The sequence below is a fragment of the Saccostrea cucullata genome, unplaced genomic scaffold (assembly GCF_032062105.1).
Source record: "Saccostrea cucullata isolate Sc308-1 unplaced genomic scaffold, CSIRO_AGI_Scuc_v1 ctg3902, whole genome shotgun sequence".
Lineage (NCBI taxonomy): Eukaryota > Metazoa > Mollusca > Bivalvia > Ostreida > Ostreidae > Saccostrea > Saccostrea cuccullata.
In genome coordinates, this window is record NW_026920247.1 from 36340 (window position 1) to 108428 (window position 72089).

At 31.3% G+C, this 72089-nt stretch overlaps 4 protein-coding genes and 1 pseudogene across 6 annotated transcripts in view; 2 read left to right on the forward strand and 3 right to left on the reverse strand.

Moving 5' to 3' along the window:
• Positions 1-3468: 3468 nt before the first annotated feature.
• On the forward strand, positions 3469-8411 carry LOC134245681 (uncharacterized). The gene is made up of 5 exons (XM_062727955.1): positions 3469-3812; positions 4123-4207; positions 4652-4825; positions 7240-7390; positions 8165-8411. Exons 1-5 carry the CDS (start codon positions 3510-3512, stop codon positions 8409-8411), a joined length of 960 nt encoding a protein of 319 aa, XP_062583939.1. The 5' UTR covers positions 3469-3509.
• Positions 8412-14187: 5776 nt separating this feature from the next.
• LOC134245623 (uncharacterized) lies at positions 14188-16066 on the forward strand. The gene is made up of 3 exons (XM_062727890.1): positions 14188-14345; positions 14456-14634; positions 15720-16066. The coding sequence occupies exons 1-3, from the start codon at positions 14299-14301 to the stop codon at positions 15827-15829; spliced, it is 336 nt and encodes a 111-aa protein (XP_062583874.1). The 5' UTR covers positions 14188-14298; the 3' UTR covers positions 15830-16066.
• A 26213-nt stretch (positions 16067-42279) lies between these two features.
• LOC134245631 (uncharacterized) lies at positions 42280-53252 on the reverse strand. 2 transcript variants are annotated; one of them, XM_062727898.1, is made up of 7 exons: positions 52672-53250; positions 51385-51510; positions 49835-49975; positions 49125-49178; positions 44418-44529; positions 42823-42895; positions 42280-42731 (listed from the first exon to the last, which is right to left on the reverse strand). In XM_062727898.1, exons 1-7 carry the CDS (start codon positions 52688-52690, stop codon positions 42447-42449), a joined length of 810 nt encoding a protein of 269 aa, XP_062583882.1. In that variant the 5' UTR covers positions 52691-53250; the 3' UTR covers positions 42280-42446. The 2 variants fall into 2 exon arrangements, with proteins under 2 accessions (XP_062583882.1, XP_062583891.1); XM_062727907.1 differs by lacking the exon at positions 49125-49178 and having other exon boundaries at positions 52672-53252.
• A 2465-nt stretch (positions 53253-55717) lies between these two features.
• The window catches only part of LOC134245720 (uncharacterized), a 38683-nt gene continuing 22311 nt past the window's right edge, over positions 55718-72089 (reverse strand). The window contains exons 1-6 of one of the 2 annotated variants that reach the window (XM_062727983.1): positions 61841-61933; positions 57930-57993; positions 57071-57165; positions 56623-56805; positions 56208-56339; positions 55718-55809 (exon numbers count right to left, since the gene is read on the reverse strand). In XM_062727983.1, the coding sequence (XP_062583967.1) occupies positions 55724-55809; positions 56208-56339; positions 56623-56805; positions 57071-57165; positions 57930-57993; positions 61841-61850 (570 nt within the window). In that variant the 5' untranslated portion in view covers positions 61851-61933 and the 3' untranslated portion in view covers positions 55718-55723. Of the gene's footprint in view, positions 55810-56207; positions 56340-56622; positions 56806-57070; positions 57166-57929; positions 57994-61840; positions 61934-72089 lie in introns of those variants that run through there. The other variant, XM_062727987.1, reaches the window with a different exon arrangement.
• The window catches only part of LOC134245712 (ficolin-1-like), a 9376-nt pseudogene continuing 925 nt past the window's right edge, over positions 63639-72089 (reverse strand).

The following is a 72089-nucleotide window of genomic DNA, read 5'->3' on the forward strand; positions in this document are numbered from 1 at the left end:
AATCATTCGAACCAAATTTTACATAAAAGTATCACAAACAATATGTACATAACAAAAGATCCTTATATAATGCCTTTCAAATAGTGCATATATTTCAAATTGTCTTCACAATTTCGTCGAATCACTTATGCCTGGATAATTTGTTTGAACTTCATCGCTGTAAAGGCTATATGGAATGTCTTTTGTTGGGAATTTTCTCCTCATTATATATTTAATCAGTTTATCTGTAAGTGTTAATATCACGGTAAACATCTGCCGAGTTGTTAGGAAGAGTCGTATTAAATATGTCTGGTTTAATGTTGATCTCAGGTTTACAATTAGAGTTCTACTGAGTCAAATATATTTGCCCATCTTAAATAGGAATGCGTGAGTTTGATGTTGGCACTGGTAATTCCTGATAGCTTGCATTTCTTCTCTCATGAGAAATATCTTCATAGATACGGTGTTCTTCATTGGTAGAATTCGGTAGCGATTTATTTCTAGCATTTTTCGGATGTAAAGCTCCATAAATTACTTTCAATTTCATATCATGTTAATAAGCATTGGTATGTAAAAAAGCCTTTTTCGGGATAAAAATTTTTACTTTTAATTAGACCTTTTTGAGAAGTTCAAAGAACCTTGAAGCAAATTGAGAGGCATGTAATGAAATTTGTTGCATGAAAAGATTTAATTCTCAAGCTTCATTTAAAGACTTTTTGAATTAAATTATAAATTAAAGAGTTGTCCTTCCTGGCTGGGGTCGGAGTCCCTTAAATCTGAAAGATGAAGAAACAAATATTTAGAATTTTTTATTGATTATTAAATGAATGTAAATCATATCTGTCAATCTAACTGCTTACTCGTCTAAAAACGTGTTACATTTTTACCGCTTTCTCGGAAACACATAATCAATTTTCATATTTAAACGACAGTATCTTAGTATCTTTCTCATCAAACGTTATTACAATAAATGTTCATTTCTTCTTAGAAGGCAATTACCAAGAAAAATAATAGCATATCGTAATTTTAAAAAAATCATCGCAAGAAAAACAAGCATGTAAGAGAGAAAACATTTATGAAAGCTTACTGAATACTCACGTAGTTACATTATTGATTTGTTACAAGGGCCTTATAAAGCGGTGCATTCCATCGCAGAAAAGCATATTTCAAAAAGCCCGTTACGTACAACGTACTCACCTCTAATAGTAAAATTTTATTGTGTTCTAATGCTGTTTCACAAAAAACTAAAAATACTTTATTTTCGTTCAATCTATACACTAGAACAGTATAACTTTTTAAAAAAAAATTTCAAAATCAATAAAAACGAACCTTTAATTATCATTTAACTATCATTCAATCACAAATATAAATTTTAAATGTTAAAAAACAATTCAATGAAAAAAAAGATAAACAGATGGAAGAAGGATATGGAGATAACGAACAGCATTCAATATCGAAGCCCATAAAAATACAAAATAGGAGCAGAGCAATCATGGACCTCCGAAACATCAGAGGTGGGATCAGGTACCATGGAGGAGTGAGCATCCCCTGCTGACCGGTCACACCAGCCGTGTGCTCATTGTTATGATCGTGAAATGACGGAAAATTCGTCTTCAATTCAGTATAAATAATGGACCAACAATTAGTATGAAAACGACAGTCAGCATTTGACTCAAATTGTATTTGCTGACAAGGTCATTGTATCGACCATAGAACTTTCGAAATGATGACTTTAAACGAGACTGCTGATATTCTTGTTTAATCAACTTGCTTGTCAATAATATACCTCGTTTTAGAAATTGTTCATATGTAGAGCATGCTCTTGCGTATCGAATCAACTGAGATATATAGACTCCGTATGCAGGTGATGAAGTGAGGGAATTAGAAGATAGAAAAGTAAAAGTCATCACGTTTATCATGTAGCTTGGTTATTAGATTACAATTAACGTCTTTTTCAAGTAAAATATCCAAGTATGAAACAGCTGTGTCAGACTCTGTGGTATCTTTTATCTCAAGCTCACCAGGATATATCGTATGGACGTAGTAATGGCATTTAGCAGGAAACTTTCTTATTGATTTCATCTTGTCTAGCGTAATATTTAAAATATATATTAAAAAAAAACCATATTAATGACCTATTTAAATAGTTTGTACCCCATTGGAAAATACATGTACTACTCTAAAGCATTGGACAATGTTTAAAGTGTACATATTAAATGATTAAAAAGTTTAAATCTTTCACTCAAAATGAGCTAATGAAATTTTAATACATATTTTTAAGTATGAAAAAATGGTTTAAATTAGAGTATGACCTGTTTTGTGAAAATTTAACCTTGGTCATATTGTTGTTTTGTTACTTTCGATGAACAGGAAAAATATTAGGAAATAAAATTCGTGCAAAGTAATTTTATAAGGAGAGGGAATCAATTGTTTATATTTTTTTATGTATCAATATAAGTGGATTGTCGTATAATCTGAAAGTAAATACTGAAATTGTTCATAATATATTCATAATGATAAGTGTCACAACAGGTGACATACATAAAATGGATTGTTTTTTCTCGAATACATCATTAAATATAAATTGAAACCAAAGAAACATGTTACACGCTGCGAAAGAAATTCGAAATAAAAATCAATAATTAAAATAAATTCATATAATGGATAAAATATGTTATAGAAAGATGGTGAAAAAAAGTTGTCAGCTTCCATATCGATAATGAGCAGTAATATATTAACGGAGAAGTTTCCAATAATCGAATAAATTGGTCCCGTTTTGAAAGAAAAATGATGACGCAAAATATATTCTTATAAATTATGATAAACGTTTCAATACAGATAAAAGTATATAATTATATAACTCATATAATGTATAATGATGAAGAATCTGAAAAACAATTCAACTGGTATTTTATGGCAAAGACTTTATATGCGACAAGAAAAGAGGTGATAAAAGGTCTTTAAAAAGTTAACACAATCTTTATTGTCACAGGCCACGTTTATACTCATTTGAACATATACCGACGTATAACAAAGCCCGTTCCTCTTTTTCATATGACTTTAATAGATGCTTCAGATTTTGAGTTGAAATTTCGTTTGTTATCTTAATTCTTTGCGTGGCTACTTAAATTATGAATATAGAGCTTTCAGATAAGGTTAGCTATGTTAAAATCACGAGGAAAATCAAACAACTCATTTTACAAAATAGTCGGAGACTTGTTTATTAAGATTTCGTGACGTAGTGTTTAGATCTTAACTGAGTAAAATTTGTTTTACAATACAACAAAACTAATTAATTATAAAAAAGAATTACGGTATAAAGAACTGATCACTTAATTGAAAGAAATTTGAAGAAATTATTGTGAGGCTTATAATTTGATAAATGCCATACGTTAGAAATCCCTTTTATTGAACAACATTAAAGAAATCAATATAAGCATGAATAAATAGTCCTGCAAATTATCCATCTCGGTGAAATTGAGAGGAGAGTTCGAGATGGTTAGGTTAAGTCTTGCAGAAATGTATTAACAATGAAAGGTATAAACATTATAGAAGTATACATAATATATGTATACATTAACTGTATTTCTATGGAAAATACACTCCTTACAACTCCAAACAAGCGCCTCAAAGGACATATCATGGACAAACTTTCACCACTTGGTCTTAAGATGTGTTTGAGGGAGTGTTCGGCCAGAACACTTTGTAAATCCCTGAATTTTTGTCGGAATACATTAACATGTGAATTGTCCTCATCTGATGCAGAATCACATCCGGAGGACTTTCTTCACGACTCACAATATACATATGCTGAAAAAATGAAGAAACCACAGGTAAAAAAAACAACGTCCAGTTTATCGAATATTCTTTTTATTATTTTGTTTGTATTTTTTTTAAAAAAATAAATTTATTTTTTTCATTTATAATTTTTTTCACTTTACAACATTTTGTTAATTTTAATTTCATTGTCACAAAAACGATGCAGTTGTTCAAAGAAGAAAAAAATAAAGTATTCTGACAGTGATTTCCAAATAAAGAAAATAGCTCAAATTAAAAAAAAAATAAACAATTGATAAATAAATATATGCTGTAACGGAATACCTGGGCGTCCAATATTATTCAATTTACACATTTATTTTACAGAGATACTTCAAAGAATGTAACGAATCTTGTTCATCGGGTAGCAAATGTGTGATTACAGCTTCAGGTCCAGCTTGTATGATAACTGGTAAGATTATTTGAAAGTGATATACATAATATTATATATTCACTTCGGTACCCCATTACAACTCAAGGTTTTAATATGATAATCATGTACAGAGAAGAATAACTTTAATCAGTAAAAATCTGTAAAACAATTGTTCACTGATTTTACCAGATTTTACGCTTTAATGAACAAAACATTACCAGATAGAAGTTACATTTGTGTAATTTCTAAATGTTGGAAATATCTGAGTTCAAACGAAAAGCAACATTATCAACTTTGAACTGACACGTCATATATGAAAGCAAAATAAATGTTTATTCCGATATCAACATTGATAAAAAAGAACACCAATGCTAATAAGATGTATTTTTTTTGTTTAGTTGTTATGCAATATTAATTGGGAATGTGCTTAAAAGAATAATTGTAAATAACATTGGTTAATCAAATCAAATTCTGTTCACTCAGATTGCTCTAGTCAACATCCAGACAGCCAAGACACCACTGTGTTGGTGAATTCAACAAGAGTCGGTACAGTTCTGAACTATAAGTGCATTATGCTCCCTCATTCTTCTCTTGTCTCTTCATGCTTACCTAATGGGACGTGGACTTCTCAGTCACATCAGTGTACTACAGCACCAGGTAATTTTTGCATTTGTTTATTGACGTGTAGTGAGATCATACACTCACATCAGGTTAACTCATGTTTTGCTTCTGGAAAACGTTACAGTAAAACTGGTTCTATAAAATTAGCTAGAAAACTTTAGAGAACATTTTAAACAATGTAATATTTTGAAAGGGACTTTTAAGGTTTACATAGTATTAGGAAGATTTCAAAATAACATCCAGATTTGACAGTCTAAACGGCAACTGTCTAAGCTTAACTTTGATCGACAGTTGAACGTACGAGGGTTGTCCAATAAGTTCGTGGACAATGACGTTTTTATCAAAAATGAGTTGTTTGAGATTTACTTAATGTATTCAAAATATTAATTATGGAAATCCAAGACTAAATAGATTCGTTTTTATTATTTGAAAAAAATGGAGGTTATTAAAGGTCGCCTATAGTGCGTACGGTCCTAGGTTAAAATGCCACAAACTTAACTTTAAATAAAGTTTTGAAATTTTAATAATTAACTATAGAATGATTATTTTCTTTATAAAACATATCAGAGCTCATTACAAATCAAAATAAAGTGGCTATCGTCAATTTCTATATCTTTTACGATGCATTTTTACTAATTTAAGGATGTGTGTTTTCTACAAATTATACTCATTTAAAATCGAATATGTGGAATTTTTTCACAATTTTTTTAAATTGCAAAAAAGACTATAGCTTTATTTCTAAGTTCAAAATTTATGTTTTTTCTTGCACGCTAATTCCAAATTTATTTAACAATTAGTATTTTTAGAATATTGAATCATTATTTTTCGAAAGAAACTTAACCAATCTTTTATCCGCTAAAGTCTACTAAGTGCAGGTCGATCTGTAGCTCGCTGGTCTAAAAATATTTGGATGGACGACCAGAGAGCTACAGTGTCACCATAGATAAAAGTGTATATTTACTAGAATTGCGCAGAAAAATGTGCGCTGTTTCTCGTTTTAATTATCCGTAAATTTAAGCTGTTATCTCAAAATATCACAAAACATGTGCTCACAACAGATTTTTTTTTACTACTTTCACAATAAAACATTCCCCCAAAGCATTGCTGATAGCCCTCCTGGACCTGAAATTGAGATCATCGAAAATTTCGCCTACATATACTACCACCTTGGGTGGCAAGACAATTCGGCCGAATACTCTTTGTTCATGATATTTACTTACATTTTTGTTATGAAAGTTTGTAAGCTAATGAAGAAACTTTGTTTGATTTTCAAAGCTTATTAAATAAATCCAAATTGTCAATTTCAACGTGATCGTATAGGTTCATAATCAGCATAGACCAATACACTTTGTATACAAATGTTTGTATAATCCGTCCCAAATATATAAGAAGAGGTTAAAACTAAAAGTCCGAAAACTAAGAGTCCAAAATATTTCAAAAGAGTGTTTCAAAAGAAAGTCAAAGAATTTAGTCTCGAATTTAGAATAGAATGCTGTTTTCCGGCCAAACAGGGTATTTTGTACTCAGAGGGTTTTCATGGTCCCGGATATATAAAAGTACTTTTCATTGGCTGTCTTACCATTGCCCTGCCATCTACGCTTTGTCCGTACATGTAGGTCTGTCCGTTGACCTATGAACCCCAACATGGCACCACCCTCAAATACAGGTAAACATACGTAAGTAATATTTATAGACTCATTCCCCATCTCCGAACCACAGGAGTTCTTGCCCTAAGCTCTTTTACTTATCTACTTCAAAGTTTCCAGATTTATTACTCTTGATCAAGAATCTTAATAGTAACTTTGCATTTCCGTTCAAATTTTATTACTAAGTATCGATGGACTGGATGGGTCTATTCTGATCAATTTCCTTACAAAATGATTTACAAAATTATAGTTCATTGTACCAACAACAACATCCAGTTTGTTCTAACAAGGTAATAATAGTTCATGGAATTAAAGTATCTTTTAAAATTATAAAGTCACTGTATGTGGTACAATAATAATGTACATCCTTGATTAATAAAGTTTCATTTTATTTGACTATCACTAATAAGTTTACTATTAATAACTAAAATGATGATGATATGAAGTGATTATAGTCCAAGTTTAAAATGTTCAGATAAAATGTCCGTTCTAAACCCTATATTTCTACAAGTTGCAAAAGTAGTAAAAACCTACATACCGGTATTTGAGTCTCCGTATCACGATTCGTATCAAGCAATGAAAAAATCACGATATACAGGTATACCGATAAAATCGCACGTCATTAGAACACAGATAGAAATGTTTCAATATAGACGGAGAAATAAATCGAGAAATAGCACACTTTTTTGTACGCAATGAATATACACTTTCTAATGGAAACTTTTTTAAAATAAGATATTAGACAACTTAAACAAGCATGAAATGTTCATACGGAACGAAGTAACAGAAAAATTATTTTTTTAGCATGTTTCAACAGTAATACTTCCTGCTGGTACAATTTCAATTTCACCTACATCAGTGGCTGTAATTCCTGTACCGGAACCCGGTATGTCAAGAAGACGAATTATACATCGGCTCCCTATGTTGGAATCATCCTTTGTTCTTCTCAAACACCGTAAGAAGCCCTTAATTTCAATATTCTACCTATATGAATCTATATTTTATAATGTCTCTCTTCAGTTTAAGCTGAGAGTAGCTTGGTGAGAGCCTCGTGTATCAAACTCATCTATTAACATTTTTTTTTATCTTTTATTGCATATTTGAATTAAAAATGCAAATTATACAAGATTCATTTAGAAAATAACAAAATTTACAGGGAATTAAATTCACAAATGACTATTTTTTGTGGTGGAAGAGTATATATATCAGAAAGCTTTTTAATTCTAAAAATATGTTTCATTCAGTATGTTTGAAACTTTAGCGCTACATAATTATATGGAGGTTTCAAGTGATGTTTTAAGAACACATTTCGCACATTTTCTAACATAATTAGCCAAAAATTGTAGATTTATGGGAGAATTTAAAATGAAATTAACCATAAAGGTACATTTTACATGCTTGAAAATTTCATAACTACTTGACAGAGCGTTTATATTTCAGCAGCTTAAATGCTCAGAAAACGTAGCTAAAATTGTTTGCTGGTAAATAGTCAGAAGACAAATAACCTTCTGTTTTTAGAAAGTAATTCAAACTAAAACGAAATTTTGGTGAAGAAATTTGCTTGGGCTGTTACATAGTTACATATTATGTAGTTGGAAACGTTAATTGTGATTACTTGTCAGTAGTCAAGTAAAACATACAGTTAAATATATGGCTAGATTTTCCTATGTACTGTAAATGTGACAAGCTATAGACCATGAGGTATTTATTTTTACCGGGTATATTACAGTCTTTACAGATATAAGATAATGTTGGGATCCAATCTTTCTGACACTTTCTATGACGTAGCAGAAGATTTGTCGAATGTTGGTGGTTCTCAACACGACCATTGTGAATTAGTAGGAGGAAGAGAAGATACATCATACTGTTATGATCATCATGTAAACCTAGGCGATAAAAGTATATTCATATTACTTTATGATCAAAGTTTGAAGAAAGGTGTTTCTGTAATTAAATTTTATTTACATTTCAAATAAACTTGTCACAATTTAAACGAAAAATTTTACCTCAGAAAATTTTCAATGTTTTTCGAGAGAAGTTTTATCACCGATATCATATGTTAGTTCAAAATATATCTGATAGACGTTTGATATTTACATTTTTTCGTTATGCTTGATAGTTTATTTTCGGAAATTTTCCGGTCAGCAATTCACATTCGATGAAGTAAGAGATGGTTATCATTATCACAGTTGCTGTTATTATGAATGTCGAGTGGTACTTCCATTTTTACCCGAACCAGGTATTATTTTTCAATATGTAAAATACCTAAAGCAGAGAAAAACAAATCAGCGAACATTTATTTGCATGAAGAAGATACGGTATAATAAACATTAATGTAAGAAAATAAATGTGTAGCTGTTTAATTCATAATGAATTTTGCAATTTCCAAATTGAAGAAAAAGGAAAAAAAAACACACATATATAAAATTAATAAACATTCTCATTCGGAAGAAAATATACGACAATTTACGAACAATAATCGTAAAACTATTATAATTAGTGAAAAAAATTGGCATTATCAATCGAGGAATGGCATATTTATATTTTCTTGAAAAAGACTGAAGAGCTGGCTAGCGTAGGAATTCGCATTTCTGGGGAAAAGTGATTTTCTTAAAATCTTTGAACGCTTATTTTTCGTCTCTTTAATGTTTTACATATACATCATTATTCTATATATTTGTGATGTATCTACTGATCATAAATAAAACTATATTTTTCAGAGCAATTGTTTGAAGAGTTCTTGACTTTGGTAATACATCTTGAATAGATAGTATGCACTGATCGAATATATTAAAAACATGCAATATCTCCTACACTGAAAAATCCTTGTTTACCTAATATAGTTATTATTATCAATGCGCACGGTGGATCGTATCACGAATTATTCGTTGAATAAATAACAACGTTTACGCCAACTATGTATGTTTACTTTTTACATTGAACACCTGGTTCAGGTCATTCTACGATCGATATTGAATTGTTCTTATGAGAAAAAACAAAAAAAAAAAAATTAGAAACTATGAAAGATGTCACGGAGGTTTGCAATTTGTTGTGCACTAGAAAATATTTATTATACCCCCCGCTTGAAAAGCGGGAGGGTATATAGTAATCGTTAATTCCGTCCGTCTGTACGTCTGTCCGTCCGTCCGTCTGTCTGTCCGTCCGTCTGTCCGTCCGTCTGTTACGCTTTATCTCTTATCCGCAACTCCTCTTATACTACTGAGTGAAATTTAATGAAACTTTCACAGAATCTTTATTATATATTGCCATTGTGCACCTCCTATTTTACTTTTTTATTCCACACGTATTTTAGGTTTCCCATAGCAAAAACATGGACATTGCCATTATATCTTTACCTATGACGTCATATGTATAGAAGCTTCTGGATAACATTTAATAGGACGAGTTATTCCTCTTTACACATTACCGTAAAACAATATATAGCAACACATGGACATTATGGGAGGCGGGGGGTATCATTTAGTGAGCTCATTGCTCACAGTACCTCTAGTTAAAAAATGTAGTCTGTGCCAAGTTCAGAACATCAGCACTTCTAATGTAAGGAAATGAGCAGCATTTCTTTGGCTTTAAATGGACAACAAGTTTTTTTTGTATCAGAACAATACCAAAGATCACAAGTGTTTTTGACCAGGGATCCACCTGACAATTGCATTCATCGATAGTACAATGAATTAATAGCAACGCAAATCACCTTGCATTAGAGCTTTGAGTAACCTAGAATTCCACGTTTATTCAACAAATGAATTGTTTATAAATGCAATTGTCAGCATGGAAAAATGGAATGAAATATACTGATTGCTTTTCAATTAAAAAATGCAGAAACTTCTTTGTGTCCCTTCGATTGCCATTGAATTTGGGTTTTTTTTTACAGCGTAAAATTCCTGTAGAATCTCTAGTAAGGCACAATGTAATTCTCACTTACATTAAGATGTTTTGTCAGTTAAAGCCATGTTGGTACCTCATTTGCTACATGTAATCTGACGCCAATAAATATAGTTCCACTTCCCATGCAAGTATGTTTGTCCAAATAGAAATTTTAATACATGACTTCAGAAAATAATACCATAAAGGATGCTTATTAAAGTTTGAATTATTCAGGAGAGATTAAAGTACATTTCTACAGATAATACATGTATCGGATGGTGAAAAAAAACGCATAATGATATTTCTATTTACTGTGTCTCCGCGTGCTTGTACATGTAACTTCATAGCCATTTACCCTAAGTCGCTTTAGTCTTGCTGAATCTCGCCAGAGATACTGCGATTTAGTCTGAACTCTTTGGGTTTTATAATTTACAAATCACCGAAACAAGGTTCCTAACACATTAATAAGCATTGTATAGGTAGATATATGCACGTTGCTATATATGAAATTCCCAAAACAAGACGGTAAATTCTATTGATTACTTTTTATTGAAATAGAACTATTTTCATTTGATAATGAAAAGACATTTTCATAAGAACCTACACGCGATCATTGTAAATCTTCATGCAATGAATTAAACAACAATTCTTTTCAAGAATACTGTTTTATTCTATTTCGGTATATTCAAACTATAACTGCATCGCAGAAATGTTAACATAGCATATTACCCAAATTTAGAATAAAAAGTTTTCTAATTTTATGAATTATTTACACAAGAATTGAACATTCTTATACCATTAATAAGATATCGAAATTATTTATCTACTGTTTTGTTTGACATTTCATAAATAAGAATGTATGTACGAGTACATTATTTTGAGTATCATATCATCACATTTCTTTAAGCTACCAATTAAGATAAATGATCAACTCTCAGTATTATTTTTTTATCATTATTACTTAATGATTTGGTAGACTGCTTCAATACCTCAGGATCCTGTTGGTATCGGTATAATTTTGCTACTGATGGTTCATGGAATGGTTGTCCTAATGGTGAACGCTACATCAAAAACACCAATTTCAGTTCAGCCCCTATTGTAGGCATCGTACGATGCAATCAGGAAAGGCAAGTACAGATACAATAAATAGTACAATTGAAGCACACATATATCTACAACATTAATAAAAACTTTTGATAAAGAACTAATCGGTAATTTCAATATGTTTTTCTGTTGGGGCTAGACAATCTAGTTAAAGAGCATTCAGTTTTCTACTAAGATCTTATCCTTGCGTTCTTATAGGGGAAAATCAAAATTCCAATACGGAGAGCAATATCAAATATTTTAAATTAATCATGCCGCTTTCTAGACATACCCCGGTATTCATGAGTGAAAACACGTTTTAACAGATATTGGTATCACATTATTAGATGAAGAAATGGTAGTTTATCTAGAAATTTATGCAGTAATTTTATGTTTTCTCTCTGTTTGTTTCAATATTATAACCAATGCCAAACTATTTTGGCACAGTGTACAAAGAGTTTACGAATATAACGTAAACATACAATGGAAGCATCACCCATGCCGGGGATTAAATTTGCAACTCCAAGATTGTCAGTCCAAAAGCTACCGATTCTGTCACGGATGATGTTTTCTCTAATTGTGTATTTTGATTGATTGTATATATTGTTTAACGTCCCTATCGAGAGTTTTTCACTCATATGGAGACGCCACCACTTGCCGGCGGAGAGTTGCAAATTTTGAGCTATACTCGGAACTTAGGGACATTGAACAGGGAGGGATATTTTTCGTGCCAGCACCCACTGCGGTATTAGTAAACTTCAATACATATGTCGACTCAAAATATCCCAGTGAACTAAAAAACAGAATTTCTACAGATTACCTCCTCTAGATCTTTTTCATAAAATGTTTTGCTGTCTGTAACAGGTTAATGTCTAACTAATACTTAACTTGTATGAAATGAACTGACTTCAGCTTTTTCATTGTAAATCTACCTTATGTAATAATATTCAACCATTTCACGTGTATGCAAACAAGGCCATGTTTCCAACTATTGCTGATGTCATGTCATACCCAACAAACTAGACAATGATTCCTTAAATACACACTATCATTGGGTTGTATATTCCATATCATTTGTAGGACATTATTCGGTGTACTTGATCAATATTTAGGGTTATTGGCAGGTTTGAATGGTCGACAAGGGATATCTACGTTCCTAAAGCACCTTGTATAACCTCTGGAACTTATATGACTCCCTGTTTTATGCACGTTTTACATATTTATATTGTTTGTACATTATCTGAGATGGATAACTTTTCCTTATCTTCTTTTTTCATTGAAACAATTTATATATATAACAGATATCAAATATATTTGGGAGCCAGTAAAACAGATGTATTTCTAAATGTTGGTGATAGAAATGGTGGTGGTGAGGATCATTGTGAACTTGTAGGAGGACTAGAAACAAATGCTGTGACAGCAAACAACTCAAGCAGCGCACCAATGATGAAAGGTTTTACCGTTTTTTTTAACATTAAGAATTATGCTTACACTGTACCTCCTAAAATTTGTCATAAAACAGCAATTAAATTATGTAAACAAGCTTACAGTACAGGCTTGTAAAACTTTTTAAAGGCAATTATGACCTTGGACGTCCATAATATTGCTTCGATTTTCCATTGAATTTTGTCATAAAATGATCTCACATCATAATCACTCTTACTATGTTTTCATAGCAAAGAAAACCAGAAGCATTAAAAAAAAAGTCTGTAGAACACTTAGCTTTTTGAATTATTTTCAATCTTTAGAAACTTTTATGAAAGAGACTTTTAATCATTTTACTGTTGACTTTACTTCTTTTCTCATTTGGTAAGGATATTGTCGATCGGACTTTGGTCAAGAATTTGTCATAGGTAACATCGGTATCAATACGGGATGTAAAAGTAGTTCTTGGTATGAATGTGGTGTAAGCGTTCCATCTGATGAGTAGAAAACCTTTACGAAACACGGGACATAATATCTAATTCAAGCACATTTTTTGTTTATTACACTTTACCTATATAATTATATAAATCACATTTATATACCGATTCAGCATTCCAAAGACGTTGAATTTCCTGAATTATTGTAGATGTATTTTTTAATTGCTTGAATATGTATTAATATTAAATATCAAAAAAGTATTTACCTGATCGTTTATTCTTCAGAACCGGAATAATTTATTGCTACAAAATTTTTGGACTTCACAAGTAAAGCTTCAAGATTATTAACCTATATGATTTTAAATATTAAAAACTTAATGCATGTTTGTCGTACGAAATATTTACCTTGTAAAAAGGTTGAATTTCGTTTTACTTGTGTTATTAGAATTATAATTATAGAATATATTACATAGTTTTTACTATTTGCATATTATTAGTTTATACTTTAAAGTGAAAATAACTAGAGGTACTATGAGCAATGAGCTCACTAACTGATAGTGCCTCACATATTATTATAATGGAAAAGTTTGTGTTTTGCCCCGGAAGACCCGAAATAAGTGTCAGATAACAAAGAAAAAAGAAGAGGTGCACAATGGCATTATGTAATGAAAAATCTGTAAAAATTTCACCAAGAGGTATAGGAGAAGTTGAGGATAAGAAATAAGTATCTAAAAGCGTAACAGACGGACGAATGGTCGGAGATTTCGATCACCATATACTAGTACCCCCGCTTTTTTCAAGCGGGGTATATATAATAATAATTGGACTTTGAATGTATCGAACTTTAATCATATTTATCGCATTAAATTTCTTTGTATTGCATTATACAATAGTTTATTGTTACTATTTCTTTAATGAACATAATGCATTTTCTATTTAAGAGTGGTATCACTACAACGTTTCTGTCGTGGACAATGGATTGAATGGCTGCCCTTCAGGTGTGTCATACGTGCAGAATACAACAATTGATTCCATGCCTTTTGTAGCTGCAGTCGTTTGTAACAATTACGGGAATATGAGGTCAGTTTTGATTAGATATTTGCACAAGATGCAGTTACTTTTTATGGCAAAAGTTTGTGAATTACAAAAAAATCGAAATTTTTTTCAATGTTTATAATATTTTTTGTCAGATATAAACTCTTTGGAGGTTCGAGTCTATCTGGTACTTTCATGGAAATATTACTCTATAGCTCTTGTGATAATAACTGTGACTTGGTCTATGGTTACCCCTATGATGAAGTGCGCTCTACTTTAGCATCAGCATTTAGCTCCAATTGTCACTATATGTATGATTGCAGAGCATATCAAGGTAAGAAAATGATAGGATGAAAAACTAAGTATTTAAGTATATTTAATTTTATAGGACCCATGTTTCAGAGCTTTTCATGTCGTTTATAGTGAGTTAGTTTATGAAAAATAATAAATTCACATATATCCTGTACATGTATATAATTATGATAAATGTAAATACATTATGATTCTAATAAAGAATGTCATTTATAGCAATGTACTAATGTCAGTCCATGTATTTCATATCAGTTATGCTCAATAGAAGTTAAAAGCTAAATTGAGTGGAAGATTTCATATTTATTTTACAAGAAGATTGATTCAACGTCAAAAATGAACGCAAAACATTGATGACATGCATAATTATGGCTTTTTTTTTAAACTGAGAAAACAATTATGTGAATACCAAATCAGTCATACAGTATATTTTGAAATTGTATGGAATGATAGGCCTGTATACTTTTTTTTAGATTAATATAATAATATTCAACGGCGATCATTATATCTGCTAAATTTGGATTTCTGAACTGATAACTGTTTAAAGTGATTTTCGACTAAATTTTCAACATTGGAAAGGACTGTACATGTGTTTGTGACAATTCAGCAAATGCATGTAATTCTTTTCGCACTCTTAATGCGTGAGTTAATTTTAAACTGTTGGGTGAATATTAAAATAAAATGTCCATTATGATGAAAGTGATGATTCTTAAAAATATATTTTATTGCAGTTTACCAGATACTATTCTCAAAACATGAAATAAATTAAATGAAATTAAACATCAAATTTACTTGGCAGATAATACACCCATTCCTAATCTTGTGATGTATAATCAAACTTTCACCATTTGTAAACAAATTTTATCTTTGGATTATTTTCAGGGAGCAAGTCAGGATATGTATTTCTGTAATCATCCTTAATGTGAAAATTGTGCAGGAATGTAAAATAAAATAGACAATATTCGAAGACAAATGATTAATATTGAAATAAGCTTCAAATTTGATTTATGATGCATAATTTTCCATACTTTTTCTCTATTATTGCATGATTGATGAGTTGTTTTACAGGTCATACTTTCGTTATTTAATTCACATCACATGTTTTTGTAGGTTATTACCGAAACAGTAATAATGGACAGTTACGTTATCAGACGGGATGTCCATATAATTATAATTATTACAGTCACATATACACTGAATGTGGAATTCAGGTACCTTAAAACTGTCATAAATAATAAAACAGTATACAGTTCTTACATCTCAGTGATTAATATTGTAAATATTGTTCAACATGTACTACACACCAGCTAGAAGTGAGTGGACTACCCTCTTTTCAAATGTGATATGTACAATCGGAGTACCACCAGGCTGCGTGCTATCTTGTAGCACAGTTACAAATTCATCGTTTTTGTTATCCTGACCCATTGTGGAAATCCCATGCCATTGTGAAAAGTGAAACTGTCACCTAGAAATAAAGTTTTGGTTTCATTAAAGACCGTAACTTCTGAAAAAAACAATTGTGATTTTACTTATACCAACTTTTATTGTGAAAAATAAAATGCGCTGCTTAAACATCTAATATTTGATATTATTTAATGAAATAAGGTAATCACGTAAGGCAATATTATCTTATTTTTATTTTTTTCAATAAGTTGATATTTCAATCCAGTTACCAACCAAGGTTCAACGGTGTTAAATTGAATGTAGACCGTTTATCTATACCGCATCTAAATATATGGCATAGTGATCATGAGGTTGTCATTCGTTAAAAGTAACTTTTTCCAAAAATCCCAAAATAATTGTACACTTTTGAACTTTTTCTATGGTTTAAGCCAGCTCAGTACATGTACATATTCTTTTTTTAAATATTTTTTTTTAAGTCTCATTTCTACGGAAGCCCGTTGAGGTCAGTTCAGAGAAACAAATATTTTTTATTGCGTTTAATCACAATAATTATTGCGTTTAAACGCAAAAAATTGCGTTTAATCGTAATAATTATTGCGTTTAAACGCAAAACATTGCGATTGTTTTGCGATTGATCGCAATAATCATTGCGTTTAAAAGCAAAGCACTTTGCGTTTAATCGCAAAAGATTGCGTTTAAACGCAATAATTATTGCGATTAAACGCAATAATTATTGCGATTAAACGCAATAACATTTTTGCGTGTAATCGCAATGATTATTGCGTTTAATCGCAATAGTTTTGCGTTTAATTGCAATAATATTGCGATTAAAAGCAATATTTTTTTGCATTTAAACGCAATAATCTTTGTATTTAAAAGCAATTATTTCTATTGATCTTTGAAGAGTGCAATGGACCCACGCTGATGTGTAGTAACCTATGAGGAGAATTGTTTATTGTTAAGCTTTATAGAATCAGGTTCATTTTCTGAATGGTTGTTTTAAAGAGGAGAAGGAAGTGTCGGTCTGTTAAAACAAAAAAACCTAAGAAAGAAACAAAACTTCAGCATGTATAGATATCTATATTCCTGTTAAAGTTTGGTTAATTGCTTACAAACACAAATGACATTTCCTATATTGCTTTCTCTACTTTGAAACTTTAAAACTATGCAAACAATTTTAAAGGATGTTCGAAATAAAAGACCGGAAAAGAAATAATGATTGAAAAACTATCACTCCACTTTGCGATCACCAAGTTTAAACCCTGTACCTGTATAAAGGGTTTAAGGAAACAACTGATAAAATGTTTTGACTTATGTACATGTACATATTATGTATATGTATATACACAACCTTTCCTTTGATCACATACGTAAACACGAGAACACGGGAATCATATGAAATCAAAACTAAGTAAAATGAAAACAGATTGGCCGATGTGTTCTACCAAATTGAGATGTCTATTAATACCACTGAAACATTCTTAATTAGCTGTGATATCTAAGAAAATGATTAATGGCTGCGTTAAAAGTCTCTAATAGCTTTAAGAAACTTGGTTGTTATGATGCCATTGTAAAACTTAAAATATCACAAACTGCAACATTTTCAAAGAGACACAAAACCAAACGGCTCTTCTTTAAAGAATTGCACCATACTATTTATTATAATCTTTGCGATTAAACGCAAAAAAATTGTTGCAATTAAACGCAAAAAATCATTGCAAAAAACCATCTCAATATTATTGCGATTAAACGCAAAACTTATTGCATTTAATCGCAAAAGTATTGCGTTTAAACGCAAATTTTTTTGCATTTAATCGCAATATTATTGCGTTTTAACGCAAAAATTATTGCGATTAAACGCAAAAGTATTATTGCGTTTAAACGCAATGATTATTGCGATTAATCGCAATGTTTTGCGTTTAAACGCAATAATTATTGCAATTAAACGCAATGTTTTGCGTTTAAACGCAATAATTATTGCGATTAAACGCAATAAAAAATATTTCTCTCTCTGAACTGGCCTCAACGGGCTTCCGTACATTTCCTCGTTTTAAAAGTGGTTGATTTGTAACACACATGAATTTTTTTTCTTGTAATCCACCCTTTTTAAACAATGTTCAATTCAGCACTTAAAGTATATATAACATTTTTTTTCCATCCATCCCTACATGTATCTTACCATTCAAGTATCTTCGAAAGTGTGTTTTCTTTGCATATTATCACTTTAATAAAAATATACTGACACGCAAAAGAAAAGCAACATCCTACTTTAGGGGGAAATAATTATGTAAAGTAAAGAATTTAGTATCTTAAAATTGTGGATATCTTCAATTTGGTACATATCGGTAATTTAACGGTTGAACGATTTTCGAATCATAACCGGAAGTCATGTTTGAGTCTGCTTAACAGAAATTAAAAATTGCATATTTAACAAAATATTTGGCAAAATTGTGGAGATTTAAGGGTTTTTACTGTTCATCTTAAGTAATGCAGCATTATTTCAAAAAATAAAATCTCCTTTCGTTTCCTATAATGATGCTATGGCTTCTGGAAAATGGCTTAAGTACGCATTACTATTGCTGTAACTGGAAAATCTCAAGGTAAAAGTGATGGAGAGTTGGTGATGCAAAAATACACTGCATTGCGCCTCAACGGGGTCTTATGTATCAAATGCATAAATGATAGTCCTTGGACCGGAAGTCCAAGGGCTACTTCAATGCGCTAAGTTAGAGAAAATTCGACCTAATCATCTGAAAAACAGGCATTTAAAAATGGCAAAGAATAATTCCTTCGCTCAGATCTCGATATTGATTAACCTATTGTATCGTAGAAATTAAGCTGCAATTGTTGTTTAGGGCAGTCTTGCACGTTGTAATTGAATGCATATTGCTGGGAGGGGTGGTTTAACAGTCATATGTAACTTAGCAAAGTTAAAAGGTAAACATTTAATATTTTTATCAAATTTCTTATGTTCTGAAAGGTGAGTTTAGCTTACTGTATTCTTTTTTTGAAAATCGTTAGATAAAAAGTTCAAACATTTGTACATTACTGATTGTTGCGTTTCTTTTGCGTGTCAGTATACCGGTATATTATCTGACCATGCAACACACTTTATTGAGAGTATACATAATTATTTTGTCAGTAATTTTGCATTTATTGGGTTTTTTTTCTCATTTAGAAGCTTTGGTGCATTCAAATGTTGAAAATAAGGTTAGAAAAAAAATACAGATGACAAAATTAATGATCAGTATATTTTTATCGGGATGTTAGCACATTAATTAGACTGCCACATGCCTTTTTTAGCTCGCCTGAGCCGAAGGCTCAAGTGAGCTTTTCTGATCACATTTTCTCCGGCGTCCGTCTGTCTGTCTGTAAACTTTTCATATTTTCGACTTCTTCTCAAAAACCGCTAGGCCAATTTCAACCAAACTTGTCACAAAGCATTCTTAAGTGATGGGGGATTCAAGTTTATTCAAATGAAGAGCCACACTCTCATTTAAGAGGAGATAATTGGGAATTAAGGATAATTTGGTGGGGTGTTTTAAAAAATCTTCTCAAAAACCACTGTGCCATGAAAGATGAAACTTATGGGGAAACATCCTCAGGTAGTGTAGATTCCATATTGTTCAAATCATGGCCCACGGGGGTAGGGGCGGGGCCAAAATGGACGACCAAAGTTTTTCATATAAATACATAGGAAAATTCTTAAAAAAATCTTCTTTTCAAGAATGACAAAGCCAAAATTCATCATATTAATATGGAAGCATCCTCAGGTAGTTAGATTTCATTTTGTTCAAATCATGACCCCCAGGGGTAGGTCGGGGCCAAAATGGCCGACCAAAGTTTTACTAAGAAATACACAGGAAAATTTATTAAAAATCTTCTTCTCAAGAATAGCAGAGCCATAATTCATATTTATATCGAAGCATCCTCAGGTAGTGTAGATTCCATTTTGTACAAATCAGGACCCCCGGGGTAGGGTGGGGCCAAAATGGACGACCAAAGGTTTTCATAGAAATATATAGGATCATTCTTTAAAAATCTTCTTCTCAAGAATAGCAGAGCCATAATTCATCATAATTATATGGGAGCATCCTCAGGTAGTGTAGATTCCATTTTTTTAAATTATGACCCCCGGGGATAGGGCGGGGCCAAAATGGCCGACCAAAATTTTACATAGAAATATATAGGAAAATTCTTTTTAAAATCTTCTCAAGAATTGCAAAGCCATGATTGGTCATGGGACTACTTTTGGATTTAAACTTTTGAATAATAAACCAATTTCTTCTTTTTCCTAGCCGCAGTGCTCAGGTGAGCGATGTGGTCCATGGGCCTTTTGTTTGTTTAGAAAATTGTAGACGTTTTTTTCATTTAAATTACATTATGAATCCTTGAATCTTAAATCAAAATCTGTAATAGATGTAGGGCATAAAGATGTCAGAAGTCGATAAGATCAAGAGCTTCAGGACAAACGCAATGTACCTTACCTACTGATAATTTTTCAAGATATTTTAAATGTAAACTTATTATACCATTACATGTTCTTAGACAAAAAATCAGCATTCCTTACCAGGGATTTTGAAACGATATCAAATTTTGAAATTTTTTGCATTATTCAAAGAAAAATCTACAAAAATTACAAGAAATAATCTCCAGATTTTTTTCTCATTAAAAATTGTTTAAGAAGAGGTGTACCAATCCATATATAGACGTTAAAAATATTGCACACAGGTCTTTCATTTAGTGGAACTCTTCAATTCCAGGGAAGAACTCAATAAAGTTCAAACTACGTTGCGTATGACCTTAAGAAGAGTAGTAAGCATTTCCTGTGGACCGGTCACACCGGCCTTGAGTCCTACATGTATATATTTTCCAGATTACAAAGTAATCGAGTCAAATTCAATATCAAACACAGATATTGCAACTGGTATGGAATATACTGTATGTGTACTAAAAAAAACCTGGCTTCATATTTAGGTGGCTTTGGTGCATACATGTACAGCGATGCGCTAATTCATGATAATCGTTAATAAATGATTATGATATGATTTTTTTTATTTACTCGTTATGATCTGCCATTTTATCAGGTCTGATACACTAAGCCCGATTTATTTATATATTTCAATAGGAAATAGGCCTATATAAATGTATGTAAATATATTTTCATGTTTAATGTAAATTTTGTTTTCAAATTCGCTTTTTAGCATCAATTTTAATTTAAAATAAGTAATTGGAACTTATCACTTGGACCATTCAGTTCATCTGTATCGACCCACATACTCTATAGGTGAACCCCGACAATGTACTTGTAAATTGCAAGTGCTGTATTAGTTACACAATACTTCTCGATCTAACATAATTACACATTAATACGCTTCTTGGACTAAAAATCTTAAGTTAATTTTTGTACATATACACTTTCAGTCAAAATAGATCCCAATGACGCTTTTTATAAATTCACTCTTCGTTATTTTCATTTTGTCGATTGCCAATAAAGCCAATGTAACATCACTCCTTCATGGCACCTGGTCCAACCTCTGATTTTTCGGAGGTCCGTGTTTGTTCTGCTCCTATTTTGTATAGTTTTATGGACTTCGATATTGAATACTGTTCGTTCGTTATCTCCATATCCTTCATCCATCGAATCTAAGAAATGCTTATATAGATTAAAAGGATTTGATGATATCATTTAAAATCATTTTATATGTCAGTAGCCTGCAATTGATCTAATTATATAAAAAATCGAAGCATGTTGACATGAACACTACATTTGAAGATAGAAGAATATATTTACTCCATTAAAAGAAAGGTTGACTATCTGGATAAGCTATAGTCATCTGATTTGTCGAGCAGTTTAAGTGATAGCTGGCCTTATCTTTAGTCAGTGAAATGTACAAACCTGACACGAATTTGGAAGACTGTGCATGTGATGTCTTTTTTTCTTCTTCTCTTATAGAGATTTTTAAAATAAATTTTGCTTTATACAATTGTAAAATCAGGTCTGCTAATGAAGGATAAGTGCCCATCAGAATTTCAGATTGCTGGTAAACCTTGTCTCCAAAGATTACAAAGATGTCACTGGGAAAAAATACAAAATAAACTCGTTCTATGCCTTAAATATTACATCTACACAATGAGATGCACAGGGAAAACACTTAATGTACCTGCTGCAATATCGCTTATGAATACATTTTATGAAACTCAAAAATATATTGCATACAAAATGGTGAAAATTATATATTTTATACCTGCTGGAACTACCTGAAGCTGTTATTTCAATGAATATTTAGATTGATATAAATATTGTGAATACATGCACTCCTCTCTCTCTTCTCCCCCTCCCTATCTTTCTCTCCTCTCTTCTTCTCCCCTCCTCTCTCTCTCTCTCTCTCTCTCTCTCTCTCTAAAATGAAAAAAATACACCATCTGTATTTGGTATTAATCATTTATTGTATTTAATAACAGAATGTGTAAAATATGAATAAAGAATTATAAAAAAAAATGTCACTGGGGTACTATAGCATCCTTCAAATCATTCAAATTATATGCTTCCCTAAGAAATCATTCTCTACATTAACTGTCATGTATACATCGTCAACAATGAATTGTTTCGAGTTGCCTTTACGAGATAAAACTTGAGCATATGTATTATCTGCATCCTTGTGAAAATCCTTTTCAGTTTTACCATAGTTGTGTTCCATAACACTTTCAATTTTCTCCTTCTCATCTAGATGATTGTAGAGGCTTGGGTCTGTATCAATGTCATGATTTCGATCAGTTTCTTTGTGAACAACCTCAATACTAGCATCACTGTCTTTTTGACGGTTTGCCTTGCATTCCTGCAATGTAGGACTTAACGCTTGTTTCTTAAAAAAAAAGACTGCCTGAAGTTCTATAAACTAGGAAGTATAAGTTATAGAAGGATCTCACCCTTTTACTGCCACCATGTGACTCTGTACAAACAAGGGGAGCAATTCAAACCCTCTTTTTTGGAAGATCGATGTTTATCGCTTCTGTTTCGTAAAAAAGCCATTTTACTGATTCTTTTCCCCCTATCGTACATCGAACGTAATATTATGATAATAATTTTGGAAAAGAAACGAATAAAAGATTTGAATCCTGAACGATTAAAATGCCCCATTTTGTAAATTTAATTGAAATTTCAAAGTGACATATCACATTTATAGTACTTTTGCAATAGCACATTGAAGTTTCAAACATGAAATTCGTATATGATTAAAAAAAAACAACACTTACAGAGTCTGAGGATTCTCAGCACCTTGCGATTTACTGATGTAGACAGTAAAGATAAGAGTTGTTACAGAAACGCCCAAAATTAAACTGATGCTTAAAAAGTATTTAAGTTTTCATTTGATTTATATCCTTATATTAAGGGAACTCAAAAATGTAGAAAAAAAATGAATTGACTTGTTTTCGCTGTGTTCTCTGTTTATTAGCTTCAAGAATAAAACAGAATTCTGTTCAAAATACATGATATTATTTACTCTTATATAAAGATGATAATGCTACATGTAGGTTCTGACCAGACTATATGTAATAAATATTTCATTTCTGTATTACGTGTTTTAAGGCAAATCAATACAATCATTTATGCTCAATAGATAAAGTTCTGAATTATCTAAAATAACATTCTGCCTATAATCTAGACGGATTCTGTGCCTTGTTATAAAACAAGAATAAAATATCACTGAGATCACAAAATGATTCCCCGCCTCAGTATATTATTACAGTGGCTAAGCCTATTTTTTTACTCTGAGTGACCCGAAGCAATGACACTTTATTATAAAGAATCTATATCATAAATGTCTATTCAGTGATATGAGGAGTTGTGAATAAAATATAGATAGACTTCAACATTATAGAAAGAATGGCAGTGTCTATGTTTTACAGAAGGAAACCCAAAATGTGTCCGATCAAACATTAAAAAGGGGGTACACAATTGCACTTTATCACAAATGTTTCATAAAAGGGTCATTAAATTCCATTTAGTGGTATAATAGGAATTACGGATAAGAAATGGGTATCCCAAAGCGCAACAGATCGACGGTTGAAGGGACATCCTCATCACCATTTATCCTGCCTCTGATAAAAATCGTGAAATTTCATTGGCCGAGCAGAATACTCAATGAAACGACTGTGGGACTGTGATAAGCTGAATCTGTGATATTTTTTATGAGTCAGAGCCCATCCCTGGCAGTTGCCAACTTATTAGTTTATATAAAATGTTAATGATGTTTGATTTGGGAAGCCCATTTAGGACCTATCGAAAAATATTTTTGAATCCGATATAACGAATTGTCGAATTTGTTATAACAAATTCAATTCATTATAACAATTTCTTTGAATTCGTTATAATGAATTCAATCTGTAAAAACAAAGAAATACGTACGCTAACTTTCGATTCCCGCCTACATTTTGGAACCATTTAATTCAATATAGATAGCATTTTGGCAATAAAATCTTTGTTTAATACAAAGAACAGTTCAATGGTAATTGATGAATTGTCTTAATATCAGCGCATAACGGTAAATTATCCATAATTCCAGCTCTTGAAAAAAGGGGGGTAGACGATATTTTACATTGAAATCGGAGTTTCAAGAATCACCATATTTTGAGTCTTGGATGTGATTAAATGTTCACTATATCTTTTATTATGTTTAAGGCAAATAAAAAACATAAATATAAATAAAATATAATCCATCAGTTGTAAATAGCTTTGAAGTTGTTGGAAAATAAGCATTTTACTCTTTTTTTGTTATTAAACATATGACCTGCCTCCCCCCCCCAGCCCACCCCGTGTCACACAAAAAGCTTTGGTATGAATTTGTGAAATAACATTCCATATTACCTGTGAAAAGGAATTTTTGTGATACGGGCGGGGGGGAGGGGGAATGGAGGGGGGGGGGGGGAGGAGATGTTTTAAAAATATTTTCTGTTTTCCGTTGATTCTATAGTGAAAAACAAAGTCTTGTCAAAATTTTAAAGTTATCTCTCTTTGTTTTCCCAAATAAGTAACTTTTTATGAAAATGCATATAAACATCTATAAAAAAATATTAAAAATACCTCGAATATGTTAACTTTTGAAAATTGACTTGGAGGTAGGCGGAGGAACAATACTATCGTTCGCAATTCTATGCTGAATTCGTTATAACGAATTCAAAAAAATTGTTAATACGAAATTAATTCGTTTTAACAGATTCTAAAACTTGTTATAACGAACTGAATTCGTCTAAACGAATTCCATAATTTGTAATAACGAATTAAATTCGTTAAAACGAATTCGACAAATTGTTATATCGAATTCACATTTATTTTTCTATATGCCCTCATTATTGAATTTGATTTAACGAATTTAGTTCGTTATAACAAAATTTGGAATTTGTTTAAACGAATTTAATTTGTTATAACAAACTTAAAAATTTGTTTAAACGAATTTAATTTGTTACAACAAATTTTTGAATTCGTTTTAACGAATTAATTCGTTATAACAAATTAAAGAATTCGTTATAATGAATTCAACAAATTTGTTATAACCGATTAAAATCGTTGTAACAAATTCAAAGAAATTGCTATAACAAATTGAATTTGTTATAACAAATTCGACAATACATTATATCAGATTCAAAAATATTTTTTCGATGGGTCCTAAATGGGCATCCGTAGATTTTGGAAATTTGAAACAAAAAATAAGTTTACTAATTGTCAGCTTGAAATAACGAATTCGAATTTTTTTAATGCAACAACTTTTCTGGGAGTATTGAATTAGCAATACTAGTCCCCTACCGGTAAGTGAACACTTTTTAAAAAAAAAAAAGGCCACATTTCCTCAAAAATGGTTGAAGCGGAACCAAACTCAAACTTGGTCTTTAACTTATCAAGATGCATTCAAATACATGTACCAAAAATCAGCAAGCGTTTAGAAAAAAAATGCGTAAAAAGTGGAATGGACTGACAGATAGACAGAAGGACAGCTAAACAGGCGGATAAACGGATAGACGCAGACCAAGATAAAGTCCCCTCCGGTTTCACCGGTAGGGGAATAATAATGTAATATCTTAGCCCAGATTATATATGCGCGTATATATATATAGCAATCAAAAATTAAATAAATCAACCTTTTTAACTGTATACAGCTGTAGATACATGTAACGATACATGTATTTATATGTACTTTACCTTTAGTATCAAAGAATGTCTCGTCCATGTTTGGAATTACATGCTCAGAGAATTCTGTAGCAAAAATAACAATAAATAAATAGTAAATAAAAACAATTACTTAAGAAGAGGTAACATATTTGAATTTTAGATTAATTTCTCAATGGATTCAAGCATGATGTTTTACTGCGTGAAACTTTTTAAATATATGCTAAACAATTTGATTGGGCGGAGGGGAGGGGGAAAGTAAAAAAGTAATTTTATGAAAAATATTCTCCAATCAGAATATGGTACTAATAACAGCTTAGTAAATAAGAACATTGTGCCATTATATGTTATTTGTGAACATGTATCTCAGCCATCTAAACACTGTGGCATATACACAGTAGTACGTTGATGTTGTTAGACTTTTTATTTATCTAAACAACGCAGCACATTTAAGGTTACAAATGGAAATATCGGCGATTTTTTAAGATAGAAAATACACACTTTATTAGGATGGGCGATTCTTTTTAGGACTTCACTGATATATAAAAAATGTAATGTGGTTTAAATCTACATTTTCGGGACATTTAGGTTTTTTATTTAGACTTGTCAAGTGATGTCGACGTCAAATGTTTTTAGCAATTAAACTTGCTAAAGTTATCTATAAGTTTCAATTTTGCAAGGGCATAACCAAGTTAAAAATCTTAGTTTAATTTATAATCCTTTAATTTTCAACACTATATATGTAGTATGTGAAAAGTGCTGCGAACCAATATAGATTCCCTTTTTTAATTGCTTAAATTCAATTTATTGGACGGCAAGTTGAATATTTTGCTGGTCAACTACATTAAATATAGCTATAATTACACTGAAAAATAATAACTAGTGAAAGTCACTGGGTAGACTAGTAAATTTACTGTCCATACAATCACTACCTCAAAAGTAGTTTTACTAGGTATTGGGTGGATTTACTAGATAATGTTAGTCAATCTAAGAATTTATAAGTAACTTTCACTAGGTATCTAAGTATCTTTACAACCATCACTCAACTTTTCACTACCTTAGCTAGTACACAGAGTGATTACTAATCACGACGAACGCTTTGTTAGGCACACTAGTTTTAAATCAACTAGGTAATTCTCTCAGTGTAATTTTTTTGCAAGATTTCATGAGATTCACAGCGCATTTCAAATATCTTAATGCTTCTAGAATTTACGTGTAAAAATTTGACAAGATACATTGAGGGTGTGCCTTTGCAATAAATCGATTTATGAGGGCCCTTCCATTACTTTTTCAATGAATCTGCATACAAACACACGACAGTATCACTTGTCTGAAGAATGTACGGACATTTATAAATAAAATACTAAAACAGAAATCGCATCCAAGTAAACGGACTTTTAATTAATTGCAAATAATATTTTATTTGAGAACAAAAGACAGTTTTCTTTGTACAAAATGTGACTTGATCAGCCTCTCACTGTGTACAAACTGTGTCATTTTTGCGTTTTCACATTTTCACATTGACAAGTCCATTGCGATCGACGCATCGCTTATATACTGTTGTGTGGGATTTAACAAACGACAAAACTGTAATAGTAAGTTTGTGTGTAGTATACAACTATCCAGCTGTTTGAAATAGCAAATAATTTCATTTTGTGGTATTTTGAAACCCTTAAGTATTATGTGTGACGTCATGTTAAACATTTCCCGTACAAATTAGACACCGCCTCCTTAAACCTTAACAGTGCTGTGAATTGTTAGTCTCTTGACTGTAAGGCAGCACTTGGTGTATTTTAAAGTTGATTGTTTCAAATGAACCAAAAAAGGAAAGAATATTTGTTTCAAAGTGCTGCTTTAAAGAATCGTTTAAGAAACTTCTTATAATTTATATATTAATATTTACACTTAGCTCTAAGTGTTTCAGAGTGTAAACCTTACTAATCCTTCTCAAAAGATATATATATATATATATATATATCGAGAGCTTTCCAAGGAACAAGAAACAAAATATGCTTGATTGAATACTGTTCGTTATTTTCATATCCTTCTTCTTTTAGAGGCTATCTTTGTTTGCTTAAAATTAAGTTTTGTTAAACTGGAGCTCATTCAATAATTTGCATCAATTTTTTCATCAGCACTTGCCAGATGTTCATGTCCATTTATCTGTTGATATCAAAAGTTAAGTTAACATCAAAGAAATCAAATTAAACATCTTACAAGAGTGGTACATTTGTAGACCTATGCCACAATACGAAGGTGATCAAAAAGTTCGCGAACTAATTGAATAACTTCTAGAACAGAAATTATATTTGGTTTCAGTGTTGATTATATTTGAAATTAATCCTCTCCGATTTTAATGTACATCTGTCACCGTTCTGCGCATGCGCGAATCACGTGATATAGGCGGTCACGTGACCCCTCCGTAGCGTTCTGTCACAAAAGCTGAAAGATTTTTTTGAGTTTTATATTTCTCTCCATGTAAGTTAATCTTTATAACAAGAACAGTGTATTTGTCAGAAATGGTCAAATCTCGGCAGCAGAATGGGTGGATAAGAATATCCTTTCCCAAAAAAAGCATGGCGATCATCACATCCAAATCTTCTGTCTCGGAAGAAACGTTTATTCAAGGTGGATAGAGAATGGGTGCCTTCTTCTTATCATATTTTATATGTTTTAAATCTAAAGTAAACGATATCTTAGATATTTAATAATCGTTTATTTTTAAAATATTCAACTTTTTTTTTAAATTGTAAATTGGACGTCTTTGATAGCAAATTGCTTAATTAAAAACACATCTCTCTTAAAACTTGCTTTCACTGGGCAACAAAACAAGTATCATTTATAACCATCTGCAACCCCCCCCCCCCGACCAATCCAATCATTGATTGAATTTATAGGAAGTCATTTGTCTTAATAAACTGTGTACAAATTATTATTACCTTCAAGGGTTTTTTAAGATACACATTAAATTCTACAGTCGTCTTTTAAACGAGTACAACTGAGACAGCCATTTTTGATCTACTTAGTGACGTCATTTTCACATTATGACGTCACAAACAAGGAGGAAAACTTGATTTAGCATATGCTATTTATATAACTTGTGTATGGCAATATGTATATCAAATTGTTTTGTAATCTGAATTGTGGTTTTGTAGATATAGAGATGTTTCCCGAACTTTTTTATCACCCCTCGTATTTAAAAAAATATCAAATAAAATAAATTGAATATCCAGTATTTCGGAATACAAGATCTGCTCTATTCCTTAAACCCAGCAACACATACGAAAGGGGAAAAATTACCGACTAGAATGCAAAAATTCCCCAAATCTTAAATTTCCTTTTGAAAATTAAAATCATAAGGTATACATGTACCACGTCTACTTTTCAGAAATTGATTTTAAAAATCACGATTTACGTAGTATAATGCATTTGCATTACTTTTGGTGTTTAAATTATGAACTTCTGTATATTGAAAAACATTTTTGTCAGATAAATATTTATTTTTCATCTCAAATAAATCATTCCATTAAAATCTGTAGAATTCGAAATTACCATTTTCTAATAACCAATGTTTAACATACCTGAATACCTCTTATACATCAGCTATACGGAATGAAAATCACAGAATCAAAATTATCAATGATGTCATGAATTTAATAGGTCGGAGAGAATACTCGAAATCGGGTATTGTCCGTGAAATCGCGTATAATACCCGATATTAGGGTATCGTTCAATTCGCGAAATCGTGTATAGGAGGTGTAATCACCTAATAATATTTAAACAATGGGATGGTGCATGTTGCCGAGTTAACTTTCATCTAGATACACATGTTTTCTAAAGGTATCACTAGCCAAGTAAGAATTTGGGCGTCAAGATTAATGCGCTCAAGACAACAAATACCCGTGGAACTCAGTACATTTCATGATCTGCACACAAGAAGGCGTTCGATTAGCTTCATATTTTTCCTTATGTTGAAAGTATATGCATCTTCCTAATGTTCATTCCCAACACAATAGAATTGTAAAGTATCAGAATTCGGGAATTTATAATAATTCCACATCAACACCACAAACATGAACAATTTGTAAATAAATCAAATTATACGGAAACACATTTCACACACAAGATATGATGCCATGTATAAACAAGGGATTGTCTATCGTATCTAATTATGCGTTATTAATTACTTTCACATTCATCTTGTGCATAAAATCAAATTTATTTATGAATATATAAATAATGTAATAATAAAAATGTCTAAAATTTCGGCTATAAGAACCCTCTTTCTCTTTTTTTGAAAATCCTTTTTTTTCATTCATACATATTTACAGAATATGTCTTCGGCATTTTAACAGACACAGTGATAGTTTCAGGAATACAGCTTATGAGAGAACATAACTGTTAATCGTTTAATTTCGCTAAGTCACTTACATTTTACCATTTCTTGGCGACTTCAAAAGGGGGGGGGGGGGGTAAAGGCTTTTTTGTCCATCTCTGACAAAACAACCTCGACTGTGCTCTATATGTGTCCAAGAGACCTCTCTTTGAATGTCACGGTCGGTTAAACTCGGTCATATATTTTTGATTGTAGGGAAGATTTATTCATCAAATAAAAATCATATAGGTAAACAAAAAGCAACCTGTTATTTTCTAACACAATATGAGACTATAAGTAACTAGAATTCATGTTTATTTTTTAACAAATGTTTTCATTATAGATGAGTATTAGGAAAAGTTATTGCCATGAGTAATAAGTATCATAGATAAAATAACTAAAAGAAAACTGTGACATATTTTCTAGAACCAATCAGATAGTGCGTTGTATTAGCATATTATAATGAGGTATACATGTAAGATAGCGATATCAAAAAATATAGAAGGTAAAGAGGTAAAATTTACCCTGACTATCAAATAGTATAATAAAATAAAAAGGAAGTGGCCACAATTTTTGTGAAATTTTAATGTCCGATGAGGAATTATATACCCAAAAATTAAGACAAGAGTTCTCAAGGCAATTGAACACTCCATTATTTCATTTTGTTCATTAACATGTTCATAAACGTAAAAACTATAAGAAATGTGAAAACTTGACTATTTGATTCATATTTCAGTATGACTGTACCTCGATCTATATTGGGAAATTCAATGTATTTTAAGCTCATGAAAAGATGTACACATTTGACTTTTATTTATACCCCCCCCCCAAAAAAAGAAGAAAATCCTGTTCATATGACTTCTCGCTCTCAATTTTCACACAAATGCATAAAATAAAGGTAAAATAGCATATCTTGTATCGATTTAAAAGCAACCAAAATTTTACGGTGTCTTTGAATAAAAATTTCCATGCTAAATTGACATAAAAAATACTCACCTTCAATTAGCTATTTTCAACCTGTTTTCCCGTGGGTATTTATTTAATCTTATTTTATTTTCTTCTTTATAATAACGTTGGTATTCTATTATGACAGAGATAAACAATTATGACTCGCTTATACTGTACTCTCTAACTGTTAGGAATGATTTGTATTTCACGTGAAGGGGACGCCATACATTTTTCAGTAAAAATACATAACACGGCGTTAGTCGTTGAATTTCTTTAAAATTTCACATTTTGTGAAAAATGTACTGATAAGAAAATTAAGTATATGGAATACTTTAATGGGAAATAAAGACAAACGAAGTGTAGTTATCTGTTTTTAGAAATTATATTGAAAAATAATAACGCCATTGTGTCCTCTTTGTTAACCCAGCAGTGTTTGTCGTGTGATTTTAAACTTATTTGACAACCGTATGAATTAGGTTTAATAAAAATAAATCCACAAGATACTGATGTACAAGTAACAGTTACTGGCATAATGCACCGTTGCTTTATTCTTTAGTTTTTATAGAAAGTTGCACGGAATACCCGATTTCGCGGATTTAACGATACCCTAATATCGGGTATTACACGCGATTTCACGGATAATACACGATTTCGAGTATTCTCTCCGACCCGTTTAACGAATTAAAATTAAAAAGGTTGGAAAATTCACAAAGAGAGAATAATCATTTTTCGGTAAAATGTATAAAAGTGATTTACGTTATATGCTGTAAAATCACATATTTTCGTTGGGTAAATTTTTCGTGGTTTGAGAAAAAAGTGTTGGTTCGTGAGGATTTGAATTCGTGGATGCATAGTAGTTATGTATGTAAAATTTTACATTTCGTGGTGGACATGAATTCGTGGGTCTCGAAAACAACGAAAATAAGACCCCACGAAGACTTTTTATTTATTCAAATTCTGTTCTATCTGGGACGAGATTCTCTGTTTAATAAGCGATAAATATGTCATATCTCATTAAAATATATTTTTTCATCAAGAGTTTACAAACAGAAAGTATCGAAATATGTTATCTTCATCGGCAGGTATATATTAAATACAATTAATTATTTTTTAGGTTAGTGGCACAACTTCATTTAGGCTTCAAGTGCTTTGCAGCTACTACAAGTAAATATCTTGAACTTGGCTTACCAAAACATGACTGGCTCATCTGTACAAAACTTTTGTTGCAGCTACACTGGCGATGTGACGAATTTCCCAGGCATAAACCTGCATTTGGTGTCCCTGTACATTTCTCATGATACTGACACTGTGAACCAAGCGTTTTATTTTCTATATCGACAAAAAATCCTTAATACAAAGATTACAGAGTTATAGTTAAATTCATAAAAAAGTAATTATTTTCGACATAAATTACGCACATTTTTACTTCATTTTTTGGCAAGATATTTTGCGGTTAATACTATACAATTATTGACTCTTTTGGTGTTGAATATGGTTTGTTATTCACCAGAAAAATATCCATATTGACCGAGTCCATAATTGTTTTATTATATAGTTCGAATTTAGATAAATAAGACATTGAAGGCTGAATGACGCCACTTTCATTTACGAACTTCCGTCGTTGAAAAAATTGCCAAGATTACAGTTTGTCACCTCCGTATGTTTCCTTCCGAGTTTCGCTTTGAAAGACGTCCAAATGTTTAAAAATAATCCTGAAATAGGATTTTATAATGTTTTTCCTGCTCAGATACGTAGATCGTAACGGCCGTTGCAACCATTGTTTACAAAGTTGTTTGAAAGTATTGATTATGACCTCACAATGCAGCTGCTCGCGCAGTGACCATCCGGTGAATACGACCTCAAATCCAGTGAATGTGTAGTGTTATGAACTGATTGCGCTTGTATAGATTATATAGGGAATATAAATAAACTATATGATAATTTTTTTTTTAACATAAACCAAGAAAACAGTTATTTCTGTTATTTACCACCTTAAAAAGTCTATTTATGTTAATATGAATAGCAAGAGTATTGTCTAATGTTTTCAAAATCAGGATGTTTGGGAAGGCACGATTTCAAGCCTTATTTCCAACTATATGTACAGATGAATTTTAATGCCAGGTGAAATTACAAATTACCATGCTAAATCTGTAAAATTTACATATCTATCTTGCCAACCAGTGATGTTCGGTTATGAAGTTTTTATATTTTTTTAGTTTTGCTAGTAAGTTAAATAATTCTTTCTATTCACATGTGATTCATCCTTTTGAAAAAAGATAATATTCCGCCCAAATGAAAATTATTTTACCCGCACAAATGAATAAAAAATTTACCAAAATAAATTCATAACTCACCTAAAAACTATTTTAGAAATACTTACGGAAGCCCATTGAGGCCAGTTCAGGGATAGAAATATATTTTATCATTGAGTCACATGCTGACAGATGTTTTTCATACTTATTGTTAGTCCATTATTATACCCGCACTTTCTAAAGAAAGTTCTGGTATATTGTTGTTACTCATGTCCGTCCGTCCGTCACACTTTTCTTCCCTGAACTCCTTCTACATTTTACACAGTAGCTTAATCATCTTTTGGGAGATGGTTGGTGGTGTCATGTAGATGTGCAGTAAAGTTTCGGAATTTCGATTTTGCCTCGGGGGGTCAAATAGGGGTCGAAAAATGACGTTTTTTTATGCAAAAAGCCCCATCTTCCCTGAACTCCTCTTACATTTTATTCAGCAGCCTAATCACCTTTTGGAAGATGGTTCGTGGTGTCATGTAGATGTGCAGTAAGGTTTTGGAATTTAGATTTTGCCCCGGGGGTCAAATGGGGGTCGAAAAATGATGTTTTTATGCAAAAAGCCCCGTCTTCCCTGAACTCCTTCTACATTTTACACAGTAGCCTAATCATCTTTTGGGAGATGGTTGGTGGTGTCATGTAGATGTGCAGTAAAATTTTGGAATTTTGATTTTGCCCCAGGGGGTCAAATGGGCGTCAAAAAATGACGTTTTTTATGCAAAAAGCCCCGTGTTTTCTGAACTTCTCCTACATTTTACACAGTAGCTTAATCATCTTTTGGGAGATGGTTGGTGGTGTCATGTAGATGTGCAGTAAGGTTTCGTAATTTTGATTTTTCCCCGGGGGTTCAAATGGGGGTGGAAAATGACGTTTTTTGTGCAAAAGGTCCTGTCTTTTCTGAAGTCCTCCTTAATGTTACTCAGAAGCCTAATAATCTTTTAGGAGAGTTAAATATTTTGAAATTATGTAAAACATCAACGTCAAGGGGTAAAAAAGCATCGCATGCTGGGAAACACCTTGAATTCTTATGAGTAATTAATGTACATGTCAAATGTGACAGTCATATCTCATCTCAATCAAAAGTTATAAGCAAATGCAACATTTTTGAAAAGTAGGTTAGGCTTCAAAGTCAAGGTCACAGAGTAAAAGTCATGATTCATTTGGAAAGGTCTTATCACAGGTAGTAATATACATGCAGTATAATATGAATGCCCTAACTTTTCTCTTTCAAAATGATGAATTTATAACAATTTAATTTTTTTGCAAGTAGGTCAAACTTCTAGGTCATATGTAAAAAAAAACCATGCCATTCTCACAGGTAAATACTAGTACATAAGTTTAATATGAATGCCTTGTCTCTTCTCATTCAGTAGATTTGACCGTGATGACCAAGGTTAAATTTATTGAGACAGATGGACAGAGTCTGACATACAAATGTACGTATTTCTATATGAATTGGGTAAAATTGGCCCAGTGGTTCTAGAGAAGTTAAAAATGTAAAAAGTTTTCAGACAAACAGATGGACAACACGTCGCGACAGACGTTATATAATAAGAAAACCAGAAAAGCTCAAATGAGTGTTTTGAAAGGGTTACAATATGGTTGCAGTATTTGAAAAGCTGTTTTTTTTCATGCAGAGATATGCATGACCAACATATTCATGTTTTATATTTTTTTTAGTAATTTGTTTGTTTGTTGTGAATACATCTCTCTCGGGAATTTTTCCTTCATATGGAGACACCACCAAATAATAATGACGACAAGATGTGTTTGTGAAACACTGATGTCCCTGTATGGAAGCCTATGGCGAAGGTTGAAGTTTCTCAAATATATGTCAAACTCAAAGGTCAAGGTCAAAGGGTTCAAATTGTTGGTATCAGAAGAAAGTCTTGGAATGCACGTTTGAAATAAGTAATCCCTAGTACTTCCTGTTCAAAAGTTAATTGCCGAGGTTAATTTTTTTTTAAGTGGTTCAAACTCTAGGTCAAGGTCAAACATATTTTATACCTCTCGACAGTTCACAATGAATACACATGTTAAGCATGAAAGCCCTAGCACCTACTGATCAAAATTTAGGCCAAGTTTAAAGTCTGGTATTTTTCTTGTAAAAATGTGTATCCTAGGTCAAGCGATCAGAGGTAAAAATTAATGGTACCCAAATAAAAGGTCTTAATTGTCACAAGAAATAAACCTATAAAATGAGGAAGCCATTGTATAGCCCACCCCACTTAAAACTTATGGGCAAGGTTATAATTTCTAAAGACAAATAGACAGACATAATATAAACACAAGAAACAAAATATGTATAATTAGTCAAATGGAAAAAAAATATACTATTTAATTGGAATCACAAAATAGATTGTTATTTCAGGGACAGGGAGTGGGTAGGGAGATTGGACCCCCCCCCTCTGGAATTTGCTTTGTTATCTAAACAAGACTACATATACTGAAGCAAATAAAAAATGACTTTGGACATCCTCCCCCTAACTTAGAAAACATTAACCCCACTATCATTGTTTTTATTTTGTTTATTTGTTTTCATTTTTTTTTCTCCTGCTTGTCATGAAATTCTGGGCTGGAATTTTTTGACTGAGATGTGAACCCCCCTCCTTACTCCCGAAAAAAAATTCTGGATCCGCACCAGTATTGGCAGTAACTGAATGTCACATCGACAACGGGAGATAACTTCACAATATGAAATTCGTCTAGTGTGGCATGCGATGATCTTGGACCCTTTTTGAACGTTTAACCTAATCGTTTGGATTTATTTTACTTCCCAGTATACTTAAACTTGTACTTACCGACATCCATAGGTCTTGCCAACTTCATGAAATATAATCCAATTATAACACAAAATGAATTAATCCAATGCACACAAGACTGCATGCTATTCCATTCGGCAAACCTTCGTGCCGTTGATTCCGTCACCTTATCAGATGAAGTGGGAATCGGCCGAGGTGTGCCGAATGGCGTTTAATCTAAAAATATGATAATGGGTGACGCAACGTGATGACATGTTATAACATGTATAGTACAAGAACAATTTTTCATAAGAAACGATGTTTTAACAAAACTGTTCCATCTAGCCTATTCCAAAAAGTATGTGCAGTGTGATTGTAGTGTCGAGGGGGGGATTAGTAAATTAAAAAGGTCCTATTATGAGCAAAACATTTATCAAAATCTAATTTACATCATTAATAAAATTCAAACTGGTATATAATGAATTAAGCATGTAATATAAATATAAGAGGTTCTGATTTATAGGTCACAGGGAGAATTTCATACTCAATTTGATGAATACATGTAAATTATATAGAATTATTTTGACTTTTTCCTTGGAAAGCCGCCCAATATGTAGGAGCGTGTATTCAGAGGCAAACACCTTAGTGCGGGTATTACTGTCTCATGACAGCATCTAGTTTATACACTGAATTGACAACGCATTTTTCTGTTATTACCTGATCATGACAAGGAGCACACGGCGGGTGTGACCGGTCAGCATGTGATGCTAACTCCTCCATGGCACCTGATCCCACCTCTGATGATTCGGAGGTTTGCTCTGCTCCTATTTTGTATTGTTTTATGGACTTTGAGATTAAATATTGTTCATTATCGCCATATCGCTATTTTGAAAAAATTCTTCCTTAGAAAATAAACTGTGCTGGATTTCCAGACGTAAATTAAGTTAAAGCGAAGTTCTTCCAAATTACAAAATTAGTACATTATAAAATTGAGAAGGAGAGCAAGAACACTTAAGAAGATTTTGTTTAAGATGTTCCATATCTAGACATTATAGAGTCCGTTTATAATAAAAAGGTTTGGACGCAGCAATATGGGAATATCTGTAGAGAATGCAGGATTTAAACTTCAACTTAAAATGTGATAGTATGCAAGGATAACCTTTTTAAGATAAGGTGTATCACAAATGTGTACACCATTTATTCATTTATTTGCATCTTTTAGGCTCAAATAAAGCCTGTGTTGAACAACTTCTATAATAAAATAAAAACTAAGCTGTATTCTATAGGTGAAGAATCTATAATAGAAAAATTTCAGTGTATTTCCTGACAAGTTTTCTAGATAATAGAAGTTGCAAAATAATGAATTTAAAAAGAATGTCGATATTCTTCTTTAATCAACTTGTTTGACGATAATTTGCCTCTACTCATGTATTAGTTTTGGGAAAAAAAATTCATATGATAACAAAATGCCAAAATAGGTCTTCAAATAACCATGGAAATTCCGGCCGATTGTTAAAAGAACTGAGTTCTTATAATTAAGTTTACATTCAGATTTAAAAAATATGATAAAACTGTAAATGACCAATGTTAAGGTAAACTTTTGAGTTCCCTTTTTTTAATTGCAAAAGCAGATGTATGTATTATTTCAACGACCTTTTTTATGTTTTGGTAGAAAATGTTGAAAAGTGGCACAATGTAACCATTGAAAATTTTTAACTGCATTGGAATAATATTTTGGTGAAGAACATATTTTTTCAACAATAAATTATCGGAGTAATTGACTTTTTGTAACATCAAATGATTTATCATATTTGTTTCTGTTCGAGACATTCATATTTTGAGTGTGTATATCAAATCAACTGAACGTCATTAACATTAAATAGAAAGTTATGTTGAAAGTACCGCTATCTAAAAAGGTAAAGGTGGTGATGGATAAAACTAAAGTAATCTGTTTGTCCAACAGTTTAGTTATAAGTTGGTAAAAATCGTCAAATTTGAGGAAAACATCAAAATATGAAATGCTTGAAACTATGTAGGCGTTTCTGTAATGTGTTTTTAAATATATTTTTATTGTACTTGAATAAGTGGGGGTTTCTTTTGGTCAAAAGCGCTCAAAGAATACACAGTTTGGGAATCATTCTTTTGTTTAAATGAAATTAAATCTAAAAATCAAGATCTAATTGCTGTATTGAAGATTTATTTCAATTTTAAAAAATCCATTGAAAATTAAGCTGGAATTAAGCTTGTCATTGCAGCTGCTTTACCAAAAGGTTCATGAAAAGCAATACATTAACACGTGAGAACAATTAAGTTAAATGCTAGCTCTACATTGTTTTTCTAAATCTAGACCCAAAGAACCTTTTTTTCATTATTAAGGTTCTTTGAAATTTAAAAAATAATCAATATTTTTCATGTTATAACTTTAGCTCGTCAAACTTTCTTGACATCAATTTTTCTCATAGAATTTTATTTGACAAATAATGTTTTGTCATTTGATTTGACGCATTGATTCGTAAAGGATTAGGAAATGTTTTTTTCGAACCTTTTAATGGAACTTTTACATTAATTGTTAGATTTTGCGAAAAAACAGTATTTTTGCATAGATAAAAAAAATGGTCGTCAAATAGATGACGAACCATTTATATTTCCTGAGAAGCTTAAAAGTGTAGTGGTACAGATTGCTGTCCTATTTTTTGTTTGGTATATTTTTGATTGAAAACAACTCAAGTAAAGTTTAAGGTATACCTGACCTTGGGACATCGGGATAAAATTGAAAGTAGACTGTCTATATCACATATAATGATGACATTGTAAGTTAGTTATTCGTAGAAAAGAATTTTTTAACAAGCTAATTCAGAGAATTCGTGTCCTCCGGTAAGGGAAAAAGTCGGATTCCCCTGACTAAATTTGTAGAATTATTAAATGTTTACATGTATACTGAAGCAAATAAAATACATGTATGTCAAAATGCATATAAAGATTTGATTGCTTATTCTTTATTATATGTATAGAAGATTCTTTTTATATGGAATATTTATCACACTGTAATGATGATTTTATGAGTTTGTACAAGCCAGACCTCATATTATTTTCATTTCACATGCTGAATACTATCATTTAGTACAAAAAAAGTATTTCGGAAAAAAGAGAAAATGGATAATTCGGAATTCGATCCCGGGACCTCTTACATTTGAAGCGAAAGACACACCACTAGACCACGGAACTGCTCTACCCTAGGGAAAATTAAATGCAAAGATGATGTCACATACATGTATTTATATATTCACGTTCGATATTGTCAAAATTTTACAGAATGCATGGTGTCTAATTTAACCTTTATTAAACAGTTCTAATGTAATAAGAATAGAAAGTCCGCCAAGAACTTGTTTTAAACGCAATAACTGACCTCATGCCCCTGTGCTAAAAATAGCGACATGTAGTACAATAAATACTAATAAAACAAACTGGGCGGGACACTTTGAGAGGGGTGAGAGAGGTCCTAGGGAATTTTGGTATAAAATTACATTGCGAAAGCTCAAAATCCTCTTGAAATATCGCTCGGATTGGATAGTGTTACACACAGACAAATGTATAAATTTACGACCTTGAACTTTGACCTTTTGACCACAAAATGAATAAGGGTCTTCCTTAGGCCACAGGGAGTTATTTTGTAAAATTTCATTGCAAAAGCTTATAGGGTTCTCGAGATATAGCGCGAAAGCGAAAGTGTTATATCAGACAGAATTTGCAAATTTATGACCTTGACCTTTGCCCTTTTGACCTCAAAATCAATAAGCTTCTTTTTTTAGTCCATAGGGAGTTGATATGCAAAATTTCATTGCGAAAGCTCAAAGGGTTATCGAGATATCGTGTGGAAACGAAAGCGTTATGTACAAACAGGCAGAATGATGGACGGACGGACGGATGGACGGACAGACCCAAATTAATATACCCCACTTTTCAAGCGGGGGACAAAAATCCCGATGTCATTGTTTACCTTTGAATCTTTTTATTCGGTTGTGGCTGATAAACCATCCATACCGGGTATGCTTAATTCAATACTTAAAAAAAAAACGTTTCTCAAATTCTTGTTATAAAAAATAATTGTTCGTTAAAAATTTGAAAATTGTTAAAGTAATTTGTATTTTTAGGATTCAGTCCGGCACTACTTAAATACTTATTCCATCCATTCATTCATGTGTAGTTTTCGTATATCAACACCATGATTTACAATTAAATACTTTTCTGTGAATCGCATTTTTAAGAGTATACGTGAGTATTTTTATCAGCAATTGGTATTTATTTGTCCGTGTTATTTTCCCTTCTTCTTAACTTTTATGCAATAAAATGTCGAGTTCATAACCACTTAAGCAAAATTGGAAAAATAATACTTTGAATGCTATAAATATAGTATATAATGAATTAACGTGATGGAAAGTAGTTAAATAAAAGCATGCAATGGAATAACTCAATCATGAACATAATGAAATGAAAATATATTGCTGTAAAAATTTTGACGTCTAATAATAATTTGATAATTCTTGTTCCTGGATATCTCAACATCCTGACAGGAACTGGAAACTGAAGACTTTATACAATCTAATTTATCAAATGAACTTAATCTGTCCAATGCACTATCCCTTACAATATATTTTTTTAGTAACTCCAATGATATACTTTGTCTAAAGACGGTAATCAGTATGTGTACTGTATTGTTTCTATTTTCACTTTGATATACCAGTTACCTGGTCCTGGGGATAAAGTTAATAATCCTCCCTGCATCACGATGTTTGTTTACTTCAAATACCTCATTGACACACCACTGATAATAAAATTAATAAAAAATACATTACAATTGGGATGGTTAAAGCACATTTATTAAACTGCCAGATCCCCCTTTTCTTTTAGAAGATTATCCTCATATATATTCCAATGTTAATTAAAGTTTTACTCCTCTCATGTCACACTCTATTCACACATCCAACGATTGCATGCGCAATTGTTTACACTAAACTGCATATTAATGTATTGTGTATAACATTAAATATAATAGGTAAAGATAAAGAACAGTGGTCAATCCCCCCAAAAAGCTACCATACAAATCTGTACATAGAGCATTAAATCCCCCTGAAATTTCAGACGTCGGATCAGGTGTATATGAGGAGTAGCAAACATATCATTTTTATGACATCGAAAATAGAAAATTATTTGTTTTAATGCTACTGACTATTCATAAGAAGGGATCAAGATACAGAACTTCTATTTTTTTTTATTTAGATGAATTAATGTATTTGTCAGGAGTATAATCAAATAAACACTTAAAGTACTTGGCAGAACATCTTCGTCTGACAAGTATTCGAAATATCTTACTTACGTTTACAAGTGTGTAGTGTCTTTTATGTTAGCACTTTGTTGAACTCATGCGTATTCTGACCATCCATTACATTTTATCACAAGTATCATCGTAAGTGTTTATTTTTAATTATAATAACTGTAAGAAAGAACACTTGGATATATCCTATCAATTCTTATGTTTTTTTGTCATAAGTTGTGAGGCAATGAATTAAATATACACAAACCAATGATTCTTTTGGCAAAATAAAAAGAAAACGATAAAAAATTAAGCAATTTATTAGTATGAGTGGTAATATAATGAAGAAAAAACCACTCAAAACTATCAATTATGACATAAAAACGAAAGAATAAATAAGAAAGCAAAGTAAAATTCAAGCAAAACACTATAACTTACTCGAACTTATTTTTGGTGTTTACCCTTTATCTGTATACTTACTATTGGAAACAATGTATGAACAGTTTATTTAAGGAAGGGAATGTTTTCCCTTGACAATGTTCTCTGAAGCAAAATAAATAAAAAATACATGCACAATTAAATTATATACACTTCTACAAATCATTTTCTAAAGTAACTGGCATGTAAACATCGTCAACAATCAATTGTTTCGAATTGCCTTTGCGACATTGGACTTGGGCGTAAGTGTTTTCTGCGTCATTTTGTAATTCCCTTTCAGCTGTACCATACTTGTTTTCACTAACACATTCAATCTCCTCCTTCTCATTTAGATGATTGTAGTGGCATGGATCTTGATCAATGCTATGATTTTGATCCTTTTCTTCATGGACAACCTCAATGCTAGCAGCACTCTTTTTATAACTTTTTGTCTTTCTTCCCTGCAATGTATGGTTAAGTCATGTTTTATTAAAAACAGACCGTCTGAAGGGAAGTATCCTATGAAATAATAAGTAATCAAGAAAATCTCACCATGTCGCTGCCATCATTTGTCTTTCTGAACAAAGTAACACCCTCTGTGTTGGGAGACCGCTGTTTGTAGCTTCTTTTAGTAAAATAAACATTTTTTTCATCATTTCTTATCCCCCGAAACATTAATCTTAATACAACAATTTTTATGAAAAGTAAAAAAAAATTTGAATTGTGAACAATAAAAATACCTTTTTAATAATTGAATGAAATTTCAAAGTGGCAGATTCCATATATATGTACTTTTTTGACAGTGCATTAGAATTTCAAACATAAATGCAAGAACAAAACCCCAATAGAATGTGTGTGTGAAACACTGATGCCCCTGTATGACAGGTGATGGAAGGCTGATATTTTTCACTTACAAGTCAAACTTCAAAGTCAAGGTCAAAAAGTCGAAATTGTTGCTATTACAGGAAGGTATTGTCACAAGAAATACTCTTAGCACTAACAATTAAAACGTCAAATGTTTGATTTTTCTAAAAGTAGGTTAATGTTTAAAGTCAAGGTCAAAAGGCCGAATATTTTAGTACTTGTTCTTGTCACAGAAAATGTACAAGCTAAGTATGAAAGTCCTAGCACCACCCATTCAAAGTAATGGCAAATGTTCAAAATTCGGAATTTATTTATCAAAAGTTGGTGAAACTTAACAAGGAAAAGCTCAGGATTTGCAAATTGGTACATGTAGTAACCAAGAAATGTCTTGTCACAAGAAAGAAATGCGAACGATAGTATTGTTCTCCGCCTACCCCCAAGTCAATTTTCTAAATTTAACATATACGATGAACTTTAAATATTTTTTTTAGATAATTATATAGATTTTCATAAAATATTAATATTTGGGAAAACAAAGAAAGATAACTTTAAAATTTTAGTTTTTTACTAAAGAAATCAACGGAAAACGGAAATATGTTTTAAACATCTCCCCCCTCCCCCACCCGGAGTCACAAAAATTCCTTTTTACATGTTATATGGAATGTTATTTCATAAATTCATACCACAGCTTTTTGTGTGACACTGGGGGAAACATATGTTTATTGACAAAACAAAAACCGATAAAAATGCTTATTTTTTACACATTTCAAAGCGATTTACAACTGAAACATTATATTTTATTGATATAATTATGTTTTATTTATTTGCCTGGAAAAATAATAAAAGATATAAGGAACATATAATCATATCCAGGAATATTTCAAAATATGGTGATGCTTGAAACTCCGGTTTCAATGGAAAATACCGTCCCCCCCCTTTTTCAAGAGCTGGAATTATGGAATTTACTGATCATGGCGCTGGTATTAACACAATTCATCAATTATCACTGAACTGTTCTTTGTATTGAACAATGATTTTATGGCCTAATTGCTATTTGGATTGAATTAAATGGTTCCAAAATGTATGCGGGAATCGAGAGTTAGCGTGCGTATTTCTTTAAAAACACATGTGAAATATGAAAGCAATTACTCCTCCATATCAAAATTTATTACCAAAGTTAATGTTTTTGCGGACAAAAAGAGAGACAGAGAGGCGGACGGACACGGCAGAAACTATATTTACCCCGAGATCGATTACGGGGGGCATAAAAAGACAACACTTACAAGTTTTGAGGATTCTCAACAGATCGCAATTTACTACTGCAGACAGCAAAGATAAGTGTTGTTACAGAAGCACCAAAAATTAAACTGATGATACCAGACCAGATTGCAAAAGCTGAAAAAGAATTTATTGGCTATAATAAGCTTAAAAATATATAGGCATAAATTAGAATCATGTGAAATCGAATCATAAACGATCCATAAAATCAAACGTTCAACCAATATAATGAGAATGTATATTCAACCGGGGAATTCAAGACTTTAACAGAATTCTGCTCATAATTGATTATTCACTATTATATATAGAACGTAATTGTACGTAGTTTCTGAAATGATATTTGATCAATATTTCACTTATTAACAAGTAACAGCTTTTTAAAAAGCTTGCCTGACTAAATCAATCAATTTATCTGCATGAAGAGTGATAACCCTTTTGAGCAATACTTTGTGGGTTTAAAAAATATCATAACTTTATATTTTGAGAACCTTATGTAATTGAAATCCTGGTTCTACTGAACTTGTAGAAGAATCATCTCTACACTGCATACTAAAGAACTTTGTAATTGAAGGGGGGGGGTCTGCAAGTGGAGTGATCTGCCCTTGGATCTAAATTGATTTCAAGCTACTTTGTAACACCTGTTATAAAATCTGTTATCAAATCACGCATTGTGAACATTTTAAAAGATGGATATAATTGAAATTTAAAACACATTTTGTTGGAGTGTATTTTCTCCTCTGAAGTGAACAGTAGTAATGTGTGTTCATTATTTTTGTTCTTAAAATGGGAGGGGGGTGACACACTCATATAATACATGATATATTGAGAATGAAATAAGTAAATTCAATAGTTAGGCTTTGTAGAAAGAAATATCCAAGATTATTCACTACTTTTTTATTTATTGTGTGCATCTGAACAAAGACATATAATAGATCATGCATCTGGGGACGATGGCTTGAACTGCGTTGTTTATTATTATTGGACTCGTCCATTTATGGAATAAACCAACCGCGGGATCGGTAAACAAATTAGAAACATCATTTCTTTAGTGTTACATGTCCATATACCATGTATACTGATGTATACGATATGTTATTTTAAAGAATGGTATAAAACTTGTAAATAGAATATCTGAAGCATTAGAAGGAAGTTAAAAGGACAAACTTTATTTAATTCCATGGAAGTTACCACACCCATTCATACAATAGAACAATCCAAGGAAAAGGCGCGAAGATAGCTTACTAGTGACATTTGGCGCGAAAAGAGTGATTCACCCCTTTCGTAGAATATAAATGGACTGATCCAGTAGTATAGAAAAGAAGAAAAAAGGATACACGGACATGTTGAAACGGCAAATCATATGGAATAATCTGTTCCATGCAAAAAGATTAAAGGAAGTAAACACTGCAGTATTTTGCATCAGTAATATCTTTCTTTTTTCTGAAAACTGTTTCTTTTAAAATGCAGGTAAAGAATTCCAATGTAAATCAGCTCGCACAAATTCTAGCTCTTTAGATATGGTCGCACATTTTCGGATCTTGGAAATATCAATCCTTATACTGCCTGACGCCGTGACGTCAGGCAATAACGTGCTTTAAAGCAAATCAATATACATAAACAGGTGGAGATAGCGAGCGGTATTTGATCTCAAAAATCCTAAACATAACAAAACAGAAGCAAAGTAAACAAGGACATTCCAAACAATTGAGGTGGGATCAGATGCTCTGGAGGAGTGAGCATGCTGTTTTATTCGATCACATCCGTTGCATGTTTCTTGTCATGATCAAGAAATAACGGAAAAAGTCCTTGGACACCTCAGTGTGTACATAATGGCCTAAAAATCAGTATGTAAAAAGTTGTTGTCAAAAAGAGTCCCTCCCGAATCATCTAAAATCGTCTGAAATTACATATTTTGTAGTTTATAATCTAAATATATCATATATTATTGCTTGTAATCAAACAAATTACTTGTATAAAATATTTCTTTGATATCAATAATGTTAAATGACATCAAAGCGTTACATTTTGTTGTTATAACTGTTAAATTTGAATATTTTTATGCTTGTAAAATTGCAATTTAAAGAGAGAGGAATAATTAAAATCAAACAGTAGATTTTTTTAGCTCACCTGAGCTGAAGGCTCAAGTGAGATTTTCTGATCACATTTTGTCCGGCGTCCGTCTGTCTGTCTGTCTGTAAACTTTTCACATTTTCGACTTCTTCTCAAAAACCGCTAGGCCAATTTCAACCAAACTTGCCACAAAGCATTCTTGGGTGAAGGGGATTCAAATTTGTTCAAATGAAGGGCCACGCCCTTATTCAAGGGGAGATAATTGGGAATTAATGAAAATTTGGTGGTATGTTTTAAAAATCTTCTTCTCAAGAACCACTGTGCCAGGAAAGATGAAACTTATTGTTAAACATCCTCAGGTAGTGTAGATTCAAGTTGGTTCAAATCATTACCCCCGGGGATAGGGCGGGGCCAGAATGGCCGACCAAAGTTTTACATAGATATATATATAGGAAAATTTTTTAAAAATCTTCTCAAGAATAGCACATACATAATTGATCATATTTGTATGGAAGCATCCACAGGTTGTGTAAATTCAAGTTTGTTCAAATCATGACCCACGGGGGTAGGGCGGGGCCAAAATGGCCGACCAAAGTTTTACAAAGAAATATTTAGGAAAATTCTTTAAAAATATTCTTCTCAATAATAACAAAGGCATAATTGATCAAATTTATATGGAAGCATCCTCAGGTAGTGTAGATTCATGTTGGTTCAAATCATGACCCCCAGGGGTAGGGCCGGGCCAAAATGGCCGACCAACGTTTTAAATAGAAATATATAGGAAACTTCTTTAAAAATCTACCTCTCAAGAATAGCAAAGATAAGGTTGGTCATGGGGCTACATTTGGATTTAAACTTTTCAATTATAAACCAATTTCTACTTTTTCCTAGCCACAATCCGGGTGAGCTATGTTGCCCATGGGCCTCTTGTTTAACATTACAATCACACCGAAATCAAAATTTTGACTGTGATGTTTCAATAGTCTGGTCAATTTCTAAGGAATAAAAAAAAAAACCTGATGTTATGTTATCTTATGTGTACTTGAATTGATAATAATTTTTTCTATCAAAGTAAAAACTGATTAAATAATTTATACTTCAAATTGAAAAGAACATTACTGAAATTGAAAATTAACCCGATAACATACTGGACATGGATATAAAACCCATTTAAGAAAATCAATTAATTCATATCATAAAAATTAATGCACAAATCCGCTCAAAATGGGTTACTGAAAGTAAAAAATCAATTGCCCCTACATGGGTAAACCAAGTCAATGACGGCAAAAAAAATGCCAAAATAATATTAAACCTAGTTTAAACAGTATTTCGTTGTTCAACATAATGTGGCTTTTAACAATTTATCTTTCGTACTTTGTTTGCATATAATTTTTAAGTATTCTGCAAAAAAGAATATAAACAAAAACACCAAAAATTCTATGTACTTACAATTTCAAATTTGTAATTGAGCTTTGGTCTTAATCCCTTGTAGCTGCCAACGTATTAAAATACATTTAAAATTGTTCATGAGTACGGTGTTGGAAATAATTTTTACAAAATCTGATAATTTTCAGCATGAAATAATTGAGATATAATGATTGATTGATTGTATATTGTTTAACGTCCCTCTTGAGAATTTTTCACTCATCAGGAGACGTCACCGTATGCCGGTGAAGGGCTTCAAATTTAGACCTATACTCGGCACTCAGGGCCATTGAGCAGTGAGGGTTCTTTATCGTGCCAGCGCCTTCCGTGACACGGGACCTACGTTTTTAAGGTCATATCCGAAAGACCCGTGACTTTCACTTCTAGTGCCGAGCGCTTGGCGAAGGAACAGTCACTACCTTTGTTTACGTCTTAGGTATGACGCGGCGCCGCGAACGAGAATCGAACCCGGGCCTCCCAATCACGAAGCGAACGCTCTACCACTAGGCTACCGTGACCGGTACTTGAGATATATAGTTTTATATACAACAGTGTTAAGGTAAGAACAAAGAACAGTTTCAATAAAAATATTGCCCTGTGGTGTTTTTTAAAAATGAAACCAATGTAAAAATGGAAAACTCATCATTTTGAATTATTGAAACTATTGAAGCTAATCGTGGCGTCATAAACATGAACATTTCCTTGTATTTCCGTAAAAAGATGTTGAAGACAACACTTTTCATTGGAATTTTCTTTCAGATAATATTTTCCACATGCATCGCCACAAATTAAAGATTTTGACATATGATGAATTTTCAATGAATTTTACACAACATATCAAAAAATAAAAGTGAGCGACGGCTGTCGACACTATAATCTCAAGGAAAATATCCCTTGAACTGGGTCTTTTGTGAAGCTTTTTCTGTTTTCAATAAAGAAATACATCAAATTAATGACGTTATATTTCCGTATTTCTTTGTGCCATATGCTTTCATGATTTTATCACAGTCATTATTAACTGAACTAATATATATAAACCTGTTTCTAAAGTTTATGAAAACATTACATTTTTAGGAAACAATAAAGCTAAAACTGTACCTTCTTCTTTCTTAGCTAAGAATTATTAACAATATACATTTATAAATAGCAGTCTTGAATCAAAATTAAAAATTTTCAACTGCATAGATACATGTACAATATTTATATATGTACTCTACCTCTGGTATCAAAGAATGTCCCCTCCATGTTTGGAATTATATGCTCTGGCAATTCTTTTGCAAAGAAGAAAAAAAAAGAAAAAAAGACAAATAATAACATACTGGAAATTACTTGAAATTGATTTCTCAATGGATTCGAAAAATCAAGAGAAATATTGTATTGTTTTTTGTATATATAAATTGTGACTTGAAGTTTCATTTAGCCCTCTAAATATTGTGACAAATACAAATGAGCAGTATAAGCTTGATTCTGTAATATAATTTTGTTTTTTTTAACTAAGTTTGATCTCTTGACTGTAAGGCAGTACTTCATATATATTTAAAAAAATTGTTTCAAATGAACAAAAAAGAAAAGAATATTCATAATCAAATATTGTTTTAAAGTAAAAAAAATTCTTATTCATATATTAATATTTAATTTTATGCTGTAATTATTTTACAGTAAAATAAAAATCTTATCTTCTTCTTAAAAGGTATATATTAAAAAAATTTCCAAGAAACCAAAAAAATCACAATCAGTTTCGTTGAACTCATTCAAAACTATAATTGTGTTATTTTCTCCATCATTGGTCAGATATTCATGTCCATTTATAATTTTCGCTTGTTATTGAAGCTCAGTGAACATCAGACAAGTAAACATAAACATCTAAAAAGTGTGGTGTAACTTATAAAGCAACGAGAAGTCAAATAAATAAATATCCAGTATTTACCAATACATGAGCCGTTCCATTCGGTAAACCCAACATCGCAGCTACATAGGAAAGAGGATGAATTACCAACACATAAACTTGCATCTGGTGTACTCGTGCATTGTTGATGATACTGGCACGGGGCATTGAGGACTTTATGTCCTGTTTTATCGTAAATATATAAAGAACAGTCCAATGAGCCAAGTCATTCACCTGAGTATCTTTAACCATGCTTGTCTTTACCAGATTTCCCCCTAGTACTACATATTATGATCCGCCTTCTCCATAGGTCATGATTTGCACAATTTAAAATCTACACTACCCCAGGATGCTTTCGCATAAGTTTTACAAGTTTTTCCGAGATTTTTAATTTTTTTTCTATATAGTTCAATGTAAAACTTGATTTCCAGATTGTGATCCTGGCCTACCCCGGGGTTCATGATTTGAACAATTTAGAATCTAAACTACCCAAGAATGCTTTCACATAAAAAAGTTTTTCTTGCCCAGTAGTTCTTGAGAAGATTTAAAAAAAGATTCCTATATATTTCATTGTTTAACTTGAATTACAAATTGTGACCCCGCCCTTAACGTGGAGGTCATAATTTGAACATTTTAATATCTACACTGCCCAAGGATGCTTTCATATTAGTTTCTGTGAATCTGGCCCAGTGGTTCTTGAGAAGACTTTAAATTAAAGATTTTTCCATATATTTTAATATACATGTAAAACTTGGGTTTACTTTTGTGGCCCCGCCCTACCCCGGGTTGTCATGATTTTGTTAATAAAATATCCTATATATTTCTAATATAATCCTTTGATTCCCTGTTGTGACCCCGCCCGTCTTACCCGCAAGGGTTTTTGATTTGAACAATATAGACTCCAAACTACTCAATAATTCTATCACATACGTTTCATCTTTTCTGGCCCAGTGATTTTCGATAAGTTAATTTTAATTTTTTTGTCCTATATATTTCAATGTACAAATTTGATTCATTATTATGGCCCCGACCTTACCCTGGCGGTCATAATTTGAACAGTTTAGAATCTTCACTACCCCAAGATGCTTTCACATAAGTTTCAGCTTTTCTGGCCTAGTGGTTCTCGAGCAATTTTTTTAATGGTGCCATCCTATTATTGTTTTTCTCGATTTTCTCTCCTTTTGACGGGACTTGGCCTTTCATTTTAATAATTGAAACTTCCATTTTCCCAAGGATGCTTTGTACCATGATGGATTAAATTGGCCCAGTAGTTCTTGAGAAGAAGTCGAAAATGTGAAAAATTTAATGACGGATAGACAGACAACTAGACGGACGGAGGACGGACAGCGGAAAAAATCTGATTAGAAAAAGTCACTTGAGCCTTCGGCTCAGATGAACTATAAAGACTAGACGAAGAATAATAGACGTTTTTTCAAACTATCCATATATATTTTTTTGAAACAAAAAATGTTTTATTCGATAAAATTTAATTTAGAGAAGAAAACTAATAAATGCAATTACATGCAATATTATTAATAAATTCAAAAGAGGTAATAAATGTTGTTTAATTTTTTTGAGACTTTTTAAAGCACCTTTTACACAGTTAGCTTCAATTTGAATATATCCACTTTCACAAGAACAATGTCCTTCTTTACATGTTCCATTACATTGTTGACACTGCTCATCTAGGCTGCAAGGTTCCCCAAGCTTTAAATTTCCTGTTAAAAAAATAGAAGAAGGTTTACAATATTTATTTCTGAGAAATTGCTGTTGTCTTCATATAAGATCTATTTTGAAAATCATGGTTAACTTAGTATAATTCATTTGCACTATATTTTTTACTCAAGTATAAGAAACGCATTTTTAAATCAAAATGAAAACCCAACTACATGTATTCGTTTATTTACATTGAATTTTTATTATTCTGCACAATTAAAATAAAAGGGAAAGTACATGACATTCAATTTTAAATCATCTATTTCCAACACAATAGCCCATCCACACATATTTTAACATTTATTTGAATTGAATCCAGACAATTGCAACGCACGCCTGGTGGGCCTGGGTTACTTCGGGGTTAACTAGAAGTACCAACCTTATTAAAATTCATTCACAAAAAGACAACTTATGTAATAAAAATTTATAACATCTCATTTAACAAAAAAAATACAGTAAATTTCTTTACATAGCTTTTTTCTCTTTAAAACCTTTTAACCTTTTGCCTCTTTGTAAAATTATATAATTCTTAGTTGAAAAGATATTTTTTTTACAAGATAAGCATACACTGTATATTTAAAAAATACTTGAACTAGAAAATTTCAGTTCCAAGCACCCAAATGTCTTTAGAATTCATAGTAATACCCCCAGGTGGCTAATTAATCGTATTTAGTCCCAAGACAGCAATGATTGTACAATACGTTTTGGTTCACACATAAAATTTTTGAGAAATTTTCAGTAAATATTTATAACAAACGGACTGTTTTATTAGAAAACTATATCTTACTTGGTCAAGAATAATACTGACCAATTGTCAAGTTTTACCACAAATACAACGTGACAATATCAATACATGTATTACCATGAATTTGATTTATCGTAACGATTTCAAAATGCTGTAATATTTTTAAAGAGAAATAATCCTCTTGTGTGAAATGCCTTCAGTTATCTAGGTTTTTCTTATTTTTTTGTATCCAGCTACAAGATCTTCGTTTTAGTTGGAGATTTATATTTCATCTTTTATACATAGATGTTTTCAAGAATTGACAATCTTCATCATTAGGTATGCATGCCAATAATTTTTTGTAGGGATTAATGGCACTTATTATTTTTGTTTTTTAGTGTTTTGTTGCCATATGTAAATAATATAATCCTGTTCTTACCAGTGCATGATCGGTTCATCTCTACAAAACCTCGGTCGCAGCTACACTGAAGATGTGAAGAATTTCCAAGGCATAAACCAGCATTAAGTGTCCCTGTACATTGCTCGTGATACTGACATTGCGAACCAAGAGTTTTATTTTCTATATCGACAGAAAACCTTTTAAGCTATGCATAAACTATAGTTAAATTCACAAAAGCGGTTTTTTAAAATTGTTAAACATGTATTTACCTACAATGATTTTCTAATTTATTTTAGAAAATCATTTCATTTTTAATACTTTTCCATTATTGAAAGGCTTTTTACGGACAATCGGAACACTGCATTCTTTTTATCATTTTTTGATTTCGAGGAAAGCAACGATACCCATTTCGTTTAAATCTTATTACAATATTTTTTAAAGTAGTTTTTGTCGTTTTATATGATGTTCAGATCCAGCACAGTCTGGTCCAATTTATAGAAAAAATACTTCTAACGGCAAATGATTATTTTTTGGTCCAGCATAGATGTTTAACCTATTTCGAGTATGCTGAATCCGATAAAAAATATGCTGGTCTTCATGAAAATGGCGTTAAAAATGTCAAAATGGCGAACATCCAATTTTTCTAATTTTCTCTTAATGTCATTCAAAACGGAGAAATAATATGTGAATATCTCACTAATGAAACAATAAAAATGATAATAGAATGCTAACATTATAACTTCAGTCGTTTCAAAATTTAATTCGAAATTACATCTGTAAATATCTATACACTGCAAATTTGTTTTTTTTCCTCTGCATCTTACTATTCTACAACTGAATGATGGCGCAGCTGTAAGTTTTAAGTCAAAATGGCGATTCAAAATGGGGATATTAATTTTTTCAAATTATTTCTTAATGTTCAAATGGGAGAAAATATTTCTGAATATTTTACTGATCGTAGTACAACTATGAAAATGACAATAGAGCACTACTCTTCACTATAATTCGGAATATTATTTATTAATCAGATGAAATTTTTCCCTCTGCACCTCGCTATTCTACAACTGAATTATGGTGCAGCTGTCTTATACCATATCTTAATACCACGTACTGCCTGACATTTCATTTGGACGGATTTTTCAATTGTCGTTTCATTCTATATGGCAAAACGTTCTTATTTCGTTTTGGTCAAGATATTTGGTAGGTAATACATATATTCCCCGAACGACATGAAACTAGAAAGAAATGTTTTTGTTTTTGCCACTTAAAAATGCCACTTATATTTTCTATGAAAAACTACTACTGCTGTCTACTGTTTCAATATCAAGGTATGCGGAATGCACAAATGTTGATACTTTTTGATTAACTACAGATAAATGATAACGTTACAGTGAGAATTCGTGAACATTCATGGTATAGGATACACCCAGCAAAAACGATTGTTCTACAACTTTTAATGTTCCTATATTGTCAACTAGTCATATGTCGTATTTTTGGAATTTTGATCTTTGTATTCCCCTATATATTGTATTAAGGTCACATTTAATAAAATTTATTGAAATATTAAATGTGTTTGGTTATGTAATTTAATGTGATTTCAATGTTTACCTGGTCATGTGCTTGTGTTGTGATTTGAGTTGTGTGTGGTGTTTTGTCCAGTTTGGTATTGTCATGTGATGCATTATGATGGTAATTGAGGGCCTTGCCCTTTCCTGCTATTGGTTAGGTTAGTTAGGTCATTGAGTATAGCTTTACAGGTATGTTAGGTGGTAGATTTCATGCAGTTCATGCTTCTCACATTCTACCCAGACCTTGGTCCTGATTGCAGCATGTTAGAGTTCTTTTCCTAGTTTTACTAATTTTGTTGTTTAATTAATTCTCTATACTCTTTGACTATGACATTTAAAGTAAATATAATGTTTATCTAAGGTTAAAGATTAGAATAAGTTAATAATTTTGTTTAATTTAAGGTTTTATTGGTTTTAAATAATCTGAATGTTAAAAACTACATGTAAGTTTGTATGCAACACCGTGAACTGTTTTATATTATTTTCATAGCAGCAGGTGCTGGTTTCCCAATTTTTGTCAATTCTGCATTGATCAGTATATTTACAAGCCTCCAGACACATTGTCTTTGGTAAGAACATGTATTTGTTATTTAGATCTTTTTATTACTTTGAATTGGTTAATGAAGCTATTTGCTATAAAGTATGTTTGACAAATATTTTTGATGTACCAAGTTTAATTACCAAAATCTATTTTTTACTTCTATTTTCATGTTTTATCTAGTAAAGCCTATGAATCTTTTCAGTTGAAATTAAGAGTTATTGCACTTTATTCAGAGTGCAGTATTGTATACATTCATCATAAGGGAAAACATAATGTTAAATATTTTTGTCATACCATTATATTTCATGTTATGTATGTTTGTTTATGCTTGTAATTATTTGCTTTGCAGGTCAACTAGTCATATGTTGTAATTTGTATTTAATTTTGATCTTTGAAAATACACTTATTCTATCAATTTACCAGCGAACATTATTTTGAAAAAAAGAAAAATATTCTGCATAATGAAAATATTTGATCTGCACAAATGAATAAGAAATTTACGAAAATAAAATCGTTACCCATCCGAATGAAATATCATGTTATATTATAATTTTTAAACAGATTTTATAAATGCAGTGTGCAATTATCAATGCAATGGGGGTGTGGACATTTATAGTAAAATAAAAATTCAGCGGCTAAGACCAAAACTTTAGTTGATTGTAAAATTTTGCAAAATTAAAAATTCTCTTTGAAATTATTTGTGTAAAAATATCTTACCTCATTACTTTAAAAAAGTTTAAAATAACTTTCAATATAAAGTTAATACTAAAAAGTTATGTGAAGAATTAAATTTGGTCTTAAGTCGTAAGTCCTTTTGTAAAACGGGCAGCTAGTCAGTTTTGCATATAAAGATTTTAAACGTCATTTTACAAAATTGCTCATATTATATTCGTCATATCAGGAATGTGACACCATTAAGCAAAGTCAGGTTACTATTCTTTTCAATATTGAATCGATTACTCCGTTTTATTCTTTTCAATTATCATGAACATACACTGTTTCTACATTCTGCATTTGATTGATTGCACTGACCACTGAGGCTACAGTTCTCTCCAAGTGATAAATTTTCTATGATTGGTGAAATTTGGAAATACATTGGAATGATTTATTTTAAAAAATATATATTCTTTAGATAATCGGATTAAGTAATAAGCAGTTTTGCATAAGTGAAATATGCTTTTAATAAATTTATAGAGCATTTATTTAAAAGTACGTAATAAATAAATGAAAAAATAATTATGCATTTATAAATGTTTACTATTATAAATAGTTGAGTTTTATTTTAACTGTTAAAAACTCATAAAAATTATAATAACATTAAAAATATCTGAAAAATAAGGAGTAAAATGTCCATAATACAAAAAAAGATAATAATCAATTAAATCAGAATAACAAAAAGCACTCTTTCAAAGTTTGGAAAATGGAAGAAAAGGGACATAAAGTTTTAGAAAGAGTTGTTATAATACCTTTAATACATTCTCCATTTTCTTCCTGATAGCCTTCTTTGCATGTACATGTATATCTCCCATTAAATCTGTTGCTGCAAACAGTATTGTTGACACAATTTTTGTTTGATAGACAGATGTCTCCAAGAGAACCTAAAAAAACATCTTTGATTATCTTTTAAATGTACCAAATAAATGTCTATGTGCAAAATCAACTGATTTTCTCTCATAAATAAATAAAAAAAACTTTGTTTTTTTTTCTTAACTTTTAAAAGGATATGATGGCCCCATTTATTAAAAAAAACAACAACAAAATACTAAAAACAAAAAAAAAACGTTTTGCATCTTGACGCCTTTCATATTTACATAGATCACTGCAGAATTATCGTTTTTGAGAATTTTTGTAATATAAAATACAGCTTTAAAAGACATTTACTATTATTGTAGATATTGCAGCTCATAGTGAAGACTTTTTCATCATCAGTTTGGCGACATTTCTTTAAATTTTTGCTAATGGATGAGACAGTCTCCTCAGCTTGTAAATCAAAAATCATCCTCCATGCATGGTAGCCATCAAGTCGTTGCCTCTCATAATCAACAACTAATCTGCACTGGTGACCTAATTCCATTAAAAAAACCATTAAATGCAAAGTATATGTATGCAATTAACAATAAGAGATGTATTAAAAATGACACCGGTAAATCTCGCGGTCTTTTTTAAAAGGACAATAAAAATTATCTTTTTAAAATTATTATGTTGGAATATATCTGAAGGATTTGTTGTGATAAAAACGAATATATTTCTTATCTCAACAGATTGTTAAACTTCTGGGTCGTATTTATTAATTTTTTTTTCAATTTTTTTCTAAAATGTTATTTTTTACCTCTATTAGAAACCTTCTTATAACGTTCAACTACTTCATCTAGACGACAGCCAATTGAATTCATGTACAAAATCAAATCTTCCTTTCTCAAATATCTGAGAAAAAAATATTTCCACATAAGCATAGATTTCATGCCAAATGACAGGCCTTGGATTTTATACAAAACTTTCGTCAACCTGAACAATAATTGATCTCCTCGCTGGAATGACGGGTCGATAGAAGATCCCTACTCCCAACCCCCACCCCAAAGAAAATAATAATAAAAATAATAATAAAGGCATTTTTACAGTCCGTATTTTATGTCCGTCTGTTCACTAAAGATACCATAGAGCCTGACACATATGTTTCATATTTAAATATTTTTCTTGAAAAAGACGTTGAGGATTGTCTAACTACAAAAGTTAATAAAAGCGTGATGATTTTATCTTTTCATTCGTCAACTTTCCTTTCACCCCTTACTATGATATTGACAGACGATTTGCGGAAACAAGAAAATAAGCAGTCTAGTTTAAAAGCACCATTTCGTAAGTTTTAGTTTTGATACAATGACCTTGTCTGCAAATACGATTTATCATCAATTCAAATGCTGACTGACGTTTTTCATATTAACTGTTCATACCAATATCGACAAAATTTTCCGTTATTACCATATCATGAAAAAGAACCCAAATGTGACCGATCGGCAGGGGATGCTCACTCATCAATGACTCCTGATCCCACCCCTGATTTTTTTGAGTTCTATGTTTGTTCCGCTCCAATTTTATATTATCTAATGGACTTTTGAGCTTGAATACCGTTCGTTATTTACCAATATTTCATACACGGAATTAACACTTGTATATTAATAATGCAAACTTACCTGTCAAGTATTAAACATTGTAGAAAATTGGTTGAAACTATCCATACAGTGAAGACTTTAACATCTAGATGAAAAAGATAACATTGTATTTGTACATGTGAACTGCATCTCATTTTTGTTAGTTTATTTTACAAGTACCTCTTTTCGTCTTCTCCACAAACTGGGCATATGATATTTTCAGAATGAATTAAGTCACTATTTTCTGGTGTAGCCTTTAATGTTGTTCTCCTTGTCATCTCAGTTTCTATTCCATTTATTGTTTTTTCCTAGCAATATGCACGCAAATTCTTGAAAATGTTTCTTTGAATTTAATGAAAAGTTGCTGTCTGACAGAACACAAAAAATGTAGATATAAATTTGTTTGATAAAAATACTTCCGGTCGAACGAATTTCGTGATTTAGAGATTTTGAGAGGGTCGAATTTTTGGACCATTATCTTTTAAGCACGTTACAATAGAATGCGAAATATATATGTACAGTGGTGACACAGCAGTATATATTTACTATATTATACTTTGATATGATATTTCATAATTTCCAAACGTCAAAGTACCTTCTTTTCCCTAGACGTTAACTACTTTTGCCTCAACGCTTACTTATTTCTCAATGGATTTTGTTGAGTTTATAGATGTATATATGTTACAAAATGTTTTGATTGAGTTCAGAAACTTTCTTTCCTTTTCGAGTTATTTCTTATGATTAAAAATTAAGATATTTTGCTTTTGAAGACAAAGCTCCAGAACTATAGAAGTTTTGGAACAAATATTAAATGATTGAATTCATATAAAAGAAGCGACATGATGGTAATTGTGTATATCGACTCTTTTTATATGATTTCTGTGTTCAAAATAGCGCTAATTAAATGAAGAGGGATAACAATTTGAACACCTAAAAGACCACATGTATGGACATATATTCCTAAGAATCATTTAAGTAAGAATCCGTTATAGAGACATACAGAATTAAATTTTGCACATTGTAAGATCTTATTTTGACACCAGGAAAAGGGGCTAACCCCTATTGGGCTCTTTGTTTGAAAACGTACACTTTATTATCCATGCTTATAATCCATGGCTTTGTATTTGCTGAAAGCAACAACACGTTGGTAATCAACTTGACAAATAACGATTTGCAATCTGTAATTCCAAGCATGATATTCCAATATTTCAGAATTCGTTTAAAACGAACCTTAATATTAAGGCATTAACACAAGGAACAAAAGAACTTTTATTTTTTACACATACAGAAAGTTCAAATCCCACCTATCTTCAAAGAATTTATTTAGCTGAAAAAAATCGTGTCTATATTTAGATGTTGTGGTATAATAAAGAAAAATTGTCACAAAGTTAGGGATAATCTCCCTCTAGCATTGCTCTGATTCTATGACGTTTTTGGTTTCAGTTGTTTACCCTTTCCTCCTTCTTTCATATATCCAAAGTCAGTTTTCATTTTTGCAATGTTTCTACTTGATGCTCACTGAAGAGACATAATTTGCATCTAGGACATCAAAATTGATAACTTATAAGATTAATCTTGTGAACTCTACCTGTAGGTCGAGGCGTCTGCTGGTTAACTACCAGTCCACAAGGCTCTCTATAAATCTGTAACTAAATGCTTTGTTCTAGTTTTGAATACGTAATATTTGCTGTTCTTCAAAATTATGGATCATATCTCTTTTGCATAGCTTTGATCCTTCATGTATTTTGCTCAAGTCCTTGGCACCCCCTTTATTCATCTCTATTTAAAAAAAAAAAATTTTGGAGATCTGTATTATGAGCATCACTGAAAATAAATATTTTGTCCAAAAGCTTATCTAATGTATCGGAATTGAAATTCTATAGGATTTACATGTTAGGAGAAATCAGCATAGGTACAAAACGGTATAATTTATAATATTTACATTTCCATTAATTTCATGATTCCTTACTTAATAAAGCAAGTATATTTTCACAAATTGAACTACATAGAAAGGTATGTATCACTAATGAGCATGAATATCTCCATTGTTACATCATAATACCGCTCTTAACGCCAAAAAGTCAAAAAATAAAGTACACACTGTTTCGTTCTAAAAATACAGTTAACCGTATAATTTTGTGATTTAACTAAAATTTAATGTAAATATATGAAATACATTACATATTTATTTAAACATTAAAATCCAAATTGTGGAATTGTATCATTTCAAAATTTTTTTGCGGTTAAGGAAGACCTTACATACAGAGATGACATAAATGTCTGACATGATTAAAACACACATTTGATCCAGTTCTCAATTTCACTACAAAACAACTAGTAGGCAACCCTACATTGTTAAATTCTAAACATAATCCTTGTAATAATGGAATGAAAAAAAACCCAATAAAAATCTGAAATATAATTGAAATATGATGTTAATTAAACATATAGAAAGACACATTGCTATTTCATAAATTTAAAAATATGCATATATATTATGCTGTTTGTTGAAAAATTTCTAAATTTGTTTGATTAATGTAGCTTATTTTCTAAAAATATTTCGTCTATATGTATATAAGATTAATAAAAAGTGCAGTTCTTTGTACATGTACATAATTTCCTTTTTAGAGGATTGTACATTTTTTGCTACTCCACACATTCAATTCACTCAAAAGTGCTCAAAATTTTATAAATTTTAGCAGATAAAATGTAAATTTTAGATTCATATATCATGCTTGTAGATACTATAGAAAATAATCATCAAGCAAGTGTTAAAGTATTGCTTATATCAAGATATTTAATTCAATACCTAGTGTAAGCAGACAGCTCAAAGCCCATCTGTCTTATAAAGGATTCTGAAAATTGAAATATTATAATTGAATATATTGAATGAAAAGAATATAACTTTATGTGATTTCAAAATTAATTGTAGGTTTTCTCTCTCTAGCATATAGCTTTGATCGTTTGACGTTTTTGGACCATCTTATCTCACTAAAAACAAACATCATATACACTTTACATGTATTATTTATTTTTTACCATATTGATAGTAATTAATCGCCAAAAGATTTAACAACAATTCGATTTTTTTAATAATATCGGTATTAAACGAAAAATACGGATATATATTTCATTTTAAAATTTATTTCAAAATTACGGATTATCTCCCTCATGCATAGCTCTGATCCTCTGACGTAAAAAAATAATATAAACAGTTCATTTGTTAGTATAATAATGGATAATTTCAGAGGATTGTAAGTGTTGAACACACTACTAGAAATTACTTTCATAAAAAAAGGATAAATGCAAACAATAAAATGTACATTCGGAAACATATACATAATATAAACAATCGAGAGAGAGAGAGAGAGAGAGAGAGAGAGAGAGAGAGAGAGAGAGAGGGAGAGAGGGAGAGATTGAAATACATAGTTATGACATGAAAAATAAATACACATTTCATTTCTGATGTATTCCATATGATCCCTTAGCAAACACAACAAATTGTTGACAAGGTTATTTTCCAGAAAATAAACATCATATAATAAAATTATTTTGTTTTACCAAAGTGATGCTAATTAATCGCCAAAACATTTAATTTGGTAAAAAAAATTTTCATAATAATTCCCAAAAAAAATTTCACTATATGTGTTGCAAAGTGTTTTGCAGTCTGGTTCATTGATGCTTTTCGCTAATTTATCCACATATATGCCCCAGAAAGCTCATTATGAACAATACATTCCATTTCATTCAACATACAATCGTTTTTTCTTTTTATGCCTCAGGGAATAGTACATTACCCTTATAAAAACGATTAAATTAAACATGTAATATGTACATTTCATATACATGGATTTAATACGATTAACAAGAGAGAGAGAGAGAGAGAGAGAGAGAGAGAGAGAGAGAGAGAGAGAGAGAGAGAGGTGACAAATTTACATGTAACTATAACTTACACATTATCATTTCTGATGTATCCTATATATTATCCATAGAAAGGTATGTGTTTTCAGCTGGTGATTTTCCAGAAAATAAAACAAGGAAATAAAATTAAATGTTAATTGCTTATTTTAAACATTGTTATTTGTAAAAATGTTCATATAAAAAATAAAATAATAATAGCTTTAGTACATATGTCATTACTTGTCAAAATTTCCATTATATCCTGGACATCTCCATAACTGTGTGAAAATACTTAGAAAGACGTTAAACAACAAACACAAAATGTCTCAGTTCGCTTAGGTTTAAAGGAAACTCGAGCAAACCCCCCCCCCCCCACCGGCCCCCTGATGTTGACATGTACATGCTTGCAAATGATTGAGAACATAAATTTTATTATATTGAAATTCATGATATATATTTACACTGGAGAATTTGATTTTGATACCCTCTAAATTACAATTGAATGTTTATCATACTTAAATTTAGTGTATTGGATAATAATACCAATTTTGAGTTACCCCCCTCCTCCGCAGGGGTGATAAGGAAGCATACAAAATATTCTACCTTGGCTGAGATTGGGTTGCATTATGACGTCAAAAAATGGTAAGATAAAATTCAATTTTAGAAATCAGGTTTTCGTAATATTGGTATTTAGCGATGTAATTTCACTCTAGAAAATGATTAGAAACGTGTAAACATTAACAAAAATAAAATGTTTTTATTTTGTTATGCTGTAACAGTCATTATGATTGAAAAAACGATATAAAATAAATATGTGTACATTTTTTAACTTGGAAATTGATCATGTCCAATACAAGAGAATTTAGCTAAGACGGCATGTTCAAAGATATGTAAAATGGAGATTATAAGGAAATGTCGGAAATTCTGTGTTAAATTCATATGGAGTTCAATAAATTAAACAGGTATGCTAATTAATTTTCATCGATTATATTCTCTTTCGAAGATAGTCAGCTATATTGAAGCCCTTCACCGGCAAACGATGCTATCTCCATATGAGTGAAAAATGCAACAGAACAACAATAAGCTGGATATTTCATAACATACGATTTGTACAGATTGAAAGTTTGCGTTTTGACAAACTTGGAAAGTGCCACTAGAGTAAGGAGTTTATGCATGGTTGTACGAAAAATCTCGATTTATTTGTATAAAATTCAAAACAGAGGGTAGGGTTTCGTGCGAATGTGTGGAATAAATATTTTACGGACAAGATAGTTGGATTCTAGCAGCACTTTTTAGCCAAAATAGATGTTTTTCAGCTATATTACATCGGCCTTCAATGAAATTATCAAACTCCGACGGGTATTGTGTGAAAATTCTGTAAGCCATTTTAACAAGGAAAAAAATGCTATTAATAGAAGTCACGTGATTCCGTGGCGGTGATGCAGTCTTTGCCTTAGACACGCTTTTATCTGTATGCAATAGTAAATAACAGTTTGATTTTATCAGTGGTTTTGGTAATTTATTAAAGTAAATTTTCTTCGAAAAGTCTAAATTTCCTGAGAAATTACTTATATGCTTCATTAACATACCCGCTTCCCAAAAAAAGGGAAAAGGAAAAAGTTCTTTAAATAACATGTATTAGTTAGTGAATACATCAAACAATTATAATAATTTTAGAAAGCAGAACATGAGTTTGTAAAAAAGATGTCCGACATTACAAATGTAAATAACATTGAGTAAAAAAACACATATACATCTAGGACACACAAAGACAATACAGCTTGATAACTAAAAGTCGCAAAGACTTTAAGTAAGAATCGTTATATCTGTTCTCTGTTTGTATGTATGAAAATACATAAATTCAAGAAAAATCGCTTCCGAATGATTATAATAGGTGAATATATTTATATTCTGAATTAGTTTTTGATTCTAATCATCATCCGAGTCTTTTGCAGGGCTTCGTAAAATTTCCAAGAAAACCAAAGTGGGGCATTACCATTAACTACAGGTGAGGTAAAGTACTGTCCATTCAGGTGTGACCTGTAACAGTCTCTATGCCACCAGGCTCCATGGTATTTTATAGCACAGTTACGGATTCTATTGATATCGTTATCCTGATCCAATGTGGTAAATCCCATGCCATTGTGAAAAGTTAAACTGTCACCTAAAAAGAGTATTGATTACATTATAGTCCATCATTTTTTAAGTAAACAATAATAGTTTTAGTCAATATAATGTACCGTTTATGGTCAAAAAAAAAATACGCTAAAAATTCAGTTTTGTAACAATCTTTTATATCAAATACAATATACATTACATATTACACACACCCATTAAAAATTATTTATATGTAAATGAACATTTCAAACAAAATAAAGAATTTGTCATGACAGCCATCATTTGATTTTGATGCTTGTTTTAATTCTGGGATAAATATATTCATAAAATATGAAATTTAGGGTAACATTCATTCAATATATGATATCATAATTTATATATAGTGCTTAGTATGGATTTACCATACATGTTTTTTTTTCTTTAATATCAGCTCATATTTAAAATGTCAATGCAGGAATATGCCTCATTATTTAGAAAAATATAGACAGATTTGATATTGACTGATTGTATTGCATTTACAAGTCTTCTCAAGTATTTATTGACAGAACACCTACTGAAAACATTTTGAGCGAAAGGAATTTTTCTTCAATTGAGAGATAGTAATGCTACTCTATACTTTATAGCGAGCGCAGCGCTGCTCTACATTCGCGCTGCTCGTCACTGCGCTCTTACATCAACGCCAGGGCGAAGAGAAAATTCAGACTTTGAACTTTGATCCATAGTTATTAGCGAAATGCATTTCGCTACTCAAACTACGTTCACGCATTAATAAAACTTTCTAAAAAAGAAAAAAACCCGCCTTGATTTTAATGTATACGTGTAATGAATAAATTGCAGATAAATAGTAGATTAAAAGTTTTTGATAAAACATGCACTGTTCAGGCTTCGATTTAATATGGTAACATTTTATTGCAAGGTTTAAAGTCTAAATTCGGAAATAAAGTATCTGCGATTGACAGAACATCATATTGAATTTTTTTTTTAACGATAACGTTAGTGTTCTTCAAATGAATTCGTGAGAGATTGTTATATGTTTCACAATGACAATTTATGAATTAGCACTGTCAATGGAAATCTTTAAAATGTGTTTATGACAAATGTGATGTAATAGGGCTTTAAATTCCGTTCTTTTAATGATGTACTTTACCTGCAGTCCCTGTGTATCATGATACGGTGAGTTTGTACTTGTTTGTCTCATTTCCGATATAAAATATAGAATATTCAGCATATGCCTTTTCCCCGTTAAATGCTTGGAGGTCTACTCGAAGTTCTTGATCCTGATCTTTGGTTAAAGCATGGATAACATCATTCCCTTTGTAATATATGATTATAAGAAAAATAGATATAAGAATGATTTATGTTTGATGGAGATAAATGTTTTCATTAAGTTTTTGATAAAAATTTGCATAAACAGTAATTTAGTCTATCGTAGGTGTTGTATAACATATATTGGGTCACAAGGTTATAATACCCGCCTATAAGTCGGTTATAATTAAATAAGTAAAACTCTATGTCCTAACTTGTCGCACTGTAAAGAGATTTGTATTTTTCTCTTAAAAAAATTATTTCTTCTGACGATTATCAAAGAAATTGTATAGATATGTAAGATAAGTTATGTATTCTTAGATTATATATATAAAGTACAAGTATAAACATATTTTAATAATTTTATTTGCAATTTAAAATGACATTGCCTTTATGTTTGATAATGTAAGATTGTAAGACTCTCTCGAAAAATATTAATTGATTTGTTAAAATTCGTTTTTATGTTTCAAATAACAATTTTCAAATAAAGTGTACCGACTTATAAGCGGGTCAATAATCTTTAAAAGATTTTAACGTCAAAAAATGTAATTGGACTTATAAATACCGTTCGAGTATATATGATAATATATTTACTTTGCAGTCCCTAAAAAAGTGTAATTTATCGATTTACTGCGATAATTATCGATAATCACTGAGAAGATGCATAAATGCAAAGACAAAATAATTAAATACATAACAGGATATCTGAAATTCAATAAATAACTCGAAATCTTCAAGGAATCTAGGCCATAATATTCCTAAAGCGATTATCGTTCTTGATTCTGATCTTTGGTCAAAACATGGATAGCATCATTCCCTTTGTAATAATTATAAGAAAAATAAATGTAAGAATATGATTTATATATGTATGATGGAGATAAGTGTTTTCCTTTTATTATTCAATGAAAGACACCAATCGCGACAGCATAAACAGTAATTTATCGTTTGTCGTAGGTGTTGTATTGAATATTTTAGGCTGGGCTTAAGTTGAGAAAGATAAGATTAAGAGGTACTGTCAGTTTATCCCATGACCGACAAATTTTTCTTTGATCTTCGCAAGGGTGTATTTCTCATATCAACATAAGTGTGGTGATATATTAAATATCACATATGTGATATAAAGCTAGTGATATCCAACGGTTATACTCCGGATGTAGGAGGAGCTATGCAAATGTAGACAAAAATTCAGATTTGCTTAGATTTTAAAAACTAACAAAAAAATCAGAAAAACAAAACAAAACAGATAACACAGTTTAAATCAAAATGCACAAATCTGTTTAAAAAAAGACATCGACACTGTAAATTGGCCAAACTAGTAAAGATTCTCGATACCGGATAACTTTTTTTTTCTCCCATGATAGAAATTCGCACATTCAATAGTAGCATTTTCCTTTCGCGCATAATTGAAAAGTTCAAAAATATAATGAACACCTTGCTCTCATGTACCGTAGAATATCGGAACAAATCGGATATAACCATTCTGCACATGCGCGGATAGGGGAAACCATATGCGCACCTGGCTTCAATTACAGTGTACAAAACGTGACATATAAATACACAAGTTCTTTTTTTTTACAACAAAAACAGTCTTATTTCAGAAATGGTTTTAAACTCACCAAGTTGCTGATAAAGATATCCTTTTGCTGAGATTTCCAGTCGTTGAACACTTGAACCATGTTGACTGCCCATGAAGTGTTACGGCTAAAGTAAACAATATTTTAGGGATTTGATAATTGATTTTTTAAGAAATTCATTTATTTCAATGGTTACACATCTTTTCTATCAAATTGCTTAACAAAGGATTGGTTTCTTCAGTTTGCCATTCAACGTAAAATTTTCCCGTTCAATCACTGAAATGTAAATCGAAATTCATAAAGTCCTGGCCCCATGGGCCTTTTAAATCCGAATTTCCGAGATTACATACTGCTTGACTCATTGAAAATTACCCTCGTCGTAGGCTTGCTGAAAAACGACATTTATTCTTATAAAACATTATGACTTTATGTGTGCCAATTTTCATTCTCTAAATATAGAACAAATGAATTGATTATCTCAAGAAATTGATCACGTGTTACAGTACTATGAAAATTACCAAATTTGTAAATCCGTTACTTAGATACCAAAAAACCCTCGCGTTAAGACTATCACGTGGTTCTGTTTCAGAGTCTTTATTAGTTGATGTAAAGAAAATCAACACAAATATGGGAAAAGGTCAAATAAGAAAAGGGTCCTGGGATAAATCAGTTACATGATTGACAGCTCGATTTGCATACAAAATATGTGCTCTCTTATGTTCTGTAAAAGGCTAACGCCTCCTCTCGTTTCAATGACCTGCAAAGAATATTTTGATGGCTTATTAAAAAATCATGAAAATTATATAAAAATACTTTTTTCTCTGGAAAGTGCAAAAAAATTGAACGACTTTCACCAAAGATTGGATCAGAGACGTACAGAGTAACATTACTATTGATATGAAGTCCAGTCAAAATCCACAACCCAATTACTGGTAAAATAGGCAGCATTATTTCTTTGCTAAGAGCTCGGCTATTTGAAGTGGAAGTTTCGACCATTATTAATTTTTACAATAAAACAAAACACGCAAGCTGACGTCTTATTAACAATTTTTCTGTTTATGTTATAAAAAAAGTGATAATTAATTTATTGATTTATTGCGAAAATTATCGATAATCTCTGAGAGGATGCATAAATGCAAAGACAAAATAATTAAATACATAACAGGATATCTGCAATTCAATAAATAATTCAGAATCTTCAAGGTATCTGGGCCATATTATTCCTAAAGCGATTATCGTATTTGAAGTTGAATATGCGTATTGCAGATGTAAATTTCATTCCTTTAAAAGTAAAGGTGCACTCAATTACAATACACTTGTAATTTTCAAAGTATCATCAGTTTTTTTTACAAATAAAAAGGAATAGCCAATTCCGAAACATGATTTTTCCCCCCGTGTTTTCTTATTCTTTTTGGATTGATTTGCTACAGCATTTAACATTAAAATTTACATCATTTTGCTTCATTTTGAAGATATATATTATATGGAAATCTTTATGATTACTAAGTAACGCCAAACTCTATCCTTGAGAAAATTTTATCGCCGCGTATATATTCTAGCTAACCTGTAAAAAGCTCCAATAAATTTAAAATTATTGGAGCAAATTTATCACTTATTTCATGTATATATGTTTTTCGGTGACCAAACTTTAAATGATGTTATATCTGGGGGTGCACACCACAAGACTAACTTAAAAACTGAATCTGGTCTACATGTACTGGATGAGCTATTAAAATATTTTTTTGGAATATGTTCCCAACAAATGTAAGTGCCATCTGAGCCAAAATGCATGGATGATACAAGTAAATGTATGCACAAATTCAGATTTGCTTCAGTTGTTGTAGAAATTTACTTCCATTTTTGTATGAATAAATTATGATACATGATAATGTATGTTATGAGGAATGCGCACTACCGATTATGAGCGGGGTCTGACCTACATTTACACTGTTTAAAAAAAAACATTTTTGAGCAGGTCCTTTTTCAGGTAAATAAATACCCTAAATGGGCCAAACTAGTAAAGATGTATCTATACTTGGTATTTGTTTTTAAGAGATTTAAAGATACAGGTAAGATTTGTAACCTTTGATTTTATGTGTTTCATTAAACTTTAAGAATCCAACTATGACCGTAATTTGAATAAAAAATGTCTCCCTTATAAATATCTTATTTAACTATCGCAAAAATAAGATGTCGGGAATTTTGGTGCATTACAGTGTTTAGATCTCGGTTAAAAAACTCAACACAAAAAGAGCCAAAAGATGCTAAATAAGAGAAAAGTTCAAAGATACCTATCCAGTAATTTTTAGACGCATTTCCAAACCCCTCTTTGAACTCGTTCCATGTTCTGTAAAAATCAACGTCGCCATCCTCTCGTTTCTGAATGACCTGCAAAGAATATTCAATGGCTTATTTAAAAAAAAATGCTTGTCATAAAAATGAAAGAAAATTATATAAAAATAGTGTTCATTCTCGATTAATTATTTTAAAAAGTTTCAGAATGGAATATCTGCTGGCTGCTGCCATGTGGTGATTTTGCAGGGCTGAGTGTTGCACTTTCATTTTAACTATACTTACTCTATTGAACATGTACCAAAGACACCCAAAACAAAACCCAGAAGCCCGCTGAGAGTTTTTTTTTTGTTTCATTCTAGTAGTTCTAGTAAAACGCATTAGAATATTATATAAGTGCATACATGCATTTCAAATATTTCAAACAGTTTTGTAGTGTGCTAGACATTTGGCTTTTGGTACTTAGTACTTTGAACTCATTTACTCTTACTTATCTTCGCATTTAAGATATTACCAATAGTCATTAGATTTTGATATATTTGTCTTAATAATATTGTACAGTCGGTAGAGCGCTCACTCAGTGATTTGGATGTAGCAAGTTAAAAAATTGGCTTCGAATGACCTAAATCGATAAAAAAAAATATTGGTTAGAACTGTTCCTTTGCAATGCGCTTGGAACTTGAAGTGAAATTTATGGGCTGAGCGTTAGCAAAATAAAGATCTCTCAACGCTCAATTGTCCTAAGTGACGATTAAATCTCAAAATTTAAAACCCTTCACCATTACACGTTGACGTCTCTAAATGAGTGAACAATTCTCGAATGGGATGTAAAACAACATACGATCAATCAATAATAATTTTGCCATATACAACCTCTTCAGAGTTTGGTAGAAAAAAAAGATTTCTTAATACGTGGGCATTCCACACAGTCTGAAAGAAATGATAAAATAAAAAGACAATACTCACTGTCCAACCTCCACCATCTGTTGTCATGTCACAGTAAACTTCTTTAAGAGTGTCGGTGTAAATAACATACACTCCATCCTCCTCTTTTTTGCTGGTGTCTGTTTTCAGAATCTCCGAGCAATCCTTGTATCTTTTTTCTGTTACATATGCAAAGAAGAAATTAGATAAGTAATCATTTTGCTCTCTTTTCTCATTTAGCTCACATTGCTCTATTTGTGCATCACAAACTTATTTCTCTATCGTTTAAATCGAACCAAGTGCTAACAGATGCATTCATTTAATCCATTTGTATGTAAGATGTTTTACTTTTCACTGGCAAGTGTGTTCTCTTTTTTATCCACTCGCAACGAAGTTGGAGGTTATACATTATCGCAATCAAATGTGTCTGTTTTGTAATGAGTGAGGTAGATCTGTGCAAAACCGACGTGGGGGAAATTTGCATCCTGATCAATGCCTTATGCTACTTTGATTTAAAAATGCTCTGCGTGGGGATACTCCACCGTGTGATTCCTTGCTACATTTTTTTTCCTTGTATATTTCTTTTTTCTATGTTTGTCTCTGAAAGAAGTGGTAGAAGTATGAAACCTTATCTTCCTCTTACATTCATACTGATAATTTTACCCCCCCCCCCCAGATTTTTCATATCTATTTTCCTGATGAAACCCGCTTTGCACAGCTCTTTTTTCCATCCAATTCTGTTTTGTAATTTGTAACTACCGATGTCTTTTTTTGTTTCCTTATGACGACGTCAGTTGTACATATTCCTTTATTAACTGGTTGAATGAACATACCCTAACGTGTTCGTTGCCTACTTTGTCTGATGTTGATGCTTTAGATTTCTATCTTAAAATCAGTATCATATCGACATATAATATCTTATCTACGTAATCTTTTTTTGTTTCCTTATTCAGAGATCATTTTTTGTAAATCTTCTATTCTATTTGTAAGGATATAGACATCGTATTTGTTTGATTGCCTCTTGCTTTACATATCTGCAAATAGTTTCGTTTGCTTATTAGTTGAGGTCTATTTGCTACATGATCTGCATGGTATTGGTACCTAAACCTGTTGACGTCTGTGTGCTATTTCATTTTATACGGACGATTGTATAAAAATATTTCTTGTTTGGCAATAGCTCATCTATTGTAATTCCGCCTATATGATGAGGTCCGATATCTGCACTTTCGGATGTATCCCCTCTTCTCTTTAATATTTCGAAATATCAGCCCTCTCTAAATCAAAGCTCATGAAGTCAAAGAATCCATTTGCTCTTTCTTGAGATATCAGCAATATCCCTATTTTTACTATCCGAGTCCCCTGGTCAAGGAATGTTTTGGCTGTGAATATTAAGACCACGTTTTTTTGTAATACATGAAGTAGAATTACTGCCATTGTACCTAATTGCGTCTACTCATTATTGTGTACATCATTTGAAATTTTACTGTGTTGCAGAGTTTACAAGCACAAAAATTTCGCGCTATTTTTGCGATCAAATTCGCAACTGAATCATTTCTCATTAAAATTATAACAGAATATATGTACACACTTTTTAAAAAAAAAGATTTCTATTTCGTTGTACAAATGGTTTCGTCGCACATATTGGTAAAAGTTAAAGCACGTATTTTGAAAAGCAGAGGAAATTCTGATCGATACAGTCGAATTATTTATCACTTTTGAAAGCAAATTTGTTGTGAATTTTTTTTGTACCGAATTTACACAACAGGATAATACTCTTAAGAGTTCCTTGAAAATTTTAAACAATTTATCAATTAAATGATTTCGGTACGATGTAATGTTTGACTTACATTGTCAACATATTTCTAGTTTTGTGGCTCTATAGAAAAGACATATTTAATTTTTTTATGATAACAATGTATTTTTAAAGCAAATTAACCGTTACTTGGAAGTGTGAAACAAATTATATCTTTGTTCCTTCAGACGTTAAGTCCAGGGATAGGAGATAATTGATTATGCAAGGTGAAGCCATAGTTAAGTGCTCTACCTGTTAAAATTCGGTATAATTGTTTAATTAAAGTTTCAGTTAGAG

What these genes read in the sequence shown, in the direction of transcription:
- LOC134245631 (XM_062727898.1), bottom strand. An exon ending in TGAAGCTAACTGTGTAAAAG is followed by an intron (nt 49,976 to 51,384) that starts GTGCTTTAAAAA and finishes ACGATAAAACAG; the next exon opens with GACATAAAGTCCTCAATGCC. An exon ending in ATGGAACGGCTCATGTATTG is followed by an intron (nt 49,179 to 49,834) that starts GTAAATACTGGA and finishes TCTTTGCAAAAG; the next exon opens with AATTGCCAGAGCATATAATT.
- LOC134245623 (XM_062727890.1), top strand. Translation starts at nt 14,299, where the DNA reads ATGCCTTTTGTAGCTGCAGTCGTTTGTAACAATTACGGGAATATGAG. An exon ending in AACAATTACGGGAATATGAG is followed by an intron (nt 14,346 to 14,455) that starts GTCAGTTTTGAT and finishes ATTTTTTGTCAG; the next exon opens with ATATAAACTCTTTGGAGGTT. An exon ending in TGATTGCAGAGCATATCAAG is followed by an intron (nt 14,635 to 15,719) that starts GTAAGAAAATGA and finishes ATGTTTTTGTAG; the next exon opens with GTTATTACCGAAACAGTAAT.
- LOC134245681 (XM_062727955.1), top strand. Translation starts at nt 3,510, where the DNA reads ATGAAAGGTATAAACATTATAGAAGTATACATAATATATGTATACATT. An exon ending in TCCAGCTTGTATGATAACTG is followed by an intron (nt 4,208 to 4,651) that starts GTAAGATTATTT and finishes CTGTTCACTCAG; the next exon opens with ATTGCTCTAGTCAACATCCA. An exon ending in CTTTGTTCTTCTCAAACACC is followed by an intron (nt 7,391 to 8,164) that starts GTAAGAAGCCCT and finishes GGTATATTACAG; the next exon opens with TCTTTACAGATATAAGATAA.